At 30.7% G+C, this 72,089-nt stretch overlaps 1 protein-coding gene across 1 annotated transcript; it reads left to right on the top strand.

Moving 5' to 3' along the window:
• Positions 1–13,090: 13,090 nt before the first annotated feature.
• On the top strand, positions 13,091–16,349 carry LOC113873082 (BTB/POZ domain and ankyrin repeat-containing protein NOOT2-like). The gene is made up of 2 exons (XM_027511057.1): positions 13,091–13,558; positions 15,351–16,349. Exons 1-2 carry the CDS (start codon positions 13,091–13,093, stop codon positions 16,347–16,349), a joined length of 1,467 nt encoding a protein of 488 aa, XP_027366858.1.
• The last annotated feature ends 55,740 nt before the right edge of the window (positions 16,350–72,089 follow it).

Genomic DNA, 72,089 nt, shown 5'->3' with positions numbered 1-72,089 from the left:
TTCAATAAGTCAAAACTGCCCAACCTCTAATCGAAGGAAAATCCAAAAAAGAAAAAAAGAAAACTTTCCTCCTCAAATACAAAATCTGGTTGCTTTTGTGAAAGAGATTGAAGTAAAAGAGATGCTATTGAGAGAGGGAGAGAAGGTTTTGTGGTGGAATGAGATATTAATGAGAGAATTTGCTAATGGATCAATAAAAAGCTTTGAGCTGACTCCAATAATATTCCACCACTACATAGCACATAACTTTCTTTGTGGAATTTTTGACTTTGCGTCTCCACCAAACATAAAATCTGAACTTGAACCACTTCCCATTTGTGGAATTCCCATCGTTTCCCAATAACATAGTACCTACTCACCATCTTACTAAATATTATACATGAAAATTATATTATAGAGAACATGTTAAATAAATAAAAATTATATTTTTATGCAAAAAATCAAAAGTAAAATTTATCTTTTGAATTTTATTATAAAGGACCATAACTAAACATAAAAGTTGTATACTATTTTAAAAAACTTACGTAAATTTTTAAATTGATAACATAATTTTTAACAAAATAATAATTTTAATTAATATTTAATTCTAATAATTTATATAATTATATGATTTAAATTTATTATTTTTAGATACTAACCTTAGTTTAATTTTTTTTAACTAGTGCCTTAACATTCTATTATATTTGTTAATTTCTTAAGAAAAAAAACTTAGACATCTTTATCATCAAATTTTTCGTTCAAATAATGATACATGGATTTTTTTCAAATAATAAATAACTTTCATTAAATACGTGTTGTATAATTTTAAATAAAAAATTTAATTGGATAATTTTCACCAAAAATATATATAAAAAAATAATATAACTTTTTCTCCTTTGAAGCCGTTAGATACTAGTATTTAATCATATATATCCTACATACTTGAGATCTTAATATAAAAAAAAATATTTTATTTATGCAAATAAAATTCGTCCCTAAATATTAAACACTAATTGTTAAGAATATTAGTACCTGGTTGAAAATAAATGATAATGAGAAAATGTCTTAATTTTTCAAAAGAAATTTATACAAAATTAAACAGACCAATATAATTAATTATTGTACACGCGCCTAATTCTAAAAATTAGTCAACTGACATTACTTTTACATAAAAAGATACATGGAATAGTAAGAGAAAATGTAATGAATGGCACCCTATAAATCAAAGTCAGGGTCAAAGGTCAACTAAATGCTGTGATTGTTAACCATCCAAATGCATGTAGAGTCAGACAATCTATCTGTATTACCAATTTCGTTTGTCCATTAACTTAGAGGAGAATGTACTAGAAGAAAGATTTCAATCAATTGTTTTGCGATATGACTTAGCTCAATTGCATGGGTTGGTACTCAATGATCTTGAATTTCAGTCTACTAGATTAGACAGTGGCCAGCTTGGAAAAGATGGGGAATTTGACAGGAACAAGAAGACAAGTGCCTCAAGCTCAAATAAGGAAAATCTAGTCCCATTTATTCAACAGACAATGATAGCTAACTGTATCAATGTTGCCTTGACTTCAACAGTGATCCACAGTTCAAGTGTTAGCTAAAGATTAGTTACTTTCCTATGTATGCTATGTTATGCACTCTCTTAGGTTTGTATCATATCGTAACTTTGAAAATCTAAAGTTGCTTGTTAAAGTTTGTATTCAAATTGAATTAACCCATCACATGAATTTTAAAGAATGTTCACTGTGTGTAACATTTCTAACATACATGCACTTGCAACTTGCCATCTGCATGTGAGATTGTCGTGCTTTATTATGATATCAAACGTGCTTCTTTAATTATTTACTCCTGTAATTTCTTTCAATAATAAATGATGTGTTACATCATTTCTGAGGGAGTAGTTAATTCGTTTGACACAAGTAGTGTTTCAGGTAAAGAAATTTGTTAAAGGATTTTGAAAGGACTACTCAGTAGACAAAAAGGTTCAAGGGCCATCTCCTTTATAGGATGCCTGCGATTATTATTCCCAACTTATCATAAAACCCCCTATCTTGCTAATGCTTTGAAAGTCATAGATAGAGATATTTTCTATATTGTTAATGAGAGGTTATGTAACACCACGGAGATACATCCAAGAAGTTATTATGAGGAAGAAAAAACTGCTAAAGTGCCAATGCTATATGACAAAGCCAGTTCATTGTTCATATATAAAAGCTCAATTTAAGTAAGTAATGTTGTGTCATGAGCACTATTTTTTTAAGTCTTACATTAAAAACCTTTTTAAAAAATGCTAAAAAAAACTCTTGTAAATGTAAAAATTTATTATAAGTTTAGGATTTGTAATTATAAGAAAGAGTTTGTAATTTTCTCCATCCAAAAATCGTAAAAGATAGCTTGTCATTTTACACATACAAATATTGTAAAAGTTTAATTTTATATAAAAAATTACAAGTAATAAAATTAACTATTATGAGTAGGTAGATGTAAGAAAAAGCATTAAATTATGTTAAATTCGTTAGCTTCCCTTTTTTATGTTGTGCTTTCAAACAGAATGTAAATATTTTTTTCTTCTCAACAACCAAGAGAAGCAAGATTTTTTGTATAAAACTAATTTAGTAGCTCATTGTTAGAGTTGTTTGATAAAATTAGTTAAACATATTAAATGAGTAAAAATGACGAGAAATATTATATTAATATAATATTATAATTTACTAAAGAGAGAATGATTTAAACTTATAATCATGTTAATTTATTTTACAAGGTAGAGATTAAATTATCGATAATTATAAATTAAATACTATTTAAATAAAAATTTCAAAAAATAATTTGTAAACATATTTTTTGTATTTTTATTTATTAAATTTTTTTTCTAATTTGTTAATAAAAAATATAAAACTTTAAATAACTTATAAACTATCGTTACACTGGTAATGCCAAAATTAACTTGTCTTAGGTGTAAGGCAGGGAAGATGCGTCCCATGTGGAACCCTCAAAATCATAATTTAAAGGGGTGTGAATCATTTCATTGGCCACAATTAAGAGCAAGGAAAGAAACTGTGTACTCCTATGCTTTTTTTTATCTATCTATCTCACACAAATACCTATTTATTCACTTCTAATAAATAACTCTAATATACCCCTCTAGTCCTCCCTAACAACTCTTTTGCCTCTATGCTCCGAATCTATCGTTACATTAAGAGAAGAATTAATAATAACACAAATACGTCACTATTATATATATATATTGCACAAATACGTGAATATATACAATTATGGCTCAGCTACTCACTGGCTCCTTTTTTTTTTAATCTTCTTCATTTTGCCTGTAATTTTCTAGGAAAAATTACTACTTCTCAACTCAAACAATTTATTAATAGTATTCTCTTTAGAAATTTCAGTTAAAATGATTTTAATCAGTCAAGTTCTTTTATTTTTTTAATTCTAAATGGAATTTTTAAAAGCAATAAATTAAACCATTTTGCATATTTTTTTTTCTAGTCTCTTTAATTAAAATAATTTATTACCAAAACCATACGTGAGTAGTACATGTTTGAACAATTAAAATTTAACACGTGTGATATATATAGATCTCAAAATTGTTAAAGAAACATTTCTATTCGTGGACCATCAATTGTGGTCAAGTGCAAGACGAAGTAGTATGAACTAGCGGGGTAGTGTAGGGGGAAAATCCAAATTATGTAGCACAGCACAACAGAAGCGTGGATAATATACTTGACCAAAATTATTGGTACGTATATCAAAGCAAAAGCTGCTAAAATTGAAAGGTATATAAGTGTGCAACCGTGTATTCAGTGTGTGCAGACAGAGAGAGACAGGAACATAGAACAAGAGAGAGAGAGAGAGAGAGAGAGAGAGAGAAGTGTGTGTGTGTGAGTGAAAAGACAAGTCAAATGTCAAATCCTCAGTCTTTGAAATCATAAGACAGTCAGTGGGATGTGCGGTCAATCCATCAGATTTTTTCTCTTTCTTTTCATTCATTCATTTTCTTCGTTTTCTTCTCTTTTCAATTTATATCGCAAACATGCATATCAAACACCCACAATCCAAATCCATAGCCTCATCGGGGGCAAAATACCACCTTTCCCAGCTTCAACATCACTATTATATTCTTTTAGCAAAATATAAATAAGTATTTAAAGTTTTGAAAGAAACACATGTAAAATTAATCAATTTAAATTAATATGTAAAAAGTAATATATTTTTAATTATCAAACTATGAATTATAGTAAAATTTGCCTTTAGTTAATATTTTATTCATATTTAATCTTTATAAATTATATAAACAACGATTTTCATCCTTAATAAGGGAAAACAGTTCATATAAAAAAGACAAAAATATAAAGTAATTAAAGTTGAGATGTGACATAGAAATTCCTAACATAAAAAAATTAAAAGTTTCATAATTTAAAATTTTAAAAATATTAAATAATTGCAAAATCACTTCATATATTAAAAATAAAATAATTTTTTTACATTTAAAATAAAATAAATGTGTAATATAGAAATTAATTTATGTGTATTAAAACTAATTTGTTGTATTTTAAAAACAATTTATAATTAAAAAATTTATTTTAAAAATTAAAAAGTTAATGTTCTCAACAAAACATGAATTTATTAATATAATGTTAAGCAGAGATAAATTTTTTAAAACTTGACTAACCATTAATATTTTTCTCTTTTTCTTTCCTCAACAACATTAAATCCCATATTAATTGATTAATTTTTAAAACTTGACTAATCATTAATACACTTGTGGTGATCTTCTTAAAAAATGAGTTGAGGTTCCATGAGGAAAATATATTATTGTTGCACTGCCAAGAAAGGTATTGTGGATCCATCAAGAGCAGGTTTTGCATTCATTCATCAATAAAGCTAAACTTATTTTTCTATGAAGAGCTTTTTCATTGCACAAATTGGATTAATGAATATTAGATAGATAAATGGATTAGATTAATCATCCATGATCACTAGAGGCATTAAGAAACAAGATTGCAGAATAATTTGACAAGTATTAAGAGAAAAACTCAATATACGTGAGTTCATAGTTAAAAAGAAAGGATCAAAGAGAACAAAAAATTATTCTTCTGATACCATATCAAAGAAAACATGGAGAAAATAATGTTATTGGTTTATTAGAAAAGATACAGCTGGAACTATATATAGTTGTATAAGCAATAAAACTAACTGGTTTATAGGAAACAATGGTAAGTAACTGTGTTATTATTCTCAATACACACCAAAAGATGAGTGTGGAGATGGGAGTGGCACGAGTCCCGAAGAGGGTGAGGATCTTTGAAGAAATTCTATGAGACCCGGCCGACACGGTTCCCCATAATAAACTACCAGTGCTCTCCATTCCATCGTATCAATTCCCTCATTTTCTGCTATTTTTTCTTTTATCTGTCACTTTCATCTTATGTTTGGTTTTCATATTCTCATTCCACATTCTCTCTTTCAATTCTTCCTCTTTCTCTTTTTCATTCAACCATCATTCTTTTATAATATAAAGAGATTTTTTTCTACCATAGTTTTTATTTCCTAAGAAAAATTAAATTGAAATTAAAAGGTTCTTGTTAAATAATCTTTAAACATCTTCATTCTTTTTCTTTTATATCAGCATGCTGTTCATGTATATATAAATATTTTTTAAATTTAAATTTAAAAAGACACTATGAAATTTTTAAAAATTACAAAAAAAGTATAATATTCTCTTCTTAAATTTTTAAAAAAAATTATATTCATTAATCCTTTAACTAATTGATGTATTTAGCAATAATGATATTTTATATGAGAATAAAAATAATAAATTGTTAGTTAAATTTAGATCGTATAATTTTATATAATTTTATCTCAAATCTGAATATTTAAACCAATGTGTCCATTGTGTGAAAGTATTTTTAAACCATACAATCAAATGGCTAATTCAATTGGAGCATCAAGTGTAAAAGAAAAATTATGCAATCATCAAGAACCATATGAATTAGAATTGAGAAAATCAAATTACATGAGTTAAAATCCTACCTACATCCTAACCTAATAAATTCTGCAACACATATCTAAAAAAATTGAAATACACACAAGAAAGGGATAAAAATTCTCCATAGAATTTGCATTGTCACAACCAAGTCTTCTAAAGATCTAGAATTAGAACAAAATATAAGAGAAAACTAAGAAAAAAACTCCAAATTAGAATGTAGAAATTTTAAAAAAATAAAAGAGACATCTAAAAATGAATTTCATGACATCTATTTATAGTTTTCGGGGTCATCTTAGTAATTGAAACACTAAAATGAGCATTGAAACATGAAATAAAAAAACGGCATTTAGAAATTTTTGTAGTTGAAGTCATTGCTGAAATGCTAAAAACTAGCATTGGAACACATACCAGATTTCACTTTCTTGAGCACTAGGCATTGGAACGTCAATAATCATGTTTCATTTTGGTTATTCTCTATTGATTGAGCACTGAAACGACGCTGCTATTTATTCAATGAGTGTTAGAACGCGTAATTCAGCATTAAAACACCGACTTCAAAATTCTGTATTTTTGTGCTTTAGGAGACTAATTCAGTTTTTCTTACATTCCAAGTTATTTTCAATCATCACTTGGAGATTTGAGGGTGTTTTTGTCTAAGAAACAAAAAAACTAGACATTTGAGTGACAAAATAACTTTTTAGCACTATTTCAAAAGTATAGAGGGTTTTGTTGCACACTTTCAAAAAATCAATTGTACATGACCAAATATAAAGAGATAGAATATACTTTTCCCTAATAATGAGAGGGTAATTGAGTTTTTTTTTTTCATTTTTATTTTGAAGTTCAACATTAACATTTTAGATGGTTTTGATACGATAGTTTAATGTAGATAATACAAATAAAGTTAGCTTCGCTAAATTCTATAATATTATTATTGGTGAGGAGATATTTGAAAAAAATATAAAAATACATTTGACTAAACTAAACTTAAAAATCTAAAGAATTAAAATACTAATCTTATGAATTTAGTCTATAATAAAAATGAATATTTATTATTGATATTAAATACATCTATTATTATTTTTTATTCTTTTTCAAGATACATTATATCATTATTTTTTAATAGTAATATTACTTTTTTATGTTTAATTAAGTTCTTGCTCTTAAAAAATTGTAATTTTTTTATTTGAGATCTTTTACCTCATGATTTTCTTGTAATTTTTTTTCATTTAGTCCCTCTAAATATATATTATGAAAATTTTCTTTCACTCCCTTTAAATATTATAAGTCTTTAACTTGATCTTTGAGAAAATCCAACAGAAAAGGTTTCATAACTAAAGAGCAATTATTTTGATTAAAACTCATTTTGATTGGCTATATTTATACTTATATAAAATTTTTAAATTATAAAAAAGTACAATTATATTTTATTTAAAATAACTTCTCAATTAAAGTTATATAGAAAAAGGGCTTATGACAATGATATCTTAGAAAAAAATGTCTAATTTTCATGCATGTAACATAGTTTCACAACAACAATGTTAAGAAATATGCTTCAAAACACACATTAAGTTATGGTTCAACAAAATAATGAGATTGTCATGAAAAGAAAAACAAAGATTGACCAATTGGAGTGTTTCATTGCTTAAAGTTAATGCAACAACACATAATTGAATTGTTCATAGTCAATGTCAAGAATATAGCCATGATAAATTACCAAAGAACAATAAAGATAATGAAAATAAAATAGAAAAAAAGCACATGAAAAACACTTATTACATAAAAAGTATTAATCATGTACTTGTTACAACTTACATTTCGTCAAGCTCTATCAAGACCCTAAAGTATAAAATTAAAAAAAGATAAAGACTAATCTTTATGAAAAAAAAAATAGTTTTTGTGATATCACTCATATTTTTAGGATGTGTAACTTGATTGATAACAATAAGCAAGGACGGCTAAAAAATTTTTAGGACCTAAAGCAAATTAAAAATGAGACTTTTTTTATTAATAAAATATTTTTTTAAATTATTATAATTTTATTTAAAATTTATTTTTTAAACTTTTTGTGATGCAAAATCATTTATAAAATTGTCGTAATTAATTTTATTTAATATATTTTTTCAATAGATACTAAAGCTAATCTGTTTAATCTTTATTGAGACATTACTAATCTTAAGTAAGTTTTTATTAATTTTAATTTTAAAAAACTTCTTTTAGCTGAAGCAACTGATATCAGAATTGTTAACATTATTCTGTAAGTTATATATGTATTTGAAAAAGAATCTATTCTTTTTATATAATTGAGAATGTCAATTGATTTATCAATTTTCAATTTTATAATTTCTTTTAAGATATTTAATTATGAAAATAAATATAATCCATCAATATCCAAGAAATTATCATGTTTCAAAGATTTCTCTAATCTCTACTACCTTCGTTAGCTAGTTTACTTGTACAAGAAACAAAATTAAATAATTTGCAACAAAAACAAAATACTCTATCTAAATCTATGGAATAAATTAACCATCTTCTTTCATGTTTCTCTCCATTAGGTAATTTTTGAATGTAATTTAATGAAGAAAATATCTGGAATATTTATCCTTTGGAAAATCTATACCAATAACTTTAATAGGGTCTTTTTCTATTAATAAGTCTCTCAAATTTGTACTAATATTCGTCCATTAACTTGGATCATATATATTTTTAGAAGTAAAATAATCTAATCTTTCAATTTCTTCCTCGTTATCATGAGTTTGAGAATTAAAATTATCCTTTTCACTAACTAATTTTCTATTTTCACCTATATCTTTATTGTTATCTTGTTCATTCAAAGAGCATCTGCATGTGTTTTATAATGCGTTTTTCTTGTCTGCTTTTATAAATTTATCCATAGCTCTTTTTTGTGATTCAATTAAAGCCTCGACTCTTCTCTTTTTCTAAAGTTTTGAATGGCCTGATTCATATTTTCTAGTTGACTTATATAAAAAAAAGTATGAAATATAAATATATAAAATAAGACCAAATTAAAACAATAAAACCTGATTGTCAAGAAAATAAACTTGACTCTTGCAATCTCTACGCTTCTAAAAGTGACAGCTTTGCAAAGAAACTGCGAAATATTGTTTGGTAAGTGTGGGTAATGGAGGCTGAGTAGTGAAGGAAAGACTTTTGTACTAGTGCCTCTACGTTGAAAAAATAGAAGACTTTGTACCAATGCTTTTGAGTTAGAAAAATAGAAGACTTTACTTCCTCTTCCACTTCTATCCCAAGGTTGTTGTTAGTAAAAAAATACAAATTGAAGTAAAATTGAACAAGAAGAGAAGAAGAAGAATATAGTAGTTAGAGAAAGAAATAAAAAAAAAAGTAGCAATTAAATAAAAAGTTAAAAAACTGTTCAGTTTTTTTCTTTTCTATTCAATTATTTAAAAAGAATAAATTAAAAACTGTTTATTATCTATTGGTTAAGAGTTACGGCTCATTAAATATTATTTATAATATCAATAAAAAGTTAATAATTACTTAAAATACTTAAATTAAAAGCTATTTTTAAATTTAATTTTTTTAAAAGTATATTAAAAAAAAAATTTGGAGGACTAAAGCCCTTGCCTTACTTGCTTGAGCTTTAGGCCGCCCCTAACAATAAGTGTTCAAAAATAAGTTCATTGGTTTTTTTTCTAGACTTTTTTTTGCACATTATTTCTTTTATCGAATGTTTTAGGATTACGTTAATTATTTTGGACTTGTCATTATATTTTTAAGATGTATTTTTACCAATATTTTCTATCATTTTTTTTCTTTCTTTTAAGCAAAATAAATGTTCCTTAATTAAGATATTCATTTAGATGATGCAAATATTTTATAATTTTAATTGTTATATTAATAAGATAATCATGTGTCCTTGTTATCATATTGCAATCCTACTTTTGTAAGATTACTTGATTAATTAATTTAATTTTGAGCATATTTTTACTATCATCCAATCAAGAAAGTACATCTTAACGGTATGAATGAGTTTATTTTTCTGACTTTAGCAATTATTGTGTATTTGTTTATACACAAAATAGACTTGCATAATCATTTATTAAATATTTAAAAGTAATTGAATGGTCATTGCCTAAAAAGTCAAAATTTTGATTTCTACTTGTAGACATAATATTATATGTCTCAACATTAATTCATGTTAACCAACAAGTTATCATCAACACTTTTTCATACAGTTAATTAGTTTACAATTATTAACTTAATATGTTTCAAATGAAAAAAAAAAAGTATTTAGATGTGTAGATATATGTTAGGTGAAATAGTTTGAAGACAGAGTGAAATTTATTTTTGTAGAATTTTAATAAAATTTAATTCTATGAAGCACAAGGTTAATAAAGTAAAAAAAAAAAAAGATATACATAGAGATTTTAATAAATTAATTTTTTAACATTAAAAAATAATAAATAGTTAAAAAATGAAAATTAATTAGAATAAACTACCATTGTGTCATTTTTATCCTTAAACAATATAAGATGAACTAGAAGTTCCAAAATTATTTTAAACCAAATAAAACATATAAATGATATAATAATAAAAATTTGATATATTAATAATTTATTTATTATTAATAATATATACTTTAAATAATTGAAAAATAAAAAATGTCATTTCCCCCCAAAAGTGCTTCGAAAAAATGCCTTAGTATAATGAAAAAAAAGCCAAGTCAATTAAAATTTTCTGGTAGATACTTTTGGCTCTAGTTTATTTATTTAAAAAAGAACAAATTAGTTGTTGCATAAAATTGGAGTTATCCAAGGTCACTTGATAAACTTATTATCCAATTAAAAATATTAAATATTACAGTCACTTTTCAATTATAATAATCGGTTTTTGGACAGATATAATATTCAGCTCAGAGCCTCAAACAGGAAAATAAAAATGTATTTTAATCTATACAGGAATTCAAAGGCACATTTGCGGTAATCTCAGTTAGTTTTTACCAAATACCTTGTCCATCGCCAAATGCTAGCAAGAACACAACCTTGTATTTAACAGCAACACATTTTTCTTAAAATTTAAAGCCAAAATCAAGTAATTATTCAAATGCAGATTGGTATCATTTGCAGTGTGGCTCTTTTTTTTTTCTTTTTTTTTCGTCTTTTTTCGGAAGGTGGGTTTTTTTTCCTTCTTTTTTGAGTTTTTTCATCCAATAGGTAAAAAGAAAAAAAGATTCTGTTTACAATTATGAAAAAAAGGCAATTATGTTTTATAGGATAAAGTTCTCCGATTCATATCTAAAGAAAGAAAAACTGAAGAAAGCAAAATGCTTTTGTTGACTTAAAGTAGTTGTAGAAATTATACGAAATATATAGTTATAAACCCATATTTTTGAAACAATAAAATAATTTACTCTTGTAATTTGGTTGACTAAAAATGTGTAGAACAAAATTTCAATTAGAAAAACCAAGGTACCAATTTTTTTTTTTATATGGTTTTCAATATAATTATGGTTACTTTTTTTTAAAACATAAGCCTTCAGCCACGTTATAATATGTTATAAATCAAATCAAATGGACATTGGTTTATAATCAATCACAAAAAGCTGCGATCGATATCATGTTTTCATTTGTTTGCATCAAATATGTTAGTGAATCCTGTGATAATCTTTGAACTATAAAGGTAGTTTAAAGATACATGATTATGGTAAGGATTATAGTATTAGTCTCTCATACTATTTTCAAAACAAGGGGAAAGTGGTAAAAAATTACAGTGGAATTGATGATTTTGGTCAAGGTACTTTATGAATGGCAATGCACTTAGTTCTCGGACGAAGTTCACTGATTGGAAATGTGGAATAATTATATAAAGTTGTGATAAACATAATACTCATTTTGTGTGAGATCATCCACCTTCAATATTTCCTGCTTAAAATTACAGATACCTTTCGTTGAGCCAAAAAGAAAAAAAATAATCATTGTTTTGATAGCTAATTAATCTTTTGACTGTAACAATTGTGCCTCAAAATTTTAGACAAAACTTGTCTTGCTGTTGAAATTAAACATTCATAAACAAAAATTCTTATAAAAAAATATATTTATTATACTAAAGTGTATAATGAAAATTTATTTTTAATATAATTTTTTAATTATTATTAGTTGCATATCTTGGACCTTCAAACTTGAGGTTAATATTTTTTTTTATATTTTCCTGTAAGCATATTTATACACAAAAAAAAAAGGAAAAAACATTCTTATGTTATTTGATAAAAATATTTTTTTTCTTTGACGTAACTGTAACATATTCATTAATAATATAAGAATTTAATTTTTGGTAAAAAGTTTAAATGCCTACTTTTCCTAACTCCTATCCTTTTGAATCCTTTGCTACCACTGCATGCTGCTTATCTACTAAGTATATTGCATTCCATCTACACGTATAATGTACATGCACACAATTAGCTATAGACGCATAAAAAAAAATAAAATACATACATTACATTTTTAGTGTTGTTTTTAAATTAAAACTAAAGTATATATATTAACTTTTATCATACATATATATGGAGTGGAACTATTTTAATTAGAGAATTAAAAAATATATATGTATGAAATCACACTTAAATTTGAATATAAAAAATGAGAAACAGAGAAAATTAATGAATTTCATAAGTTATTTTTAAAAATCCCAGCCGCCCATAATAGCCACCCAAATTGCTCACACACACAAACACACACACTCTCTCTCTAAAAAGAGGGAATATCTATGAATACACAAAAAAACACCCTTCCCAATTGGCATCCCCACACACAGCCACTCTCCACCCAGAGAATCCCATAAAAACAAGAACAAGAACAGTGGCATCATCAACCACAACAAAAACAACACCAACATCAAACAAATGAACCCAACCTCTTCCCTCTTCCCATCACCACTATTTCATCTCAATCACTCCTTCCCCCAATCCCTCTCTCTTTCTCTCTCTCTTGAAGAGTTATTATCATAGACACCCATAGACAGGGACCAACCCTAAACTGTTGAGAGAGTACTCACTCACTCACTCAGCACGCACGCTTGAGTCAGTGAGATAACAGTATTTGCAATAGCAACAGCAACAGCATCACCATGTCCCTCGAAGACTCTCTAAGATCTCTCTCCCTCGACTACCTCAACCTTCTCATCAACGGCCAACAAGCCTTCAGCGACGTCACTTTCCAAGTCGAGGGTCGTTTGGTTCACGCGCACCGCTGCATCTTGGCCGCGCGTAGCCTCTTCTTCAGGAAATTCTTCTGCGGACCCGACCCCACGGCCGGACTCGACCCCGCCGGAGCATCCCGCGTCAACTCCGGTGCGGCGGCCAGGCCTCCCGGCGTCATCCCTGTGAACTCGGTGGGCTACGAGGTTTTCTTGCTTTTGCTGCAGTTTCTGTACAGTGGACAAGTCTCCATCGTGCCTCAGAAGCACGAGGCTAGGCCCAATTGCGGCGAGCGAGGGTGCTGGCACACGCATTGCACCTCCGCCGTTGATCTCGCCCTCGACACTCTCGCTGCCGCTAGATACTTCGGCGTCGAACAGCTTGCATTGCTCACTCAGGTTAATTTCTTAATTCTACCCCATTAGACCGTAGAAACTTTTCATAGAAAGAAAATAAATTTCAGTGTCATAAAATTAAATTCGGCCAATTTTTTATTTTATAAATTCAAAAGCCTTAAGATGAAATTTGATTTTTTTTTAAAATATATGTATTGCTTAATTAAACCAATCATTTGTGTGTGTTAAGCGGTTAATTTGTTTGTGTCTTGGGAATTCGGACAATTACTGGGAACGTGTCTGGTCTTTGGAAAGTGGGACTGGGAAGGGGTATTTTCAGCTTTATTTTATTCAGATTGATTAATTTTCTTTCTGCTCTTCCGTTTTGGTAATTCTTTAATATTATGTGATGCATGATTGATGGAGTGAGGGAGATTTTTCGGGGGTACCAATTTGTGTTTTTTATCAATCGCATCATCATGATTCATTAGGAGAGGTTGCAGGTTTTATGATCCCATGGCACCTCTCTGGAATATGAAATTCCTTCTTAACAAACCATCCATCTTGACTTTTGGCTCCAATATTTCAAAGATAAACAAACAGACCCAATGTATTTCTTTTACTCAAAGCTTGTGCTGCTTCTTCCAAGTTTACACTATCTTTCAGTCTCGGTTGGGTTTGAGGTTATTAACGGAAAAATTGAAGCAAAATGTCTCTTGATTTCATGTGGTATATTTTAGAGACATTAAGTTTCTCGATCTGGTGTTCCTCTACCCAGTTTGAAGCATACCAAATATTTTCTAAATTAAGATGATAAATCAACATCCAATCTTGTCTTCCGCGCAACAAACACATGAAATCTTTCCCGAACAATTACTTTCCCCATTTGGGTTGGGATTCGAAAAGAGAACAAACTAAACAATAGGAAAGAGTCTGCGGCTCCGACGTTATTTTGGCAAACATTCACCGGATTTTCTTTTCTTCCTTTTTTCTTTTTCCAATCAATTCTCATACTTGCCATAGTTGGAGTGTGTCATGAAAAATTTTCCAACGTCGTAAGAGCAAATTCACTTACCTTACTATTTTCTTCTCTTACTTTACTCCATGAGATTATAACCAGCTTAAATCCCTTTAATCATGACTTTACAAAACATTCTTGATCCTTACTTTGCATAACATTATTAACTTGTTTTATTATTTTTTTAATACATTTTTCTTACCAATAAGGACTAAAATAGGTGTATAATATTTTACTAAGTTTCTACTAAAGTAAGAATTTTGTAAAATGAGATGAGTTAAAAAATAAATTATGATTATGATTTAATTGTATTCTTTGACACTTGTATTTTTAGGGTGTTTTTGAGCATTAAATTTTCTAAAATAAAAAGAGGAAGGACAATTTTTTTTGTTTTTAATAAATATTCTCAAATTCTATATTTTTAAATAAATAAAATAAAATGATTGATTAATATAAATTTAATATTTTAATTATTGATTTCTTTTTATATTTATCATATATTTGTTTTAATTTAAAAATAAAATATTTACTTTTTCTTTCTTTTCCTTAATTTAAAATATAATTTCCAAATATGTCTTTAATCTTTCAGTTTGTAGAAGTCTTTTACCATTGAAACAGTTAAAGTGAACTATGATTTATAAATTTTAAAACCGAACTGACAATTTGGTAAGTTTACAACCTAGTGAAAAAAATAATAAATGACTGATATTTTTGTTATCAGTTTACTTTTACTTTTTTATAAAATTACATAAAAGAATAATTGTTTGATCAAAATAAGCTTACAGACTTTGGTGTTTGATCCTGGCTCTTACTCCTTGTTTTGCTGTTTCTTGACAGAAACAACTAGCAAGCATGGTAGAGAAGGCCTCAATAGACGATGTGATGAAAGTTCTGATAGCATCAAGAAAGCAAGAAATGCACCAACTGTGGAATACATGCTCCCATCTTGTGGCAAAGTCAGGTCTCCCACCAGAGGTTCTCGCCAAACACCTTCCCATAGACGTAGTCGCAAAAATTGAAGAACTACGTCTCAAATCCTCCCTCGCACGCCGTTCCCTCATGCCCCTTCATCCACACCACCAACATCACGACCTCGTACCCGACCTCGAAGACCACAAAATCCGCCGCATGCGTCGCGCCCTCGACTCCTCGGACGTAGAACTCGTCAAACTCATGGTCATGGGCGAAGGCCTCAACCTCGACGAAGCACTCGCTTTGCACTACGCCGTAGAAAATTGCAGCCGCGAAGTTGTGAAAGCGCTTCTCGAATTAGGCGCCGCAGATGTCAACTTCCCCGCCGGCCCTGCCGGAAAAACGCCGCTCCATGTTGCCGCCGAGATGGTCTCGCCGGAGATGGTGGCGGTGCTGTTGGACCACCACGCCGACCCGAACGTCCGAACCGTCGAAGGTGTCACCCCTTTGGACACCCTCCGAACCCTAACCTCGGATTTCCTCTTCAAAGGCGCTGTCCCCGGTTTAACCCACATTGAACCCAACAAGTTAAGGTTGTGTTTGGAGCTCGTGCAATCCGCGGCTCTTGTTTTGTCGCGCGAAGAAGGAAACAATGCTAGTAACAATAACAATAACAACAACCCTGCTTCCTCAACGGTTATTTACCCGCCATTGAGTGAAGACCATAGCAGCAGTAGCAGCGGGAATAACAACATTGCGAACCTGAATTTGGATTCTAGGTTGGTGTATCTCAACCTTGGTGCCACGCCTCAATTGGGTGATGATGATAACAGCCACAATAGCCAGAGGGAAGCAATGAGCCGTCATGGTTCGCAAGGTGGTGGATGTGACCCAACAATGTATCATCACTCTCATGACTTCTAGTTCTAAATTACTACCTATTATTATTATAAATATATTTGAGCAAGAGTAGTTATCTAGCTCGAAATTTCTACTTAAATTGGTAATATAATTGAAGTTACTTTGAGTTGGTATGATGATTCAAAGCGGTAAAAAGAGATAAAGACAAGAGGCTGGAGAAGGACATGTGGACACTGTTGGATGGATGGATGGAACATAATTTTTTTTTTCTTTTTTCTTTGTTTATTTTTGTCAGTTGAAATAGTTATAGTGTTCACTAAGTCATCTCATTACACTGTTCTCCTGGTTTTATTCTGTTTTTGGCTCTCTGGTCTATGTTGGGTTTATTTGTGCTTTTTTGTAGGCTTTTTGAAATGGTCACCATTTGAAGTGCGGTTTCATAGGAGATGAGGATAAGCGACAAGGAGAATCTAATCCGTGTAATTTTTAATTTTAATTTTTTGCTGTGAAACGAAAGGTTGCATGGAGGAGACGCAGGTCAATCTTTTCAAACCCACTTCACCTGTCAACTCCTTGTTTTTATATACACTGATGCCTAGCTAATATCACGGCCCAATTTTGTGTGAAGTGTGATCCTATATTTTGGCTTTTGTGATTTCAATTCTTGTCCCACATCACCCCACTTTCTCCTAACCCAAATTATTTACTTCTAGCCTGTTCTATTTTCTGCTGGGGCATGTCGAGGGGTTTCTTAATTATTGGGATTTTCTTTTGATTTATTTTTGAGATTAAGCTTGTTTGGATGTGGTGGGTTAACTTCATATATATATATATATATATATATATATATATTCTACTTTAAAGAGATGATTTTGGCTGTCCCCACTCCCTTCTATTCTCTTCACACTTTTTATAATTTCTTTCTTTCTTTCTTTTAACGATATGTAGGGTGTTGAATTAAGAGTTCATTGGCTACTAATTAGTTGTGGGATTTATTGTTTTCTTTAATAAAAAGAAGTGTTTGTGGAGAAGTTGATTGGTTGTCTTGCATGAATGCAACAATGAATGTGACCACACATGTCTAATTAAAATATTGGCACTATCTCCTTCCATGCAATCCTCTTTTTGTCCCCTTACCTTTATAGGGCTCTTCTGCAATATAAATAAATAAATAAATAATATTTTACAGCTAAAAAAAGTCTATTATATTAGTAATGCTTTATCTCATTATTCGTGCTTTTTCCTCTAAATTCATGATCGGATGTGGATCGGCAGGGAAGATTCTTGAGTTTACTGTATAATTTCTTGCATGTACATGGATAGGGTATGTAAATATGCCAGGTATTAACTGCATGTTCTTCTGCAAGAAGCATTTCCCAATCCAAATTGTCTAATTTTTGAAAACTTTTGTACCAGATGCATATCTAAAATTATATACAACTATTTTTCACATAGCCATATGTATTGTAGTCTTATTTTTCTTTTGTAACGAAGTTGCTTGTTTTAGTTTAATATATCCGTACCTTGTAGTCTTGTACTTTCATTGGACCATCTATGAAACGCAAATGAAATACTTTTCATGTGTGTACTTGATGCCATTATAAATCATAAATATGCAACTGTCCACGAATTCTTTTTATCGGAAAATACTTGAACCATCTCTTTATTATTGATCCAATAGAAATTTATGTTTGCAGCTCTTCCTGTCGATAATTGCTTTACCAAATTAGATTGGTATTCGGTAAGATGTGTGAAACATAACTAGTCTCAGTTATATAAATAGTGTAAATAATATCTTAATCTCGCATTTATCAGTGTATTTATTTTCACCACTTTATAATGCAGTGGCATTTTTCCATGTAATAACTCGAGTTTCATTTCGCCATCAAATGCTTAGTGTTCTGCATTACATAATAAACAACAATCTTCAATGTTTATACACAGTTGTTTAAGTGTCGCTGAAAAGTAGAACCTTCGTATTTCTTAGGGTTTATTCGTGATTTTTCTCTCTTGGAAACAAATATTATTTAGGATTCCATGCCTTGAGTGTTAGGGGTGAATACCATGCTTTAAAATTGCAACTCATTTCGAGTTGGGAGAGAAACAGTATAATTTTATTTCTCCAGGGTTTTACCGGCAGAGATTCAAGACCCTAAAGTACATGATTTTGACTTAGAAAAGGGCCAAGGGATCACTGGCATTAGTAATTAATATATAAGAAATCGGGGAAGCGAACACTCATTAGTACATTTGGCGTACCCGATTTATATCATGATTCACCTGCTTGTTGCTCGAATTTAAATGCCACTATAAAAAAAATAGAATTAACTCCTCATCTCCTTTGTTTTAATTTGCAGTTGGATTTGGAGTATTAATCATTTAGTTGGCGAGGATAACACAATATTAATATAAGAATTAACCTAAAATCTTTAAAAGTGAAAAAAAAAAACCTACTACAATTGCTTAAAGATAATAAAAAATTAATACCATGTAAAAATTATTTATAACTTTAAATCCTAAACTTTAACCACACTACAGTCTTTTGATACACTTATATTCTCCAAAGGATATATTTGAATATCTCAGTACTTTAAAAAAATATATAAGAAAAAAGTCAAATATAAGTATTTTTAACTCCTGAAGTCAATGTACAGTTTTGATTTTTTACACCTTACAAACATAAGTAATGTGAAACTTATTTCATGATATTCTATTTTAACTATAAGAAACTTCTAAATGGCAGAAAGGGATTTTGTGCCGCTCCTCCAAGGGACTAAACTCAAGTATAAATATCTTACGTATATTGAAGTCTTTTTAGAAGTATATGTAAGGTAATTATTTATAATTCATGTTAGACCAATAACTTGTCACTAACACTGTCCTACAATTGGTTTATGATTACTAACCCAATATGTTTCAAATTAAAATAAGAAATTAGACATGTTTGGTGAAATAGTTTGAAAATAGAAGAAGGGAGAGTGAAATTTGTTTTTATTAAAATTTAATTCTATGAAGTGCAGTGTTAGTATATATTTATACTTTGTTCACTTCCAAATTTAAGGATTATATTCCTTTATTGACATTGTGCTAAGAATTTCACTATTAATAGATGTTATAATAAATATATCACATCTCAAATTCTTATAATAGCTCCTCCAATTCTAAGTATTATTTTTAAATAATGCCTCTGAAAACAAAAACAAATTACACTTAAAATATTTCCTACACTACCTCTCCAAGTTAAAAACAATACTTTCTTACAGAGAAAAATTTACACAAAAAGAATAAGAGTATGTGAAAGAATGATTTGATAGTATTTTCAAAGCAGTTCTTCGGAACTTCCTTTCTTTTAACATGAAAGTGTTTTTAATTATAGTTTCTAAAAATTGTTTACATCAAACATCTCACTTGTTTATTATACGCACAAAATTACTTTTGTGAAAGCATTTTTTATTTTATTTTTAACTCTCTTTTCTTTTTGGTGCAATATACAAAAAGTTCCTATTGCATTTTTAACTTTCTTCTTGATGTTTGTTTCAACTTTGCTTGGTCAACTTTTTAGTGTACTCTCATTTAAATGTTTTTCTTGTTTATACAACAATTCATAAGTCAATAGCCTATTATATATGTTAATAATATAATATTTTGCCTTTTTTTACATTTTAATAAACGTGTTGCCTTTTGATAGCTAACATTCCTGTCATCTAGCATATGATACTGAAACATTCAACCAGACTAATCAAATACTTTAAATAATTTATTTAAGATAAGAGTATTTTTCATCTATCAAAATTTATACTATTTTATCTTTTTAAGAACTTGCTTCAACATTTGGTATGAAACTTCGTCCAATATAAAATATCTTGAATTATCAATAAATTTTTTTATTTATAACTTAATTTGTTGATTATCATGTTAATAGATTAGACTTTTTAACATTAGGAAATTATAATAAGTAGGTGGAAAAGAAAGTTAATTATAATAAAATATAGTTGCTTCACTTTTATTCTCAAACAAAATAAGATGAACTAAAAATTTAAAAATTAATTTATTTATAAAGTTTGACAAATAGTATTTTTGTAGTTATTAGTAAAAATATTAAAATATTTTTCAAACCAAATAAAATATATAAATGGTATAATAATATAAATATATATTAATAATTTATTTATGAATAATATATACTTTAAATAATTTAAAAATTAAAAAAATTCTTTTTTCTCCAAAAATTATTAAAAAAATGCCTTATTATAATAATAAAAAATGTCAAGTTAATTAAAAAAATGCCTTAATTGTTCCATAAAATCGGAGTCAACCCAAGATCACTTCGTAAACTATTATTATCCAATTAAAAAAAAATTAAATTTTACATTCACTTTTCAATTATAATAATCGGTTATTGAACAAATATGATATTCACCTTAAAGCCTATTCCTTATATACGATGCTTTTAAAAAATTTGTACAAATTATTTTTAATTTTGTAGTTGCCAGTACATTATAATAGCTTTGACTTTCTCTTGGGAAACACCTGTCCAATCTAACAAGTTTAAATGATTTTTTATTTGTTATATAAGATTTTAAAATATAGTTTTATAGGTAAAATTTGTATGAGTACCTATATGAAATTTTATTTTCGATTTCATCTCTATCATTGTAATGATATTTTCATAATAATGTCAAATGATATTTTTTGATTATCTTCATATGAATGTTTTAAATTTTACAAAGAAGCTTTATATTCTGTTTTATATATTTTTAATTCATATGATGCCAAATTTTATTAAACAAGTTAATACTTTTTTTGCTTTAAATCTGTATAAAAATCATCTTGAAAAGATTTTGTATCTTGATTAGCATTATATCTAATATTTTTATATCATATATTATTAATTGTTTGTTCCATCATATTTTTAGAATATTTCTCATCCTTTTCTATATCACCTTTATCTTAATATTATTTTTTTTAAGATAGTTAATTTATAGTTGTAGAAATAATAATAATAATAATAATAATAATAATAATAATAATAATAATAATTTAAAAAGTAATTCTAATTTTTTTAAAAATATACTGATGATATACAAGATAAAAGTTTTTAACTTCAATCACAGCTCAGGAGACATGATCAAAATTTAAATATATTAGGACAAGAATGATAAGAGATGAAACACAATTATGATGAGATATGATGGAGCACCTAAATAATAATACATAGATTAATTAATACAAATTAAAACATAAATTGAAAACATGTTTCCCAATATATTACCCTTTACACGATAGTTATAGTAACGGTAAAGTATTGGAAGTATACTATTCATTACCCTTTATATTAGTAAATTTCCTCTTACATTCAATTTTGTATAATACTTTTGGATTTTTACCATCGATAAATTTTAGCATACTTCGATCTTAGTTCTTACCTAGCGTTTATTTCTTTAGCAGATACATGTCTTTCAAACGTCAATATAAAATTAAAACAATGTAGCATCATTAATTAATAAAACACGTTAACTTCAATTTATAGGACTGAGTTTAAATATCTATTAATCATAATAATTTATTAAAATTAAAAATTTATATCTTTAATATAATAAATACGTCAATTTTTAAATAAAAATATATTTTGATTGGTTAGTTTTTTATTTAATTTTAGCCTCATATATATATATATATATATTTGCAAACCAAAAATGCCTGCAAATTACTATAGCAATTATTATACAAGAAAATTGTATATGTTATAAAAATATTATCTATTACAACACTTTTTTAGACAAAAACGTTATGATAATGTGTTTATTTACAACAATTAATCAAATAAACATTGTAATAGACTGAATATATTATAGCACTTTTTTAATAGAAGCACAGTAATAACTTATTACTTGAGATAGTGACATCACAAACTAAAAACACAAATATATCTAATAATAATTAAATTTGTTTTTATCAAAGTTCATACTCTATGAAATAAGTACTTTTATAATTACAAAGCCTTAACAACGTAACTAGAGTTTGAAAATACCATTTTATAATAATAATTTTATATGGATGAGACTTTGTAAATTGTAATTGCCTAAAACGTACAAACTTGATATTAAAAATTAAGATATTTATATGAATTTTTCAAAAGTTTATCACAACTTAAAGTCAAACCCAACAAAAGTAGTAATATAAACAAAAGTGAAAGAGAAAATGAGAGAAAGAAAAATAAAAACAAGTGTCTTATATTTTTTATGTGCGATCTTCTTTTCCTTTAATCTTATACACAGTTACAAATAAAATAAAATGGAAGTTTGTAAAAGAGTTAGAGCTTGAATAAAATGAGAATTTGTTCACTCAGTTGAAACATTCTAATATACTTTACACTTATTTTAAAATGTTTAAAACTATTAAACACTATAAATATTATTATTTATTACAATACAGAAACACTTTAATACGTTATATCATAGTATTTTATAACATTTAGTTATACAAACACTTAAACATTACTGCTATTAAATCTTTTTTTGACATAGTAAAATTACACTAAAATACATATTATTATAAAAAATATTATGACCTCACAACCTAAAAGATTTTAGCTACCAAATTACTGTTTGAAATTAGAAGTTACTAACTATATTACTCAATTAGTTTTTTTAATATTTGGTTTAATAAACTTTTTCCATCATTCATCCTAAATTTTGATAGTCTTTTGTCCTCTATCTATATATATCAAAGAATATTTTGGGGAGGGGACTTTAAATCAACGTAGTTCCACCCCAGCCCACTCTTATCTTTTGTCCTTCTCTACGACCCCTTGAATGCCTACTAAGATGGAGTGCGATGAGATTCTAGAGGAGGTTGAAGTAGGCATTTAAAAGGTTGTCTATTAATGAGGGGCCGTGGATGAATGAGCACGCAGTGCATATTACAAAGAAATGCTAATAATTCAACACACTTTTAAGCATTGATTAAATTTATTAAAGTTTATATAGATTCTTTTATAAATTAATACTTTTATTTTTATATTTTTTAATAAATTTTCATTAATAATTAAAAATTATATTAAAGAATATATTATAAGCATTTCTTTTCTTATTTAACTACAGTAAGAGGGGATGGAGCTCAAAAGGTAGGCTTGGGAGCAGAGAAAATTAAGAAGAAAAAGAAAGGACTTGGATGGAAGGAAGAAGATAAAGGCGTAAAAAAGGTCAATAGGAGCATGATGCATGTCGAATGACTAGATATGCGCGGCAAAATATAGTAACTTAATTAGATCACTGCTAATTAATACAACATTTAACTAAAATTAGTTAATAATTTAACCCAGATTTTTTCTTTAATAGAACAGGGACCTTTCCGAATATTTTTTTTTCTGGGGCTAAAATCAAATTTTAATATATTTATAAAAAGTAGATATATATATATATAAACTGAATTTTAGTATTTTTAAAATTAATCGTCTTGTAAATAAAATTTTAAATAAACCAATCCTTGTTCAATTTGGATCAGTTAATTTGATTTTGTAATTTCTTAAAAACAAAAATCAAGGGACAATTTCACTGCATTGCTTATGTAAGATTTTAGTACATCAAATTTACTCTATTCATTAATTTAAAATACACTAAATCTTATAATAGGTCTTGATTTGTGTATAAATAATGTTCTTAATTAGAATTAGGATGTTAAAGAATTGTTTAAGGTTATTATATTCAAGTCATTAAGTTGAAAAGCTCTCGTCTCCAGTATCCAACTATATAAATATTGAAACACGTATAGTCATATTCGTAAATATTTCCTTATTCAAATTTAATTCTTATTATGTACATGTGTATAATAAAATAGAAAAATATATATAAAAAAAGAATTACAGTTCGGTTTTAGTTTGATTTAGTTTTCACTGTAAGATTTAAAAATTGAGGCTAATTAAATTAAGTTAAGTGATTTTTGTAGTTTTCGATTTAATCGATTATAAATATTTTAATTCAATTCTGCAGTTGAACTTGATTTATGAATAACCCTATTCTCTTCGTGGGGGATTTCATAAGACACGATAATTCAATGAAGTCATGATTCTTTCTGACGACTTATCACATACGTATAATTGTATGTTACTGAAAGGTAAAGATATGATAAATGACGTATTATATCTTTACTAGTGGACGTTTGTTGCATTCCCATTATTACGATGCTTGCTAGGTTTTTCTTTGCATAATTTTACTATGTTTTTAGTATGAGTATCCTAATGTCCTTAGAGTTGTAATAAAGATGTTCTACGTCTTGTCTTTTTCAGTAAAAGAAATTTGAACTTGATTTATTAAAATGATTTAATATAACTAATTTTTCATTTGTGGTTTCCATGTATAGATAGCTAGCTAGAGATAATACAGAAGCAGACATGGCGCTGAATGACCTAATTATGTATCCTCTGATAGATAGGCATTTTCCATATCTTTGGTTTGGTATTTACACCTTGTCCTTGGCTGGTCACCCAAAGTAGTAACACAAGTTGAAAGCATATAATCAAAATATCTTCTTATATCCTACTTTTTTACGCTTCTCTTCTTTTCTTCTCACCAAAGCAAAAGATGTGGTTTTCCCACTGCCACACCTATTCTCTTTCAATTATTCTCCGCAGAAAATGGTTTGCAATTTGAATAGGGTATGATCGATCAATGCTGATGTGTAAGTGCTCCTATGCCTTGGTGCATAATTAGTGTTGGTAAACTATATTACCATGCTATTGCTAGCTATAGACTTGTCCAAAAGTGGTGTCCACAGCTCTTTTCCTTTTCCTTCACCAAAATTCCCCGGATATATACTACTCAGTGGGTTTCTCGACCGTATACTATTAAAGAAATAGTGGTGCATTCGTAAATCAAAGATGTGTTTGTTGTAAAAATCACATATTCTTGATCAAATTGTTGTGAATATATCATTCAACGCACGCAAATAAGTATTTACCCTTTATTTCAAGAGAAAACAAGGACAACATAACATTTTTTTCTTGTATGTTGCGTACGAAAAACAAAGAAGCAAACGATTGATCACTCAAAAAAAAAGAAGAAGTCATTTCTCCTCTTCGAGAGAAAACTTAAATTTTAAGAGATTTATAAATTGTCATCTTTAAGTTTAAAATTTTAAAAACTAAAATTTTTACTTTTGTAATTTTAGTTTTAATCTTTTGTGATTTTTTATTTTAATTTTTTATATAAAATTTTAACTCTAAATTACTAAATAATTATTTGAGCCTATTTGATGATAAAGTTGGTTGACCGGTGGCAGTAACCTGTTGGAAGTGATGGTGATTATAGAGGTGTTTGCATTATTGGAACTAATAGAGGTTAGGCTTACGATGACTGTAGTATACATGGTAGTGGTGATTATAGTTAATTGTCAATATGAATACAATATTGATGGTACATCATCGTCAAAGGTGATATAAATATAATGATAACGATTTTAAATATAATGATAATATAAATAAGGATTTTATTGATTTCAGCTCTTAAAGTTAAGAATAAACAGCTAATAATAATAAAATTTTATTAAAAAAAGAAGTATTTATTATATTTTTATAATTTTAATACAATAATTATATATATTTTTTATAAAAATTTTCTATTTATAAATGCTTAAACCCTGCTCTAAGAATTAGGATTAACAAAATTTTAATAATAATAATACTTACGTATGATGACAATAATATTAGTGTTAAGTAAAAACAAAAATAGCAGTTATAATTAAAATTATATGTGATGATAATGTAGTTATGGTAGTTGCATGTTTCAAGGGAGATGGGAGGAAATAAATGAGTTTATTGTATAATTAAAAATTAAAAATTTAAATATAATTTTTAAAATAAGTTAATCAATCCAGTTTTATTTTTTATAAGCATTTTATTTTAGATTTTTTATTTAAAAATTAAAAGCTTGCAGTTCTTAGATGGGCCCTAAAATATTGTTTCACTTTTAAAATGATTTAACTCATTTATTTAACTATCATACAGCGACGTGGAATTTTCTTGACTTTTATAGTTTTATTAAAGATAATAAAGTATATGATATTACTTATTCATTCTCGTTCTTCTCACTTCACTATTTAACTAAATAGGTAGGAATAAAACTTAATTAACTTTTTTGGCTTTAATTTCTTTTCTTTTAATCTCAATTTAAAGAATCTAAAACACATTAATTTCTTTCCAATTTTTATTTTGTGATGATCAACATAGTTTTAGGCTTAATTAAATATTTTACCAGTCATGTAAGCAAAATATACTAAGACATCAATCCAATTTAGATATTATTAAGAGAATCAAATATGTCTTCTAAATATAAAGTGTCATTAAGTAGATTACATAAAGATTTGAGCTATCAAATTAAAATTTTAATGCTTTAAATTGCTAGCACTTTAGTACTTTAAAGACTTTATCAATAAATTAGCATTTAAAAATATTTAAGAAGGACTAAAGTAGTAAATAAAATATACCAATTAAAAATAAAAAAATTAAAAGACTAATATAGTAATAGTTTAGATATTTTCAAGACTTACTCCTTAACATATATTTTTAGCTGATCATATTGAAATTACTTTGGAATATTAACATAAGAATAGGACAACCTGAAATGTACTGTCGGTTTTCTTTGGCTCTAGAATTCAAAGGAATGCATGGAAATCATAACATATTTTTATAATAGCATAAACTAATATAACTTGAGCTCGGTTTTTCTCACAGGAAACTACTTTGAATTTAAATTTTATTTCCATTTTTTTTATGTTTATAGGTTTAATGACAGATTTTCTCCAAACATAACATTCCTTCTTAGAGAATAAATTAGAATACTAATAAATTTCGTAAAATAATAACTTTTTGTTGATTTAAACTTTAATCTCATTATATATACTCGATGAAAATGAAAGAAAAAAAGAGATAAAAATATTTTTCTACAAGACGAGGCCTCTAATTATTCTAACTTTGATTGAAAAACAAGAGTCATATAGTACTTATGCAATTTATCCTTTTAATCGGCTTCTCCGTATTGAAGTAAATCTTAATTGAAATATTATTTTCAAAAGTCTTGAATAAATAAAATTTGCAAGATGATTTGTGAGTTGAAATTAGTCAATATATTCTTTGATAGTTGTTATTTTGGGTATTGAAATGATGTAATTATCTTTTGAAACATGTGTTACTTTCATGTGTCTCATTGAAAATATGGAGAAAATAAGCTGAATTGAAAAAACGATTTATGAAGTGGAACTCAAAATGAAAATGAAAGAAAAGGGGGAGGACCAAGACAGCACTTGGGCAGTTCAGCTTCAAACACAATAATCGAAGTTGGCTTTTGGCATTTGTCTCGACTCTGCAACTGAACTGCAAGAAAGCATTCAATATGTGGGTGTCTGTAATAGTTTTATATATATTTCAAGCTTGCACAGTAAATAGCACAGGAAAAGCATGTGACCCTATGTTCACCACACTTTCTCTATTTTCTATTTTATTAATTATCTCTTCAATACAACGCTATTTTTATTTCCATATTTTAAATTAAAATCTTCGTTTTAAGTGTTTTCAAATTTTGTTTGAAAGTTTAATTTTGAAAAAAATGAAACTTTATTTTATCATAATTTTTGTTCGAGAAATTTTAAACAAGAGGAAAAACATTTATAAATTTTTTAAAATTCTCTTAAATTTGTATTTTAAAGTTTTTTAATTTAATTTTTTTATTAGTCTTCCTTTCTCCTTCTTTCTTCTCTTTTTTCTCACTATTCAAACTCCTTTATTCTTTCTTCTTCTAAACTTATAAACCAAATTTAAAATTTATCTTATATTGGTTATTCAAAAACTTAATAATCATATTAAGTTTTTAGGTTTTATTTAGAAGTTTAAAGAGAAAGAAAAATTAATAATTTAAAGCATAAGAGAAGAGCGAGAAGGAATAATAGTTAATAAAAAAATTTAAATTAGAAAAACTTAAAAATATAAAATTAAAAAACGAATTTAAAAATCTTATAAAATCTTCTCTTTTTTAAAAACTTCAAAAAGAGTTATTATCAAATAAAATTTTATTTTTCTGTCTCTTTCCACCCAATATGCAGCTCCAAAACAAAGTGTTATATATTTATCTAAATTTAAAAATATAAAAAAAATTTAATGACATTTTAAATCTTTTAGAAGCCATTTGGATGAGAGGTGAAATAGAGAGAAAAAAAATAGGAGGATGAAAAACAATTGAATAGGAAATTTTTAATGTATAAATAAGTTTAAATAAAAAAAAAATGATAAAAAGTTATTTCTCTTGTTTGGATCAGTAAAAAAAGTGTGAAAAAATAATTGAATTATAATAAAAAATATTTTTAAAAATTAAAAATAATTTAATTTTTTAATACAATATTTTTAGTAAAAATATTTTTTACAATTTTCTACATTGTTTTAATATTTTTTAAAATAAAAAAAATAAACCACATGTAGGGATCCTTCTTCTTCGTTACTGTTAGAAGAATCTTTTTTGCGGTGAGACCCAAAAATTCCTTCCCTTTCCATGTATCCTCCAAACTGGAGATTTTTATCATATTTCTTATTTTTCTTTTCCTACCTTTATTTTTATTTCATAAAAAACAAACCATAAGAGCCAATTTAATGATAAAATAAATTTAAAAAGATTAATTTTTAACTAATTAATACGAATTTAAATTAGGTGACCAAATTTTAAAAGTATTAACATATTTTTATAAATAACTTGGGAATGTTTCTCTCATTTTCTCAAACATACATACATGACCAATACTTTATTGAAGTAAAACCAATCTGCATCGATTTATGATTCTATTTCCCCCTATCTTCCAACTTTGGATCTGTTGTTTAATCTCTTTTGTATGAAGCTTTGATCCAATAATTTCAATGACAATTCACTGCAATCATCTCTTTCAGTCAGTTAAGCGCACGCGTGGCTGGGATGAGAGACCCAGACAAAGAGACACACGCATCTGCCATTATTATACCACTGAATAGGAAAAGTCAGACATTGGCTAATAGTAAGCACCGTCTCATGAATCCAAATTCTCTCTCTCTTTTTTTTTTAATATTTATAAAATTTCTTTATTACTACCTCTGCATAGCCAAACCCAAAGTGAAGCAAACGAAAAGACAAGGCAAAGGTACCATAATATTGTGATTTCTTAATTCCTCCAACAGGGGAAGGAACCTAAGGTATTAAATGATGTGTTGGATGAAGGTTATGCATGCATGCACATTGTTTTTAGGATTTTGCTTTACAAAAATGACAAGTTGTACTATACTTGAATATTTTAGAGGGTAGATGAGTGAGTGAGTGATGTAGCAAGGAAGTCCAGATAAGTTGGGGTGATGATTGTGGAGACAACACTTTATGGATATAGCAATTGCAATTAGTCGGAGAGTTTGGGAAAAGAGTGGAGCATATGAATAGCAGTTTGATGATGGTATTGATCTGTGTGGGGGCAAAGGAGGGCCATCTATGTCTCTATGATTGTACTGCTTTGTCTAACCACATTCAAAAGCCTATGCTATGGATATTCATCCTCTGAGCTAAGCTAAGCTAAGCTGCTTATCTACCCAAAACTTCCCTCATCAAAAAGTATGAACTGCTTTCATGCCCCTTGTAAATTAGTGGCAGACAACATATTAGATAATCATAAATTAACCTTTTTTTTTAATTTTCCACTTTTATGGTTATAAATTTTTCTAATTTATTAAATGAAAAATAATATAAAATTTTTCCTTATTGTATGTTTTAAGAACAGATTAAAAATTGTCAATAATTAAAACTGTGTTAATTATTGTGTGCTTTAAAAATGATTTTACAACTGTCACAATAAAAATATTCATATTTTTTAAAACACATGTTTTAAGAATATTTTTTAATTGCTTACAAGAAACGCGCTATCTAAATTACAAAAATGTTGCAGGAAATATCCTTAGAGTAGTTAACTTACCATGTTGGTATGTTATTAAAGTTTGAAAAGATAAAATTATAATAGTTAAATTTCGATGAACTTCTAGACTCAATTGTAGTAATTAACTTGCCTTGTATGAATTTGAACCTTATTATATTCCTTTGTTTTTAAATTTTTCATTTCATAAAATAAATATTAAATAAAAAAATTTATATATTTATTATCCTAAGAATATAAAATATATCAAATAATTTTTCTATTTAATAATCACAATTTTTTACAAGAATAAAAGATAAGAGAATTTTGAATTATTCTTGTAAATTTTATTGAAAGCATGACAATATAGTTTTCTTTTTATAATTCTGAGTTCTGGCGCATCATAATAAATCTTTTTATAAAATATTATTTTATTTATTTATTTTTAATCATTATTTTTAAAATATTGCTTAACAAAATTTATAATAAAATAAAATGTATTTAATTCAAAATAATTTTATATTAATAGACAGTAAAAATAATAGTTTATTAAATAATATAAATACTTTTTAATCTTTAAAATATTAACAAAATTATAATTAATAATTTAAATAAAATATATAATATTTCTCAAATTTAAAAATATAATAAAAACATTTATTTTCAAGTGACAAACCAAGCTTATATGCTGAACAAAATACAAATTGCGCACCTTAAAGCGACAGTGAGAATATATTCAAAAGTACCCACTCACGTGAGTTCACTTGAAATATAGAATTCCCGTTTCCACTTGTTCTGTTCGAACAGGTAGAAAAGCTAAATTGACTTATATATATTTTTTGACCTCGAGGTTGTTCACGTACACTGTAGAGTGGTACCTAACCTACAAATTACCATGTTCAGTAAATTATTATATCACTCCCGTTTTTAACTTTATTTTTTAATTATTTATTAATTAAAATTAGGGTATATTTTAATAATATGAAATATTATCAATATAAATGCTTCACTAAAGTAAATTTTTGGTTCTGATTAATAAAAAATATTTAATTTTTATTTTTTAATTTCATCCTTGATTTAATAAAAATTTAATTTTAATATCTGAGTTGGTAAATAATTTATCACACCTCACTAACTTAATAAAGGTTTTTACACAGTTGTTAAATGCGTACTTAACTTGTTATATATCAATTGGATAAATATGAAAGGTTAGAAAATGGACATCAATGAAGATTTAAGATAAATAAAAATAAATTCACAACTTTAAAGTTAAAAAGAAAAGTGAATTTGAATATAATTTTAATAATTACTTTTTTAAGAGTCACATGAGCAAGGAATGAAATGTTTTATTTTAATATCTTTCTTCATATTTAATATTACATAATTTGCAGAAAAAATAATTTATCAATTTTGATTAGTAAATATTCTACCATATAATATAGAATCCTTATATATTTAGTCGTCAACTCAAGAGATAATTTAGTGGTTTGAACATTTTGAATTCTTAATTTTCTCATGATGAATAATGATATAAGAGTGATATTTGCACCTTCTCATAAATTTTACATAAGATTGACATTTTTTAAGAATTTCTACAAAAAAAATTGTAAAATCTTTGCAAAAATAGTAGATTTGTATAAGGTGAGATTGACTTTGCCTTGCATAGTTTATCAAAGATTTTTTTCTTTGTCATCCTTTCCTTTCACGTCATTTTTTTATGTTTTCTTTGTTGGAATAGAATCCTTTTATGTTTATTCTTATGTATTTTTTTCACCTTTTGTCTCAAGTTCATATATATATATATATATATATATATATATATATATATTTTGTTTCCTCTATTCTTTTTTCTTCTTATGATTCAACTGCTTTTAACTTCTAATAACGATAATATTACATTGTTCCTTCGAATTTATTAATGTATTTCTAGCAAAGTTTCCTACAAGTTTCACAACAAAATGTTTAGATAGGCGTCCAATTTATTTATTTATTAAATTTTTAATTGAAGCTTTAGAGTTTTTAAAATTTGTTGGTTTGGTTTGTATAAATTGTGCTAGGACAAATTCTAAATTAAGAAAGTTACCTTGTTGATTTGATTATGAAAATTGAGAAAGCTTACACTTTGTAAAATTTTGTTGGTTGTAATTTTTGACCACTTATTGATAGGCGATTGTCGAATTCCTGTCAAAATAATAAGTTTTTTTTAAAAATTTTGTAGTATAAAGTCAAATCTAAGTCGATTTATGAAGATACATTCTGAGTCAAATTTAATTTTAGGTTTTGTTTTAAAAAAATGCAAATAAGGTTTTTGGGGTTTAAAAATTACAATTAATCAAATTAAATTACGAATAGAATTAAAGTGAATAAAAATTGAATTAAGAAATATCAATCCACAGAATATCAATTACGTGTAATTTTGACTATCACAGTATCTAAAGATTTAAATCTACATTTGAACAATCATCCAATTTAGTTATTAATTTAATCGAATAACCTAATTGAATACAGTTACGAATTAAATCAAATAATTATTTAATCTAATTCGCATTAATTATCAAATTAGAGCATCAATTGAGTCCTAATTTAAAATCTAATAATAAAAAAGTCAATCATGATCGGAATAAACAATTTTGAGATTAGAGAAAAAAAGAGAACAAACTCGAAGCAATTAGCGTAGAACTCAAGTCAGAATTACAGTGTTTGGATTTCACAGATTGAACGAGAGGTTTAGCCTTCCATTGAAACGCTTTACTCACACAAGAATGAGAAAAGAACGAGAGAGTTCGAGAGAAAGTAAACAAAGATTCTTATTTTGGCCAAGTTTCAAAAGTTCAATGTGTCTAATCACTTCTCCTAATTCAAAACCTTATTAGTCTATTTATAAATTTTGATTAGTGTAAATTAAGTGGCCAAAATGTGGGCCTCAATAATATCTAAAAGCCCAAATACAATTATTAAATAACAAGAGTCCAAATGCAATCCCGCAATAATATTCAGTAAATCTGCCTCAACTTCAAAAAATCATAAAAAATTAAAAAAAAACTGCAAATCCAGCGATCCATATATGTATTTTGAAGCCCTAGATGTTTAGAATCCAATGCAACTAGAATCAGTCAAAAATGATATCTATAGAAAAAGTTATGGCCAAAAGAGTAGTCAGATGTCAGAATAACTGAAAATACAAAATTAAAGCTTTATTTGTAATAAGCCCAATTTATTCAAATAAGTAGAAAAATGGTAAAAACTATAAAAATAAAGCATATGAAAAGTGTTTATTAATCAAAATAAAATATTAAATGTAAACATAAAATATGTTACATCAAATTCTCCAGCACTTAAGATTTTGTCCTTCGGGGCAAATTACAAAATCAAACTATAGGGGACCTAAAATAAAATAGGTTATGTACAAAGCGCATCAAGTTCAAATATCATGGCTAGAATGGAAATCAATCCTCACACTTCAAATTGACAAATAAGCTTATCAAATCAAGTGAATGAACCATAAGAGATAGAATCCTCACACGATATACTCTCAATCACTTAAGTGTATAAGGTAAAGTGTGTCACTCAAAATGCACAACATGAAACATGATCATCCATAAGCTTGCCCATTGCCTACTTCTCCACTAGAATCCACACATACACACAAAAATCAAGAGAACTTTTCTAGGTTATAAAGAGGCATAGTAAAGGTGAAAAAATTACAACGGTAATCAAGCTAAAATCAAAGAGGATATAAGAATAATGAGGAATGAATCCAAAGAAAGTAAGCATGAAAGTAAATTCCCTAAACAAAGATAATGTAATACAATCCAAAAATAATCCTCTTTTACTTTTGCTAGCCATCCAATGCTTATTTTCATTTTTATTGCTTACTTTTTCTTTTTCTTTTTCTTTATTTCTCCTTCTTTTTTTTTTTTTTTTGAGTAGCTGTTTTTCTTTTCTCTTGTATTTTGTAAATTAATCTCCCCTACACTTATTTCTATGACCATTCCCAAAACAATTCTAAAGTTCTTGTATCCCCTAAGGTTAGGTCATTTTATTGTTTTACACCTTTGGCTTGAAATGAGCTAAGATCACAAGAAATAGGACAATTAGGCTCAAGGGGGCTTAAACAATGGAAGTAATTCAAGGTTGACTTTTTGGTTAGTAGTTTACAAGAAAGAAATGATGCCTCTATCATGTTAATGCAAGCATATGGAAATATAGTCTCAAAAAGGCTCAAGGCAAGTTCTAGTGTCATACAACCATGAGTGCAATCACACAAAGAAGGAAAGTAAAATGACATGATATTGTCATCTATATGGCTCAAAATCTCACAAGGTATGTATTCTATCACAAATAATCAAACACACAAGATATCAAAGTCCACCTATCAAACTGAAGAATGATTCAATCAATCGATCAAAGTCATGAAATAGTCACTTAATTAGACTAAGTACACACCAAAAACATAGTACTCCCCCACTTGAAATTAACATTGTCTTCAATGGAAAATACAATAAGCATAAGGACAATTCAATAAATGAGAGAGTGATAAGAAAACTCTCTATAAATCAAGGTAGATGGCCAATTCAAAAGTGACCACCTCTTATTCATGTTCCTTCAAGCCCTCATAAAATACCTTGAGTCGATGCCCATTAACTTTGAAGCTTCTTTGTGATCCTATATCTTGAAGTTGAAGAAACACCATAAGGAAAAACGTTAATAACAAAAAAGGGACCATCCCATCTAGATCTCAATTTACTGAGCATCAACTTAAGTCTAGAATTATATAAAAGGACTTTGTCACTAATGTGGAACTCTTTACGCCCTATTAGTTTATCATGAAAAGCCTTGGTGTGCTCTTTGTAGATGTTGGTGTTCTCATATGCTTCTCTATATCTAGGTTACATTGCTTGATCGCCCATAATGCCTTAAGCTCCACTTCTACTAGTAGATGACATGTCTTGTCAAAAACAACCCGATAAGGAGACATTTCTATGGGTGTTTTATAGGCGGTTCTGTAAGCCCACAAAGCTTCCTCCAAGCGTAGACTCCAATTCTTTCTGTTGGATTGGACAGTCTTATTTAGGATTTGCTTTATTTCCTGATTAGAGATCTCCACTTGTCCGTTAGTTTGAGGGTGGTATGGTGTAAAAACTTTATGCATAACCCCAAACTTCCGAAGTAAGGCAGCCATTGTGCGATTGTGAAAGTGTGATCCCTGGTCACTTATTAATGCTTTGGGAAATCCAAATCTACAGAAAATATATAACTTCACAAAATCTACAACAACACGAGCATCATCAGTACGAGTGACTTTTGCCTCTACCCACTTGGAGACATAGTCTACTGCTAACAAAATATAGGTATAGCCAAATGAAACAGGAAAGGAACCCATAAAATCTATGCCCCATACATCAAACACCTCACAGAAAAAAATAGGTAGTTGGGGCATCTCATTCCGATGCGAGATGTTTCCAGTCCTTTGGCATTGCTCGCATGTCTTACAAAAGTTGTATGCATCCCGGAACATTGTAGGTCAATATAGTCTAGAATCTAAAATCTTCCAGGCTGTACGTTGAGGTTCAAAGTGTCCACCACAAGCCAAGGAATGACAAAATCTAAGCACAGACTGGAACTCAGATTCAGGCACACATCGTCTAATAATCTTGTCACTGCACATCTTTCATAAGTATGGATCATCCCAAACGTGAGAATGGATTTCGCTCAAGCAAGAGTCTACTCACTCAAGCGAGAAGTCACAAGCTAAAAAGAGTATTTAAGGAAATTAAGTGTTCTAAACTTGCATTACAAGCCAAGAGAACTTCTCTCATTTTTCTCTCTGTCCTCTCACTTCCTTTTCTTAGAGAAAACTCATATGAACCTCAAATCCTTTCTGAGTCTGAACTTGAACTTTTGTTCCATTCAACCTTAAGTAAGTTTCACAGAGCTTAGTCTTCCAATCTCCTTCCTATTCTCCATTTTCTCTTTTCTCAAAAGTGCTTTATTTTTTTAATATATAGAAAAAGCTTAATCTTTTTGACAATATCTTCCATAAATCTTCTAGCAAATCTTATCATCGAGGAGGGCTTAGAACATGGTATACATTTTGTGATCATGAAAGTATGATGGTGTATTTCTTTGTCTTATGAATATATGTTTAAATGAGATTTTGGTTGTTTGTATAAGATTAACGAAAAGTGTTTGATTGTTCTTGAATGATAAAATGTATTTTTATGTATATGTGACTTGGACTAAGTCTAGATGTGTGTGATCTTAAGCACGATTCATTTAATTGAATGATATGAAAGAGATGGAAGAATGTATATTACTAGTAAATATGATGGAAGAGATTAGTGTGAATAGTTGCTAGAGATACTTTGGGGTATATGAGATGAGGCTGATTTTGGAAGTCTAGAAGAAATGTAGGGTGGTTAATGACATGTGTGTGCGTATGCAATCTATTGAGAGTGAATGTGTCACATGGTCTCATACTCATTTCTTGACTAACGCTCTTGACTATACTTTGCTAAGGGGCCTATTACTATGCACGTTGTGTAACACCTTAAATTTAATTTCAAATAGATAACAATTTCGCAAAATTCGAATAATAAATTTTCATAAAATATTTCAAAAAAAACGAGAAAGGATTACAAGTTCATATCAAATAACTATCACAGGGCTAGTTCAAATATAAAAAATTTCAAAATATTATCCTAAGCCCTATAGCAGTTCATTCGTCTCTTAACTGTGCTCAGTGCTGATCGTCTTGACTACCTGAAAAATGAATGTAAGGATGAGTACTTTACGTTACCAAATACAATCAAACATAGAGTCTCACCTTCAAACCATTTAAATATATTCAGCAAGTAGATAGTACATTCACAAGCAGCATTTCAATACAATTCGTTTCAATTAAAATACTGATGCACTTACTGCACCTACAACAGTTCATACTCATGATTCACAACATATTCCACCGGCGTTCATAGCACATTACACTGGCGATTACTCGCCCCTCTTCACAGTATTTATACCAGCGACATGGTTAATTTCATGAGAACCCCCGTAATCACCCCAAAACAGAGAAAGGGGAGGAAAAATGAAACCTTAACCATTAAAACTCACCTCCAAGCGTTCCCCACATGAACCCGAGCTCCAATCTTACTCACGAACGGCTTTGGAGGCAATCAATCGGTGGGAAAGGGGTTTGAGGTCAAGAGATTCGAAGGGATTAGGGAGAGGATTTGAGAAATAACCTTCAAATCCCTAAGCCTTCTTTTAAAACCCCTCAGATCGCGACACTTTCACTACAACAGCGAGGCATCTCTCACTACAGCGACGCCCTCTGTCGCCACAGCGAAAATCTCAGACAAAACTGCACCCTGATTTTTGCATAATCTCACTACAGTGAGACCTTTTTGCTACAATGAGTCTACACCCAGAAATGCAGTCCCCACTGTCGCTCTCTCGCAACAACGAGAAGGCGACAGTTTAGCCCTCTTTTTCTCAGGGCACTCTCACTACAGCGAGGATCTTCTCGCTGCAGCGAGAATACTCTACACCAGCTACTTAGCCTATTCTTTCCAGCTCAGTCCAGTCATACCCGTATAACATTCTCGTATTCATTCACATACATGTACATATATACTCATACATTACTACCACACATTAAAATGCCATTCGCATTCCATCATTTCGTACTCGAGTGCATATTCCAACATTCATTTTCATATAAATACTCACATATCTATCTACATCAACAATAATGATTAATATTATCAAAATTTGGGGCGTTACAACTCTCTTCACCTTTAAGGAATTTTGTCCCTGAAATTCAACTAAACATACTTAGTTACAAAAACAACCCGGGATACAATTCCTTCATTCTACTCTCAATTTCCCATGTGGCATCGCCTTTATCACTTGAGCTCCATATTACCTTCACCAACAAGATCTCTTTACTCCTCAGCTGTTTAATGTGGTGATCACCAATTCTCACTGAGTACACATCATAAGATAAGTTTTCTCTCATTTGAACCGGGTCGAGATCAATCACATGGGAAGGATCTGACATATATTGCCTAAGCTGCAACACATGGAACACTGGATGTAAATTTGAGAGGTTCGGAGGCAACGCAATCCGATAAGCAACAGGACCAATTCTACTTAGCACTTCGAATGACCCAATGAACTTAGGGGATAGCTTTTAGGATTTCAAAGCTCTCCCAACTCCGGTATAGGTGAGACCTTCACAAACACATGGTCTCCCACCTGAAACTCCAACGACTTTCACCTCCTATCATGATAACTCTTTTGTCAATCTTAGACAACCTTCATTTTCTCTTTGACCATTTTGATTTGCTCATTCTGCCTTTGGACCATATCTGGCGCACACAGGGACGCCTCTCCAGTCTCAGACCAACATAACGGGGGGGGGGGGAGGGTTCTGCACTTTCACCCATGTAAGGCCTCAAACGATGCCATTCCAATGCTGGCGTGGTAATTGTTGTTATATGTGAATTCCACCAGCAGTAGACACTCTTCCCAAGTTCCCTGCTGCTCAAGTACACAGGCCCTCAGCAAATCCTCCAGAGATTGGATGGTCCGTTCAGTCTGACTGTCAGTCTGTGGGTGATAAGCTGAGCTCAGTCTCAACTTAGTCCCCAACGCCCTTTGCAGACTCTCCCAAAACCTCGAGGTAAACCTTGAATCTTTATCTGACACCACACTAATCGGCACTCCATGCAGCCTGACTATCTCCCGCACATACAACTCCGCTAGTCTCTCTAATTTATACTTCACGTTGATCGGGAGAAAGTGTGCAGCCTTGGTTAACTGATCTATTATCACCCAGATGACATCATGGGTTTTCCTAGTCTTGGGCAACCCAGAAACAAAGTCCATTGAGATACTATCCCATTTCCACTCAAGGATCTCCAACTGTTGCAACAACCTAGGCAGACGCTGGTTGTAACGCCCCGATTCTCCTGATTTAGCTAGCGACCCTTGAATCGTACTTACTTGCTTATTCTGGTTCTTTAGTATCAGAATAATTAGATAGAGGTTAAATTATTTTATTTTGATAGAATATTGATTTATTTCTAAGTTCGGCATTTTAGGATAACTGCATGCAATATATGGTTTCAATATCGTCCAAGGATTTCTTTGAGTATGTTCAGCTGTACTGTCCGCAATACCCCTGATAATTTTATCTGGAAAAGTTAAATTTTATCTTATTTAAATTGTCAAATCAAAATTATCTGCCTTGAAAAACGTGAGATTTTGTAATCATTACTAAGATTTTGTAGTCATTCCTTAGCTGTCAAAATTCTGCACGGAATCTCACAAAATCTAGTAATCATTACTGTAAAGATTTCCAAATCTAGTATCGGCCACTAGAATTTCATGCAAAAGATTCTTGCCTCCCGATTTGTAGACATAATTATTCCAGAACTTTCTTGTCTTGGCTTGTAAAAGGCCAGCATCATGATTACTTTAATTAAATGCTTTTCTTGAAATTTGCACCATGTCAAATGTCCCTTCAAAAGTCAATCTCATCACATCAAATTCCTCGTCGGCCAATTGCATTGCATGCATTTGCTGCCTAGAATCTAGCCTTTGGAAATTTGTGCAATTCTTGGAATATTCTACTCCAAAACCGTGTGCATGTAGCCTCCATATTCCTCCATGCATTTTGCTTGCCAAATTGTATTTACTTAACTTGCAAGTTTGCAAAAAGAATTCACTATTCATGCACAAAAACCATGGCACCCTTGTTACTCAAGTTTTTCACCAAATTTCACTTCTAAATTGCTTCAAATCAATTTTGTGCAGTTTTGGCATTTGAATCTTGTCCCACAAGCCCAAACCGTGAGCATAAAGTTACATTTGGCAAAGGAAAATTGAACACTTCATATAAATAGGTCAAGCTACCTTATTTCCTCTCTTTTTTCACTCTAAAAATCGTGAGCCTCCTACTCTTTCTCTCAAAATTCTTTCAAGTTCCTATTCTCTCCATTTTCTTCAAAGAAACCGAGACCCTCTCTCCCTAAATCCCTTCAAAATTTCTCATCTTCTCAACCTCTCAAGACAAGCCAAGGAGCTCCAAGCTTTCACCCTTGCATTCTCTTACTTGATTCTTCAAAACCGTGACCATTCCTTCAAGGAGGTAAGCTTTCTCACCCTTTTTCCTTCTTTGATTTGAAGAACCTTGGAAGCCTAACACCAAAAGCTGCTAAAACTTCCTTTTTTCACTTTGATCTTAACCATTTTGAAGCTTTTCCCCTTTTCTCTTCAAAGAACTGAGGAAGATAACCTAGCCAAGAGGAGAAAGATTGAAGTTTGAAACTCATCCTCTCGGTCCAGCACCTTTCTTTTGAAGAACCAACCAAGATCAACTCCTTTTACCCATAAATTTTTGACACATTCAAGGCAAGGGGGAGTTCTCACCATTGATGTGTTTGCATGTCCATTTCTTGGCTCTTTTTGCTCATTTTCCCTTTGAAAAATAGTGTATATTGGACTGCATGTTTGAAGAACTTCAAATCTGAACTTGCATGTTAAATTTTATCCGAAAAGTGTGTGAATTTCCTTGTTTGCATGCCTCGGTTACATCCTAAAGAGTTTGATTCCACTTTTAATCAACTTTGTTCCTTAAAAGCTTGAAACTTTGATGTGTGGATGTGGATTTTCCCTTGTGCATGTTCGATTTTTATGTCTCCTTGGAGAAATCTTTGAATTAATGATATTTCTTCCTTGAAACCATGAACTGTGAACTTGATTAACATATCCTTTCACTTGCATGTTGAATTCTAACCATGAAATGCTTTGGATCCCTTTGTGCATGCCTCAGTTTCACTTTTGTTTGGCTGGGTTCTTTGTTTAAAATGTCGATCTACTCTTGTAATCAATAAGCCTTGGATTGCATGTGAAATGGAAGCCATTGCATGTTGATTTCAGCCCCTAAGTGTTTCAGTTTTCGCTTGGAAGTTTGAATGTCACTTGGAAATGTTGCCCCTGCACTTGGACGATGAAACTATGTCATTGCATGTTAGTTTCCTTTGTGTTACCTATTTTTAACTTGACAGAAATCTAGTGGAAAGGCTGGACAGATTTGACCTTTCATGAAAAAGACTAGCATATTGAACTACACTTTAGAATTTGAAAACCGTGCTAGACTTTGTCTGATTTGCATGAAAATGGTTGCTTGCTAGTTTGGATGATGGATGATTGAATTGATTGTGATGTATGTTTCCACTTGGTTTAAAAGTTTCATGCATGTGGTGCTTTGGGAATTTGTGGTGGACAAGAAAGTGAAAACTATTCACTCTCGGTTTTGATGATAAGGAATCCTAAAAGTTGTACTTGAAATTGTGTTAATTTTGATGAAATATGAGTGATAAGGATTGTATAATGATAGGGTGTGTTTGCTGTTTGCACCTGGATTCGTGAGTATTAAGATAAATCATGCATCATGTTCATCGCATTATATAAGGAGTAAAATGGGAAAAAATCAAGTGCAGCCCTTTTTGATGGAAAGTTTACCCAAACTAAAAAGATAGTAATTAAAGGCATGGAGATGGTAATTAAGGGTCTGGACATAGTAGTTAATTGATAAAAGTCATTCTTGGAAAGATCTCACTATTAGCTACTTAATAAAACCCATCGCGCGAGGACTTAATATTAATAAACCTAAAGAGAGCTAAAACTAAACTAAGTAACCTTGAATTAAATAGGTAATCGGGAATCAATACAAGTAATTAGAAAATAACTAAATGGAAAAAACCAGAGGGAAAGAGGAAAATGGAAACACGTTATATCTAATTAGGAAGTAATATAGTTAATAGCGAGGGAAATGATAAAATGGGCAATGGTGATATAGTAAATTATTATAATGGAATCGGATGAGGAAAATCTGAATGGGTTATGTCAAAATTACTGAAATTTATGTGTTGAGAAATGGTGGATGTGTATTTATGGGATTAGAAGCTTGTATGTAATTCCTAAACCTTGTTGTTTAACAAATTTATGTTGGATGAGAAAGTGAATAATGATTGAGCAGGCCTTGTGAGGGCTTTGATTCTGTGCTTTGAATTCCATGTGATCCAAGATTGAGAAAACATTGGAGAAGGAAAAGAAAATCATGCTCCATGCATCATAACATTTCTTTGGAATGACTTGATGGCATAACAGAGGCACAACTGTAGGTATCGGAGGTTCGGTCCCGAGTAGACCAATGGGGGTGGCGAAAGGGGGAATAGTCGACCTAGATGGCGCAATAGAGCTCTCTGTGGCCGGGTCGTGACCCTACTTGCAAGCCTTAGCCAAGCCCGACAAGAACTCCACATCCTAGGGTCGTTGAGGTCCATTCCCGAAGAGACCCAGTTTGGGGCCAGCACCAGTTTGGGTGTTTTTGAATAATGATACAAATTCTTTTCTGTGCAATTGTGATGCAGGGAATGGAGTCCTCCGATCGCCACACGACTTGGATATGAAATTGTTAACTCTACACTAAATGCTGGGCAAGTCGCTGGCAGTAGAGTAAGGGATCCCCATGCATACCATATGCATTAAAACGAAAATTTGAGGGATGGATAGCGAGGAAAGAAACTTGCATTCATGCATCATGTGCATTATTAGTTTGATGAACCTAGGAATTTTCTATAAGAAGTATGAACCGACTTATATTGGATCGATGTTTGTTTTGAGATTGGATAATGATGTGGTTTGGGTGATGGTGTGAAAAGCCACCTTCCTTGGGGTACGGCTATTGGATGTTTGTTTGTGTTTGGAGAACTCACCCCTGTTTGTGTGTGTTGTTGTACTTTTGTATATGCCTTATACAGATGACCAGCTTCCGAGTGAAGGTATGGATCCTGCCATCTGAGGAGGACGTTTGGGTGTTTGACGCGGCAGCACAGCAAAGCATCTTCCATGGAATGGCACGAGTGATTCATGGACAGGATGTCGGACACTCATGGACCACCCACTTTATGGTTGACACCCCCATCGAGCTTGTTTTCTCCACCCCACCTGGAGATTCTCACCTACCTTATCCTGCACTTGCAGCTACTCCTTCTCCCATGTCTATTGATCCCCGTACTCCCAGTTCTAGACTAGTACCTGCACCTGTACCATTCCCTACTGAGGATCCTACTCCACCCCTGTGGCCACTAAGAGAGATGTCCATATGGCAAAACCCTCAGTGAGGAATGATGATGTACTGCCCCATATGGTCCCTACTTACCCAAACACCTATTCGCCCTTCACTATAGTCCATTCGCCACCTCACACTGCTGGATGGATTGAGGAGGACACTGAGGACGCTGCTTCTTCTAGCTCTGCTTCCCCGACATCTTCTGAGGAGTCTAATCCCATTGAGGATTATTCACCTTATGAGTGATGTTTGTTGTTTGTTTCTGTCCTAGTGGGACTGCTCGTAGGGCGTTTGGTTTACTTATCTTGTGATTCTGTTTAATGGATTAGGTTAATGTTTGTTGCTCTCGATGCTATCTGAATATTTTACTATTTCTGTCAAACTGATGTTTAAATACCTTGAGGTACCTTTATGTCATGAGTTATGTTATCCCACTGTGTGGTTGAAATTGGGAAGTGAAATGATGATTGTCTATGGAATACATAATATTAATTGTGTGATTAAAACTCTCTATGAAGAGAGAGCTTATGTTCGTACAAAAAAAAAAATCCTGCTATTTTTAGGCATCACACTGGTGTTCAACCTTCGCCTTTTGACAAATCAGGCATCTAGCCACATATTTAGCTATGTCCTTCTTTATACCATTCCACCAAAAACTTTTTCAGAGATTATGATACATTTTAGTCGCACTGGGATGAAAACTCATCCTGCTCTTATGCGCTTCTTCAAGCACCATCTGTCTCAGCCCATCCACTTGAGGAATACACACACGGTTTCAGAACTTAACCACCCCGTTTTCATCACAATGGAACTCTGATTCCTTTCCCTCGGCCTTCTGCGTCATCATGTCTTGCAGGAAGACATCTCCCTATTGGGCATCTCAGACATACACCAGGAAGTCATTATGGATCGTTGTTGCCCCGAGATATAAACTTCTCAGCCTCACTTCTATGGCCAAATTCATGTCCAGAAATTCCTCAATTAACTCCATTTCTTTCACCATCATTGATGTGCAATGACTTCCGGCTTAACGCATCGGCCACCACATTTGCCTTGTCAGGGTGGTAAGACAATGTGAAGTCGTAGTCCTTAAGAAATTCCATCCATATTATCTGCCGCATATTTAGCTCCCTCTGATCAAACATATATTTCAACCTCTTATGATCGCTGAACACTTCACATCTCGCTCCATACAGATAATGCCTCTATACCTTAAGAGCAAAAACCACCATAGCTAACTTTAGATCATGAGTCAGATAGTTAACTTCATGCGGGCACAATTGTCTTGAGACATAGGCAACCACTCGCCCGTCTTGCATCAAAACACAACTGAGTCCTTGTCCGGATGCATCACAATACACATCAAATTTCTGCTCCAGGTTGGGCAGCGCTGACACCGTCTTGGAAAACCTTAAATTTAATTTAATTTTGCAAAATTTAATTTCAAATAGATAACAATTTTGCAAAATTCGAATAATAAATTTTCATAAAATATTACAAAAAAATGAGAAAGGATTACAAGTTCATATCAAACAATTGCCACAGTGCTGATCGTCTTGACTACCTGAAAAATAAATGTAAGGGTGAGTACTCTACACTACTAAATACAATCAAACATAGAGTCTCACCTTCAAACCATTTAAATATATTCAGCAAGTAGATAGTACATTCACAAGCAACATTTCAGTATAATTTGTTTCAATTAAAATACCGATGCACTTACTGCACCTACAACAGTTCATACTCATCATTCACAACATATTCCACCGGCATTAGCATGCCCTCCTCACAGCACATTACGTCGGCGATTACTCACCCCTCTTCACAGTATTTATACCGGCGACAACTCGCCCCATTCTCAGCGTTTATACCGGCGGTTACCCGCCCCATTCACTTTATTTCATAATACACGACTCTAGGCTCACATTCACTTTATAAAACACGGCACATAGCCTACTATTATCCATAATACACAACAATTTATCTACAGTCATGTCATACCATACGGCACCTAGCCTATGTTCAGTCACAATTCACGGCACGTAGCCCTCATTCGGTTCTATTATACGGCACTTGACCCACACTTGTTCACACATCATCAAGCACAACAAATTTCAGCAAATACTCATATTCTCACCCACACACATAATATTCATAAGCCCCGACACATGGCCCTCATCACCTTTTACAACCATTTCCCTTCCCTATACATTTTCTACCCTCTAACTCAGCCACATTTTCATATTCAATCAATTTCGCAGTTAATTACACGTAAAAAGAGTAGGGTAGAGTCCCCCTTACCTCGGATTGAAGACCCACACTTGGATTTAATCTTGGAAACGTTCTCCCTACAAATTTTGACCTACACACACGGTTAATTTCATAAGAACCCCCGAAATCACCCCAAAACAGAGAAAGGGGAGGAAAAATGAAACCTTAACCATTAAAACTCACCTCCAAGCGTTCTCCACACGAACCCGAGCTCCAATCTTGCTCACAAACGGCTTTAGAGGCAATCAATCCATGGGAAAGGGTTTGGGGTCGAGAGAATCGAAGGGATAAGGGAAAGGATTTGAGAAATAACCTTCAAATCCCTAAGCCTTCTTTTAAAACCCCTCAGATTGCGACACTCTCGCTACATAAGCGAGGCATCTCTCGCTGCAGCGACGCCCTCTGTTGCCACAGCGAAAATCTCGTACGAAACTGCACCCTGGTTTTTGCAGAATCTCGCTATAGCAAGTCTACATCCAAAAATGCAGTCCCCACTGTCGCTCTCTCGCAACAGCGAGACACTCTCGCTACAGCAAGAAGACGACAATTTAGCCTTCTTCTTCCCAAGGCACTCTCGCTGCAGTGAGAACACTCTGCACCAGCTACTTAGCCTATTCTTTCCAGCTTAGTCTAGTCATACCCGCATAATATTCTCGTATTCATTCACATACACGTACATATATACTCATACATTACTACCACACATTAAAATGTCATTCGCATTCCATCATTTCGCACTCGAGTGCACATTCCAACATTCATTTTCATATAAATACTCACATATCTATCTACATCAACAATAATGATTAATATTATCAAAATTTGGGACGTTACACGTTGTATCTTTGTGCTTGAGCTAACCAATGATTATTCACCTACATATATGTGTAAGACCTCATAAAATGCGGGAGATATCGATTAATTGTGATCATAGTGCACAAGAAAGTGAGTATTCGAGAAAGAGAAATTTTTTCATTACGTGACTGAATATGCATATGTTTATAATAATTTCTAACATACTTTTTTATTGTGTTCGATGTTTTGGTATTTTAATTGATTATGTTTTAGTAGTGAGGAGAGAACTCATCCTTACTAATGTTTTTAGGAAACAAGAATGACCAATCCTCGGAGACCTATTAGATTATCTGAGTGACTTGTAAATAGTAGATTGAACTATGTATTTAGAGAATAGAAGCGAATCTGCCACTATAAATTTCTAAGAGATAGTGAGGATGAGTCTAAAATCATTTTTACCTTAGCGATGACAATGAAGTATAATGTTCCTTTTGATTACCTCGTTAATAATAGGATTCATCATACTCTCAACTTGTATATATACAGAGGGATAGTTCAGACATTTGATGCTATGACCTATTTGTATGTAACACCCTAATTTTTTAGTTGCATTTTCTTATTTTCAAAATGGAAGAGTTTTCTTAAAAGGATAAAAATAGAGAGAATATTCCTTTTAGCGTAAAAGAATATTCTTTTTAGCTCAAGTAAAAATTTTTCGCTCAATTGAGAATGAATCAAATTTTTTCATCTGTATTCTCGCTCGAGTGAAAAATCACGACATAAATGGGTAGCCCTTTGCCGTGTTTTAGCTCAAGTGAAGATACTCTCGTTTGAGGAAAAATATAAAAAAAAAAGTAGAAATTTTTATCTAATTATCTCGCATAAGCAATAATATCCTCATCAAGTGAGGATCCTCGAGAAAAATGGGTATTTAAGTGATTTTGGCTTTCTAAAAACACATATCTCAAATCAAGAAACCATTATGATCTCTTTCTCTATTCTTTATTCTCCCGTCTTTCCTTTTCAGAGAAAACTTCCTTAAACCTCGAATCTGTCTTAGATTTGAACTCGAATGTCTATTCCACTCAAAGTCAACTAAGTTCTCCAGTTTAACTCTTCCATTTCACTCCTATTTCTCTATTCTTTCTTTTTATAATATGTACTCTACTCTACTCTACTCTACTCTGTGATATTAGAAAAAACTCTGGTCTTTGGATAGTGTCTTTGGTCAAAACGTAGAATTTTTCTCTAGATCTTACGAAGAACTTAATCTTAGAAACTCATTTTCAGGTAAAGGAAGTTGATCCCAAACCCTTCATATTTACATGCTTTTTGCTTAGAAATTTAAATTCTCTTGCTTAGGATGGTAGATCTATAATGTTTTCTTAAAGTTTAAACTGCAAAAATAGATTTATGGACACGTAAAACTTATATGTATTTTATTACAACTTGAGTAAAGTTCCATAGTAAGAATTTTGAAGAAAACCAATTTTTGAAAAGCTTTACAACTTTATTAATGATTATTATGGATGAACAATTTTTGGGTGTGAATTATTATTGAGAATAATAAGTGTGCTAGGAAAAAGATTAAACCTCAGGATAGATGATTTTTATTAAGATAGAGAGTGTGTTCTCTGAAAAATTATTTATGAAATGCGTGACTGGTCTAAGTCCGAAGATGTCTGCTCTTCAGCACATTGTATTAAGTTTGTGTTGATATGTTTCCTATTTTATAATTGTATGCTGGATTGAGAAGTTTGATTGTTGGGTGCGACTGATATATATCGTTTGACTGTCTTGAATAATAAAAGATATTATATTACATATATGCAAATTGGTTTAAGTCTAAATGCATGTTCTTTTTAGACATGCTTCATTTAATTGTATAATGGTGCATGATTTATTGATCTGACATGAATGAAAAAAGTTGTTTGGCTGTTTGAATGATGAAACGTGTTTTGTCATGAATATGTGAACTAGACTAAGTATAGGTGTATTGATAAATGCTTTCTATACTTGATCCTACATTGTAATTCATGCATGATAATTGAGAGTTTTAAACTATTCATTGATAAAATTTACTATTATTAATTTCATTTTATTTATATTTCAGGAAAAAAGATCAAGAAGTGAAAGCTTTAAAAGATATTGAGACTTGAAACACATAATGAAGCCAGAGATATACACGAGCAAGTACATGCCCGTGTATATGAGCGTGTATCTCACTGGTCGCGTCAATTGAAGTGTATCATCAAAACCAGAGATGTACACGGCCAGATACATGGCCGTGTACATGAGTGTGTAATTTTATGGAAAGCTTTGAAGGGCGTATATCAAAACCAGAGATGTACACGGCCAGATACATTGTATTAAGTTTGTGTTGATATGTTTCCTATTTTATAATTGTATGCTGGATTGAGAAGTTTGATTGTCGGGTGCGACTGATATATATCGTTTGACTGTCTTGAATAATAAAAGATATTATATTACATATATGCAAATTGGTTTAAGTCTGAATGCATGTTCTTTTTAGACATGCTTCATTTAATTGTATAATGATGCATGATTTATTGATCTGACATGATTGAAAAAAGTTGTTTGGCTGTTTGAATGATGAAACGTGTTTTGTCATGAATATGTGAACTAGACTAAGTCTAGGTGTATGAGATATTAGGCATGTTTTATTTAATAGAATGATGAGAAAGATTAAGAAAAATATGTTATAAGTGAAAAGTAAAAGAAAATGAAGGAAATTATGTCACTAGTAGGCATTGATAAATGAAGGAATGCTGATAAAAGATGTGACATGTGAAAAATGCTGAGAAAGTGTAGGAAAAGGAAAAAGGGAGTAACTAATATATGTGTAAAAAAAAACACTGATTGGTGCAATTATGATATGTGTGTTGTAATACATCAACAGGTGAGATTATAACACATTTGTTTTAGTAAATTGATTAGTGTGATTGTAACACATGTATTAGAACAATATTGTACGATGTAAGTAGTATGATTTTGGTGTGCCACTGTTGAGTTCTGTATGGATAGTTCAGAGATACACTGAGGGTATAGAGTACATAGGTGATTTGAGAAATCTAGAGGAAATGAAGGTGATGAATACTAATAGCTTATGTGACACAATTGGTAGCAAAAGCATTCATAAGTCTCACACTCATTTTAACTGTTTTAATTAAATAAAAGTTAGTAGGGCAGGGGATACTCACTCTTACTAATATTTTTCAGATAATGAAAATGAAGAGATAAAAAAGATTGATATGTTCTACGATTATACTCGCGAAGGATTGTGGAAAAAAACTACTCTGATAGGATTAGTTTATTTTGTGAAATGTACTAGTATTAATTGAATTTCTATTTAGAACTTATATTTATCGATAAACCCTATTGTAAGTATTGGTTAAAGTGTATGTAGAATACTTAGTAATTAATCAATTTAAATTTAAATTTATATTTAGTCTTAGCTAGAACTTTAATTTGTATAAAATTATTTGTTTAGATTGTAAATTTGAATTATACATAAAATCTTAGTCGTCATTCTAATTATAAATTTAAAGTTATGAAAATGATTCTTTACTTCACAATGAATAAGACTTTTACACAAGCAAAGTTTTAAAACTTGTTGATCTTTATCAAATATATTCATATATTTGTACAATTTTCTAAGCTATTCAAACCCTTTTCTAATTTTATTAAATTTATTTTCAAAATATTATATATTATTAAAGGGAATTATTTGAATTATAGTAAGGATGTTACAAGGTACACCTTCCACAATCACGATCAAATGAAAAGACTAGTTACATTCATCATAGAGCAAGTAACCAACAACGAGGTCTCACTTATGCTAGAGATTATTACGGTGAGGACCTAACATAGGTTCAGCTTTTCATTATATATATATATATATATATATATATATATACTATTTTATTATTGAAATGAAAAGAGTACCATGTGATCAAATAGCAAACTAGCATAGCATAAGAGCATTTTTGGAGCACACAATCAATCGTTACAACTTATCACTTCTTTTTAATTATTATATATTTATTATTTTTATTTTCTTTTTTTAAAACCTTTCGGCTTAGGTATCCCATTTGCAAACAAAAAATAATAATTTTGGGTTTGAAAAAGTTTCTTTTTTTTTTCAAAGCAGTTAAACTTCTTTTTTATTTTTATTTTTTCCTTATTTTTATCTATTTATTTATTTATCAAACTTTAACCTATATAGCAAAAATATCTCGTTAATATTTATTTTTATTATATTTGACTTCTATTTTCATTTATAAAATTTATCTTTTTTTTCACTATAAACAATAGAAGATAAGTAGAATAATACAAATATAATATAAAAAAAATTTCATGATAATTTTTGAATTTTTGCTTGTATCTATTTTATTTATTTATTTTTAGCTTGTTTATTCTTTAGCATTATTTTCTTTTACTATTTTGTATAAATTTAGCATTATTCTCATTCAAGGAATATGCATAAAGAAGGTGAGAGGTTGCAGCTTAAGTGGAACCTCCTTTATCTGAAAAGGAAATAGTAGCGGTGTTTATCGATACTCTTCAATCACTTTTCTATGATAGGATGATTGAAAATATTTCATCAAACTCCTCTGATATTGTGATTATCAAGAAGAGAGTGGAAAAGGAAATGAGGAGTAATAAGATATTTCACAATTTTGGTGGACCCTCTAATATGAAGAAATTCACAAGTGGTCCAGGAAGGAAAAAGGAAGGGGATGCTAATGCTGTAACTTTTCACCCCAAGAGAAATCTATTTCATAAGACCTAACCATGCACCTTCTTAATTCTAACTTCTATTCCCTACCTCTCAAATATCTTATCTATATGTCAATGCTGTTTTACAGAATCCAAGTCCCCAATCTTATCATCCATAAGCTTACCAATGCATTCCACCTACTTTTCTCATAGCATCGCCCATGAAATCACCCCAACAATGGAAGCAAAATCCAAATGCCAACCAACTAAGACCCCAAAACAATCAAGAAAGGAAACAGGTTTAGTTTGACCTCATTTCTATATCTTACATAGAGTTACTACCTCACCTATTCCGAAGTTCACTAGTTGTACCATACCCAATGAAGCCCATAGAATTGCCCTATCCAAGAGGATATAATCCAAATACTAAATGCGAATATCATGCTGGTGCCATTGGCCAATTGACTGAGAATTGTAGGGCACTAAAGTTTAAAGTGCAAGACTTAATCAATGTTAAATGGTTGAATTTCAAGGAGGATAATTATAACATTAGGAATATTTCTCTACTCGAGCATGGAAGACCATTAATGAATGCAATCAAAGAAGAGTTTGCCCACATTTTAAAGTAGAAAGTTTAAGAGGTTACAACTTCTTTGAAAGTTAATTTTGCTAAATTATGCAAGGCTGACCTGATCAAGAGTTTTGTTCATTATGAAAGTATATGTGATTTGCACCTTGATGCAAACCACTCCATTGAGGATTGTCATGAGTTCAAGCATGTTCTGCAAATCATGATGGACAAACATTTGGTCTAAATTTGGGCGTTTGAAAGAGAAAAATAAAATTTTGACTATCGATAGGCAACCTCCAGCCTTCCCAAAACCCTTGGTCATTCATTATACTAGAGGTATGAATACTCTAACTCCTAATGGATCGCTCTATTTCCTTAGAAGGACAACAAAGCAGTACCCTGGAAATATGATGCAACAATTTATGTTGGCAATATGAAGGAAGACCAAATACAAGGTGCTAGCTTTAATAACCTTGCCATCTCAAATATTATCGGCATCGGTGGAATGATATAGTTGTATTTATACACATGAGGAGCTGAGAAAAGAGCAAACAAAAGATATGGAGAGATTTTCAAAAGGGAAAGCTAAATTAGGTGAGTTTGAAGATGCATATAAAGACTTAAACTAAAGAAGGCAACATCTAATGAAAAAGCTTTTGAGTTCTTGAAGTTTATTCATCAAAGTGAATATTATGTTGTGGAACAATTAAACCAGACTCCGGCAAGGATATCCTTTTTATTCTTGCTACTAAACTCTGAGTCACATAGGAAAACTCTTATGAAGGTGTTAAATGAGGCACATGTCAACCATGATATCATTATCGACATGTTTGGAGGCATCGTTGGTAATATTGTTGCAAGCAATTATCTTACATCACTGATGATGAGGTACCTGCTGAAGGAATGATGCATAATAAAGCACTGTATATTTTTGTGAAGTGTCGAGATCATATTATTGTTGGAGTACTGATAATGGATCTTCTCTGAATGTGATGCTAAAAATGACATTGTCAAAATTACCCTGCGATTGGTCATATATGAAACCCAATACCATGATAATGAGGGTCTTCGATAGAATATGTAGGGAGGTCATTGGAGAAATTAAAATTCCAATTCAAATTGATCCTTGCACCTGTCAAATTTTATTTCAAATAATGGATATTGCACGAACTGACAATTGCCTTTTGGAGAGGCCTTAGATTCATTATGCTAGGGTTGTACCATCCACATTGTATAAAAAATTAAAGTTTAATATTGATAATAAGTTGGTGATAATCTTAGGTGAAGAGGACTTGTTAGTAAGTAAGCCTTCGTTTACTCCTTACATTAAAGTTGCAGAGAAGCTCTAAAGACCTCTTTTCAGGCTTTAGAGATTTCCAACACCACTTATGTTGGGGAAGAAGTTCTAATTATGAAACCTAAATCGTCTAATACATCCATAATGAGTGCTAAATTCATGTTTGATGTAGTTGTCAGTATGGATATAGGTTAAGATGAACCATGATGAAAACAAGAAAATGGCTACAGCTCCATGAGAATAAGGATAGGTTTGGGTTGGGGTACATACCCACCAATGATGATAAGAAAAGAGGTATGAAGGAGAATAAAGAAAGATGATTAGCCAAGTTGAAAGGTAAAGAACCTAAAACTAAAGGAGTCCTTATTTGTGACATCCTAAAAAACTTCTACAATACTGGATTTGAATTTCAAGACTCAGTGGCTACTACTGACGAAGTTGTACTTGCAAAAGAGGTTGTCAACCTAGTTCGCATTTGTTTGCTTAACACACAAGTTGGTAATTGGGAGATCATCAAGTTTCTTATGGTTTTTAACACTTATTCCAAGTAGTCATGTGAAGTTAATCCTGTTGTTTGTCCCAAAGCTTTAGATTACTCTTACATTTTGAAAAGACTGATATATGGTTCCTTTTTTGTTATTTAAAATATCAGTTTATTTTGTTAGTCAAGACACATTTCTTTTTAAGTATATTTTTAAATGAAATGCAAGTTGAAATCTCAGTAACCTTTTAAGTCTTCTTTTTTTGTTGTTTAAATCTTGTCGCTTATTTTCTTTCTTCTTTTTTGTCTCAATTTTCACACAATGCAAATTCGAAAGTGACATGCTTGAAAGTAATGGTGCTAGTATTTTATCCAGTAATTTTGATTGTCCCATTAATCAAGCTACCAAAGATGATGATAACGATTGTGATTTATCCCAAGAATTTTTAAGATTAGCTAAATAAGAAGCAAAAGAGATCTAACCCCATGAAGAACCCACTGAGACAATTAATTTGGGGACTAATGATGTTAAAAAAGAAGTCAAAATAGGCACCTTCATGAAATAACAAGAGTGCAACAAGTTAATTTAGCTTTTGCATGATTATAATGATGTCTCTACGTGGTCATATCAAGATATGCCAAGTTTGGACATTAACATAGTTGAGCATAGGTTGTCGTTGAAGATAAAATGTTTCAGAGTTAAGAAAAAATTAAGAAGAATGAAACATGAGATGTTACTGAAAATTAAGGAATAGGCTAAGAAGCAATTTGATGCATGTTTCTTTGTTGTTGCAAATACCCATAATAGGTTGCCAACATTGTGCCAAAGATGTGTGTTGACTATCAAGATCTAAATAAAGCCAATCCCAAAGATGATTTTTCATCAGCTCACATTGTTGTGCTAATAGATAATACAATCCAACATTAATTCTTCTCTTTCATGGATAATTACTTTGATTACAATCAAATCAAAATGGCCAAAGAGGACATGGACAAGACCATGTTCATTACACCTTGGGGTACTTTTTGCTACAAGGTCATGCCATTTGGTTTAAAAAATGTTGGGGTCACATATCAAGGGCAATGGTAACTTTATTTCATGATATGATGCACAAGGAAATTGAAGTATAGTGGATCATATGATTGCCAAATTAAGGACTGAAGAAGACCATGTTGTAAACTTACACAAGTTGTTTAAGCGGTAGAGAAAATTTAAATTGCAGTTGAACCTAGTTAAATGTACCTTTGATGTGAAATCGGACAAGTTGTTAGAGTTTATAGTTAGTAAAAAAGGCATAGAGGTTGACCTGGATAAGGCAAAAGCAATCTTTGAAATGCCACCTTCTTGCAATGAAAAAGAGATTCGTGGATATTTAGGGAGATTGAATTATATTGCTAAATTCAAACGCCAATTAACAGCCACTTGTGAGCCAATTTTAAGCAATATTTACAGAATCCTTCAATACTAGTGCCATCAATACTAGAGAGGTTGCTCAGTAATGTATTTTCCAGTTTTGGAAAGATCTATGTGATGTGTTTTAGGTCAGCATGATGAAATATGTCGAAAAGAGAACGCCATTTATTACTTGAGCAAGAAATTCACTAATTATAAAGCTAGATATTATTTCTTGGAGCGAACCTATTGTGCCTTGGCTTGGGCAGTTCGTAGGTTAAGGCAATATATGTTGAGTCACATGACTTGGTTAGCATAAAAAATGGACCCAATCAAATACATTTTTTGAGAAACCAGCCCTTATTGGAAGGATTGCTTGATGACAAATTCTCCTATCAAAATATGATATAGTGTATGTTACCTAAAAAGCAATCAAGGGCAACACTTTCATAGATTTCCTAGCTCATCAGTCGGTAAATGATTATTAGTCAATAAAGTATAAATTTCTTGATGAAAATATAGTAGTGTTGTTTAATGAGAAAGAATCTTTAGCAAAAGACGAATAGGTCATGATGTTTGATGGTGCTTCTAATGTGCTTGGACATAGGATTGATGTTATATTGATTTCTCCAAAGAAGTAATAAATCTCGATCATAACTAGATTATTGTTTGATTGTACGAATAATGTAGCTAAATATGAAGCATGTGCTATGGGAATTCAAGCAGCTATAGAATCAAAGATCAAAATTCTTGAGGTGTATGGTGACTTGGCTTTGGTCATCCACCAGTTGAAAGGTGAATGGGGGACTTGAGATGCAAAGTTGATCTCTTATGAAGCCTATATCATAGAATTGGTGAAGTACTTTGATGAAATTACTTTCCAGCATATTCCTCATGAGGAGAAGCAATTGGTTGATGCTTTAACCACTCTATCATCAATGTTCGTAGTGAATCAGAAAGAGGATATGCTACTCATAAAGATGTAACAACTTGATCATTCCGCCTATTGTCAAATGATTGAAGAGGAATTTGATGGTAAACCCTGGTACCATGACATTAAGAGTTACCTAAAGAACCAAGAATACTCATTAAATGCTACTAATAATGACACAAGAACACTGGGGATGTGTTCGAAATGAAGATGTGTTCTATAAGAAGAATCATGATATGGTGCTTTTCAGATGTGTGGATGTTTCAAAAGCACAAATGATCATGGAAGAGATTCACGAAGGTTCATTTAGGACTCATGCCAATAGACATTTGATGACAAGGAAAATTCTAAGGGCTGGATATTACTAGACAATGGAGATCGATTGCTTTCAATATGTGAAGATATGTCATAAATGCCAAACATATGCTGACAATATTAATATCCCTGTAACAACTTTGAACATCTTGTCATCACCTTGGCCTTTCTTAGTATAGGGAATGAATGTTATTGGACCCATTGAACCTAAAGCTTCTAATGGTCACCACTTCATTCTTGTTGCCATTAACTATTTCACAAAATGGGTCAAGGTTGCCTCATGTGCTAGTGTGACTTGAAATGTGGTAGTGAGGTTCATTAAAAGAGACTTGATTTGTCGGTATGACCTTCCAAGAAAGTTGATAACAGATAATGACACTAGTCTAAATAATAAAATGATGAAAGAATTATGTGACAACTTTAAAATTCATCATAAATTCTCCCCCTATCGCCCAAAGATGAATGGAGCGGTTGAAGCAGCAAAAAAAAAAATTATCAAGAAGATCATTCAAAAGATAGTTGTAACATATAGGGATTGGCATGAAATGTTTCCATTTACCTTACATGGATATCGAACTTCAGTTTGTACCTCAACTGAGGAAACTCCGTACTCTTTGGTATATGAAACGGAAGCAGAACTTCCTATTGAGGTTAAAATTTCCTCTTTAAGTGTATTAATGGAGACAAAATGGAAGGAATCAAAATGTGTTCAATCTCGTTTCGATAAATTGAATCTTATTAAAGGAAAATGGTTGAACGTGTTATGTCATGATCAGCTATACCAAAGAAAGATAAAGAATACTTTCGATAAAAAAGTTCATCCACGAGAATTTGATGAGAGAGCCACAGTGCTCCAAATTATAAAGGACCCTACATGGTGGAGAAACTTTCTCAGGAGGATCTTTGATACTTACAAACATGGATGGAGTAGAACTTTTGAACCCCATCAATTCTAATGTTGTCAAAAAAGTATTATGCTTAGAGAAAAAGAAGAAAAAAAGGAAATAACTCGCTAAGTTTAAAACCTTAAAAGGTGACCGAAGCAAAAGTTAAAGTGACATGATGAGTTGAAAACTTGAAAGAACAGCTCAATAAAAAATTAGGGTCAAATAAATTATATATTGAACTGAAAACCTGAATAGATAGTTCAAAAGAAATGTGGATAAGACTTTAGTTGCAAGAAAGTGCTTCAAACTGGGGCAATGTAACAAAATGAAGCACTAAATTGAGACAATTTTGAGAGGTTGAAGTTGAATCAGGCAGGAGATGAGTCCAAAACATCATATTGGGAGAAATTTATTTGGAAGTTTTGTTAATGGGTGATCAATTTATGTGAGAGACTACCATTGTTCATCTAGAAGGCATCACTTAAGCGATATGATTCTTCACTATTTTGTAGTCATTCTAATTATTTGTTTGATGCATTTTTTTTTCATTACTCATGTCATAAGTCTTTTTTGCAAATTTACCTTGTTTTCTGTATTTTAGTGAGCCCATTTTTTTTTCAAATATCCGTCCCCAGGCTTTTGTCACCTTCATTTAGTATGTTCATCACTTTACTAATTTGCTTTCAAAAGCGTTAACCAATAATAAGTGTTAAAATCCATAGTAAGTTAGACGAGTTTCTTGATAAGTTTCGCGTGATATAACAAGTTGACTCCTCATGACAACTAAAAAAAAAGCAATAATTCAATTTGATTGATGTCTCACCCAGCTCATATTTAATGAAAGAATTGATCAGGATCAAAATCTTACTCATTCATTAACCTTGAGGACTTTTTATTGATAAGGATGAAAATCTAAATCCTAAAAAAAAAGAGTTTGTTTTGATCTAGTAAGTCTCATACATCTTTTGATGTCACTATTCAAGAACTTCATGATCACATCATTACATTAGCATGCATTTATATTTACCTACATTTTAAACCCAATATCTACCTTACAACATTTATGTTCACTCCAAGCCCAAGATCTGATTGGGTATTTAACCTTTCATCAAAATTTAGAAACTGGTTGATCTCTTTACATTTATGCCTTGCTTTTTTGTCAAAGTTCAGAACTTGATAGACACATTTCATCTTTCACTTTTCTGTTAAAGTCAAAAACCTAACTTACAGTTTTTACCTTTTGCCAAAGTCTAGAATCTAACTGGCACCCTTAACTTTTCTGCTAAAATTTAGAACTTGATAACTCTTTTACATTTCTGTCAAAGTCAAAAATTGAACTAATCCATTTACATTTCTGTCACACTCCTGAACCTGAATGACCCTTCTATTTTTCTGTCAATGTTCATAACTTGATTGAACCCATTTACTCTTCTTATCAAAAAGCTGAGAATCTGACTAATATTTTTACACTTTTGACAAAGTCCATTACTTTGGTTGTAACTTTTATTTCTAGCCTAAGCCCAATATCTGTTAGACAACCTTTATTTTTAATCCAATGTTGACTCACAATCTTTGTTTAACACAAGCCGCCTGTGAATACCAATTTTTGCCTCCCAGGGATTGTCTCGAATTTTTTTAAAAAAATATAAAAATAAAATATAATTATTTTACAGAAAAACTGAAAATTTTGAAAAAAAAGAGATATAGTTCCCGAAAATAGAAGCTTGCACTATACAGGCTATACCCAAACATCAAAAATCAACTTTAAGCATTAAAAAGGAAAAACTCTAGATTTTTTAGCTTTTTGCAAAAACCCTAAATGACCCATATAAATACACAAGTAAGGGATATGGGAAAAAGGGCTTTTAGAGGGGGAGAGAAATTTAAGGGCGGCAAAAATTTTAAATTTTTTTTTAATGATCTGGAAGAAGGGAGAGCAGATAAAAATGGGTACTCAAAAGAAAACATAAAAGGATGAAAGGAAAAAAGAGAGAAAAGGGAAGATAGCAGAAAAAGATTGCAAATCAGAGATAATAATAAGAAGAACACATCGTAAGTCACCATTTTAATCGTAGTTGTTTGGATCCACCTTTGTAAAGCTAAAATTAAAGGTATTCTTTTTACTCAGTGCTTATGTTTGTGCTTATGTTTCATGCTACCGAGTTTCAAATGTTAGAGTGAGTGAGAAGTTAAAAATAGTTAGAGTGTTGGGCACGACGAACTAGTTTGCTTTCATTAATTTGTCAAGCTTTTTTTTATTTTTTTTTATTTTCATGATGTGAGAACTTGAGCAAACCTGTGCAACAACTAGTAAATAAAAACACACTACCTCTAACCCCTAATCTAATCACTTTCATATCTCGTATTAAATGTTATTACTTTACTTGGACTTATTTAAATTTGCTAAGAAGAACTATGGATGTCCAGTGGCAAGTATGCTAATGTATTGATATTGATTTGACTTCAAGATATATTACACTTCTAATTACTAACTTACGAATCAATCAACTAATTTCAATCGAAATTGTCTTATTAACGAAACAATTTATAATGCTAATATGTAGTAACTCTTGTAACACCTAGAATTTTGTAATATTGATTATTATATATATATATATATGTATATATATATATATTTATATATATATGCATATGAATGTTGGAATGTGCACTTGAGTACATGATGAGTTTGATGTAATAATGATGAGAATATACGTGTAAATATGTGTATGTTTGTATAATATGATGTGGATGCTGTTTGTGCATCGAGATTAATTTTCTGAACTGTTTGAAATAGGCTAAGTGTATGGTGCAGAGTGTTCTCACTGTAGTGAAAAGGCCCTGGGCGCAAGGTATGAAACTGTGCTTTTCTCACTGTAGCAAGAATACCCTCGTTGCAGTGAGAGCGCAACAATGGAGGGTGCATTTCTGGGTGCAGCCTCGCTGTAGCGAGATTATGTAGAAACCAGAGTGTATGGTGCAGAGTGTTCTCGCTGTAGCGAGAAGGCCCTGGGCGAAAGGCATGAAACTGTACTTTTCTCATTGTAGCGAGAATACCCTCATTGCAATGAGAGGGCAACAGTGGAGGGTGCATTTCTGGGTGCAGTCTTGCTGTAGCGAGATTTTGGAGAAACCAGAGTGCAGTTTCCTCTGAGATTTTTGCTATAGCGAGAGAAGGTGTCGCTGCAACGAGGTCTCGCTGTAGCGAGAATATTTCGTTATAGCGAGAGTGTCACAGCCAGAAGGGTATTTGAGGGGTTTAGAGTTTTGAAAAATCATTTTTCTAGTTCTCCCTTCAAGTCCTCCGTCATTTCTCTCGATTCCAAAGCCATTTTTACCAATTAAACTACCTCCAAAGCCGTTTGTGAGTAAGATTGAAGGTTAAAAATGAGTTTGAGGTGTTTAGAGGTAAGTTTGTGAGTTAGGTTTATTGGGTTTCATCCTTTTTTCTTTGATTTCTTAGTTTCTCATGGGATATTTCCTATATTTAGGATGAAATCCGTTCAGGGAGCATGTTTACTGTTGATTTACGTTGTAGGTTTTAATTTTGAGGTAAGGGAGAATCTACCCTATCTCTCGTGTCTTTAAATCCGTTGTTTGACTATGTATTGTAATGTGGATGGTTTTGAATGTGAATGTTTAATGGAATTGATTGATTGTAGTGAGATTCTGGTGGAAATATTGAATAGAGTATAATGTAATGAATGTTGAATAGTGTGTATAATGGAATAAATTGATGAATGTGGATTGTGTTGAAAATATTATGTGTATGAAATTGCTATGCGTTAAATGTAACATGAATAAATATGAGCATCTGTACTGTGTAATGTGAATGAATGTGGGCATGTGTGCCGTGTATGAATATGAATGTTGTATGTGATTGAAAATGTGTGTAGAAGGGCATGTTAAATGCAGTTGTAAATCTGCTATGAACGGTTTCGCGATACACTGGAGGTGTGGAAGATGGGGACGATAGAAATACCTTGAGAAAGAGAGAGTGGTGGTGACACCAACAGTGAGCGTGGGTGCACCACAAGTCACACGCTCTCCTCCTGACTAGACCTCTGACTAACACCTTTGCCGACTAATTCGGTACCGCACACATGGTATCCGTGAGGCGGGGGTAACCGGCAACCATCCACGGTGTAAAATTGTAATCACAATGTCACAGTGAGTATGACTACGTGTAGTGAGCGCACATATGTGTAACATGTAGTGGGTGCAGTGAGTGCATCGATTGTGAATTGAAATGGAATGTATGAAAAGTGTTGTTTGTGATTGATTGTATTTGTGTAGGATGTGTTAGAAATTATTTGAAGTATGTGAGGTGAGTCTCCATGCTCGCGTGTGTTGGATAGTATAGAGTACTCACCCTTACATTTGTTTTTCAAGTAATCAAGACGATCAGTACTGGACTCACTCAGTGAAGAAATGAATGATATTGCTATAGAGCTTAGATTTTATTTTGAAAATATGATGTATTTAGATTAGTCTTGTAGCAGTTACCCACTCAAAATTTGTAAACCCTTTAAAATACTTTGTCAAAACTATGTATTGGAAAAGTATTTAAATGAAAATTTTATTATTCCCATTTTGTGAAATTTATCATTTTAAAATTAAATTTAATGTATTACAACTCTACCTTTGTGTGTTACAAATTGTCAAAATCTATGTATACCAACGTTACCTTATGTTTTATATAATAGAAATTTATCAAATGAAGTTTTTCAATTTTATTAAGTAAATATTTTCTTTAATCAATTCAAAGATTTTTTTTATTATTATTAAAATAAAATTAATTTCATACTTTAAAATTTCTTAAGTCATATATCTAATTTTGATAAATTAAATAACTATACATTTCGTTACTTATTTATACAAATTTCTATAATATCAATGTATAATTTACATTCCCTTCGATTATCGATGTATAAAGAGATTTATGTATAACTTACGCTATCTTAAATTTTCTTTCAACATTAATCATAGTCAAAATTCAAATACTTCATTTACGAATAAGATACTTTTAACGATTTGCAATATATTTGTGTGATATTCCTTCATATTTTGTATTGTTTATCTTAGGATATATGTATAACTGCATTATCTTGTATCCTAAATATTATAATTTTATGAAAATAATTTTAATCTTAAAAAAAATTATTTACTAAACTTAATTTTAATTAACTAAATTCATAATTTTTAAGATAGAACTACATGGCTGTGAGTTCTAAATTGCACCTGGAGATACATAGGAACGGGAATCACACTCGTCAAGTTAAAATAATTTTTAAAATAATTTTAAGATATCCATTAACATTTTAATAAATAATTTGTCTTCTTTTAAATAAAAAATAATAATAATTGTTGTTTAGGGGTTAAATAAATATTTTTTAAATTAAAATAAATTTGCAAAATTAATTTAAGATAAATGACTCCCAGACGTTTTAGAGTGCTAATACCTTCTCTACACGTAAATGACTCCCAGAAATGACTCCTCTGATTTTTTAGAAAACGTTTTTATTCCCAAAAAATATTTTTTTCTTAAAACGTTTTTGTCGTACCGTTGCAACCACCTGGTTGCAACATCACCTTAAATTAGGGCTCCTTTAACAGCCTCTCGTGTTATCTCACTTACAGTTAAGCGTTCACTATATGTGTCTTTTCATTCCTGATGCACCTTGTTAGTTTTAGACAAAAATTGATTTTCTTTTTTATTCAGTTCTCATCAACTCTAACTTCAAAATATCCCTAAGTAATATGAACTGAGTAAACAAGAACAACTGTGAATATCAATTTTTTTGTTGCTCTCAAGTATTTTTTAAAAAAAGAATATAATAAAAAAGATAAATAATAGAGTTGTTTTAATAGAAAAATAAAAAAAACTTAAAAATTTAATTTGGCTCTGGAAAGGGAAATCTTGTATTATGCAGGCTTATACCCAGCACCCAGAATAAGATTTAAACATGAGAAAGAGAAAAACTCAGGAATTTGGTGTTTTGTAAAAACCTTAAAAGCAGAGAATAAAGACCATATAAATATATAAGTGAGAAATCTAGGAAAGGGGATGAAGTTTTCAGAAAGAAGAAAAAAGATTTTCAAAGGAGTCAACTAGTTTTCGAGGAGAAAGTAAAAGATTTTTAGGGGATAAAAGCATTTTTTCAAAGGAGATATGAGAAAAGAAGGAGGGAATAGAGCAAACCTTTTATTGGGAGAGAAAAATAAAAATGAAGAACTATAACTTTAGAGAAAGAAAAAAAATACCAAGAAGAAGAAAATAGTAAAGAAAGAAATTGGCCAAGAAGAGAAGAAAAAAACTGCACTGTTCTAGCCACCTATCATTGTCTATTATTGCTCAGATCTAAAACATACCTTAACCTTTTAAGGTATGGTCATTGCTCATAACTCATGTTCTAGACCATGTTTTGAGTTTTGCAAAATAAATAATGTAGAGTGAAGGATGAATGATAAAAAAGGGAGGGTTACGGACTATTTGGCTAAAAAAATTTTTTTAAGTTTTTTTTATTATTAAAATAAAAGAAAGAAAAAGTTATCAATGTTCAACTTTTCATTTCAAATGTTAATACTATTTTATTATTGAAATGAAAAGAGTAGGATGCGATTAGATAGCATTCTTGAAACATGCAATCAATCCTTACATCTTATCACTTCTTCTTTTTAATTATTTCGATTTTATTTTTTTTCAACCTTTGAGCTTAAGTAGCCCATTTGCAAACAAAAAATAGTTTTGGGTCTGAAAAAGTTTCTTTTTTTTTTAAAAGAAGTTGAACTTCCTTTTTATTTTTATTTTTACTTTTTCCTAGTTTTCTCTATTTATTTATATATCTAACTTTAATTTATTTTAGCAAAAATATCTCATTAATATTTACTTTTATTATATTTGACTTCTATTTTCATTTATAAAATTTATCCTTCTTTCACTAAAAGCAAAGGAAGATAAGTAGAATATTATAAATATAATATTAAAAAAATTCTACAATAATTCTTAAATTTTTACTTGTATCTATTTTATTTATTTATTTTTAGCTTTTTTTTAGCATTATTCTCTTTTACTATTTTGCATAAATTTAGAATGTAATTTGATTTTATATACATATTTTTGTTTCTATTGTTTTATGGATATAAATACATTTTTAATTTATTTTATGATAAATAAATAAATAATACATGTTTGCATTGATTTATAATATTAACGTGCAACTTTTTTACCATCATGTGTTATAAATTGATGAAGTTTACATGTATAGATGTTACCTAGGCTTTATGTAATATTTTATCATATGTTGTATTTAATTAATTAGATAATTATCTTAATAATCAATTAAGATGTTTTGCCCTTTTAATTATTAATCTGTTAATTGATCAATTTAATTTGAAATTATTTTATTAATGTAACGATTTATACTACTAATATGTAGCGATCATACCTTTATGCGTTATAAATTGGTAAAACTTATGTGTATTAACATTATCTTAAGTTTTATATACTATTAATATATTAAAAAAAATTGATTTGTCACTCAATCTGTATAGTATACACAATTACACATAAAATATCCTAATTGTACACACTACTGCCAATCTTAATGATAATAAATATTTGTTGAGATGGTTCCATGTTGCCTATTACCTCATAATATAAGGTATTTGTACTTAGTCTTTAACAAAACTTTATACTTAACCATTTTTTAAGATCATTCTTTAATCGACTCTATCTTATCTTGTGCTTGTAAGCTTAATTTTTTCGTTTGTTTATTTCTCAATGTAGATATATTCATGATTAAATAAATAATCCAACAACAATTAGAAGTCATTCTTATTTTTCAACAAAATAAGTTTGATTTTCTAAAATATATTTTTACATTTATTCAAGCATAACTTTGTGCATTGAAGAGAGAACTTGAACTTCAACACAAGGTTGAGAAAGAGTTTGATACACACCTTGAACTTCTTGGGCTGAATAAAGAGAATATAATCATTCTTTTTGTTAGTATTGTTAGATACTTCATCAGAAGAGTCTTGAATTGCAAAGACTGTGTTCTGATATGCTTCTTCTTGTTTTGAGTATTCTAATTCAGTATCACCTTCAATTGAATCTAGAGAATTGATCAGATTCTAAGCTTTGGTGTTTTTGTTTAGACATTTCTTTACAAAATGGTCTTTTTTCCCACAAATAAAACATCTGTTACTTTATTCTTTCCCTTCTTCTGCTTTTTCTTAAAGAACTTCAACTTCTTCTTTTTCTTCTTGGAGAATCTCTTTATTTTTCCCTTTTTCTTAGATGAACAGGCACATTTTTTTTGTCTTTGCATCCGATCTTCAAGTAGGCTTTCTTGCAAGCTTTAGAAAACTTAGATCTTTGATTCATCACATCAGTGAAGAATAAATATTGTCTGCAAAGTTTATCTAGAGCTTCAAGAGTTATTTTATGAATATGTCCTAAACACATGTCAGTTATGTCTCTTCCTTAAGCAGTTATCATCTTATGAATTTCTAGCTGTAGTTCTTAAGGAAGTGAGGCAACATAGGTATTCTTGAGACTGGTGTCATTGTAACCATTAAGGAGATAAAAACATTCTACCATCCTTTTATGACATTTGTTGAAATGACTTTTCTTTAACGAGTAACATCTCATCTCAAAGTAGTTCTTGCAATAAAGATCCATATCTCCAACAAATTCTTTATGCATTGCTCCATTGACAAAGCGAGTATTAGATAATTGATGAAATTGATCTTGTTTTACTTCTCCAAGATTGTGATACCATTCTTTAAGAGTTTTTTTCATTTGATAGCAAAAATCTTTGACAACTTTATATAGATCTGCATCTGCTTTCATGAATTTTGTATCTAGCCATGCGCCAAAATCAAGTAATCTTTTTCTCCAGTGTTGAGGAGATACATCATCAAGGGTAAAGTAAGGACCTCTATTTAATTTGGTTCTTTTCTTTCGCTTCTTTTCTTCTTTATCATCTTCTTCTAAAGAATCATAAAATGAGTCTAAAAAATTACTTGATTCAGTAGTATTAACCATAATCATTCTAGTAATTTTGGCAAAGTTCTGCTCTGATGTTTCTGTTGAGATTGTCTCTAAAGAATTGTCAGAAAAGTTTGATTCACTGAGAGTATCATAAGAGACAAGGTTGGCTAGATTTGGAGAATTATCTTTGTCAGATGATTCAACTTGTTGTTCATTTGAAGAGTACTCATCTTAGAAGTCTGAAGAGTATTCATATTCACTTAATACTTCACTTTTCTTGGTGATAATACTTTGAAAAGGTATTTTTTTTGGAGTTGTTTTTGAAGACTTTTTTGGAGGTGGAGAGTGATATGAGGATGAACTCAAAGGTTTGGTTTCAAGGGCAGTATCAAAAGAAGAAATGCTTATCTTTCCTTTTCTTTTTGAATCTTTTGGTTTGGCCTATGATTTAGGTTTATATGCGAAAGGAAGGGAATAAGAATGAGTTGTATAGATTTCCCTTGAATATAAAGGAGATGGCTTAAAAAGAGAATAGTAACTAGAAGGCATTGTGTAACACCCTTATTTTTATATATAACTTATAATTGCATGATTATGTTAAATTTACATATAATTGTATATTGAAAGAGATTAGAAAGAGTTTTGAAGTGTTAGAATTGTAAGACTCTCGCTGTAGTGAGAATAAGACGGTAATAATGGAACATTCTGGAGCATTCTGGTTGTAGCGAGATTGTCTCGTTGTAGCGAGAATGGTTTCGTTGTAGCAAAAAATAGAGTACAATTTTGTTTGATATTTTCGCTGTCGCGAGAAAATCGATGCCTTGCTATAGCGAGAGTATTGTGACTCTGGGCGTATTTAAGGATGTTCATGCATGAAAACTTCATTTTTTCACTTTCTCTCACGTTCAGACTTCATTTTTTCTGAACACTCTCTATATTTTCTCAGATAAAACCTCTCTAAACATTAATTATTCTCCAAATACGTTCGTTCTAAGTTATCTTAAGTAGGTTTTCTAAGTTTAATCGTGTTTTTATCGTTCGTTTTCTCTAAATCTTGTTCTTAAGGAATAAATTTGTGTTATCTAGGTAGAAGTGCCAGTTTAGGACATTCTTCATCACCAATCTCTGTTTAAATCTTCATTATAAAGTAAAGGGGCTCTATTTTATTAATATGTGTTATAGGTTATATGTTGAGTTTCGAAGAGTATGTTTATACAGTATCTTTGATGATATATGTGTGAGTAAAAAGTAATAATGAAGAAAGATTGCTCGCATAAATATGTTTGATGTTTTGGTTGACTGATTATACTATGTAAATATGAAATATATGATAAGAAAGCATGATATTATGATTAAACAAGTTTTGATGATAGTTGATGAATGTACTAAATGTGATGTGACTTTATTGTTGAGAAATTTTAGAATATAATGAATGGGTAATCGATGATTTATTGAATAATGTGGTTATTGAGATCATGAGTAAGTTATGGGCAATATGGAATTAGTCTGGAAGTGCTATTAAGCACAATTTTATAAATGGATTGGTGTAACTAGTTTCAGAGATACACTAGGGTATAGAGTCCAGAGACGATAAGCAAATCTCGAGAAAATGTAGGGTGGTGAGTGACATTCATGATTGTGCACATATTATTATTGAACATGAATGTGCCACATGGCCTCACGCTCATTTTCTAACTAAACTTCTAACTATGCTTTTGCTAAGGGACTCGTGATTGCATATGTTGTATTTGTATTGCATGAGCTAACCGACAACTATTTATATGATTGAGTGAGACCTCAAGAACTGCTGGAGGCGTCGAATGACTATGATCATAGTGCACTTAAAGTGTAAATTTGGGAATGAAGATGTCAATGAGATTGTGTGAACGTGTGTGATGAATGAGATTTATTATGTGTGGTATAAATTGTTACTTAATTATATAATCATGATATTGTTATGATAACACATTCTGTGCGGATTGATATAATAAATGTTTATGCTAGTAGTAGATTAAATTTTGTATTTAGGGAATATAGACGCGTTATACATTTACATTTTAGAGTATATTCTAGGAACGATAAGGAGTACACATATGAAGTAATCTATAATTATGTAGTTCCTTTTGATTTCCCAACTAGTGGTCAAATTCATTAGTCTCTTAATTTTTATCTATATTAGAGAATAGAAAGGCCTGCTTGGATCATGAATAATGTATTTACTTATCATGATTAGATTTGCTAGGAAGACCTAATAGCTATACATTTTAGAGATTCCCTAGTATAGAAATGGTGGCAGACTCCAGTGACACCTATCTTGGAGAGGATGATGAATTAACCGCTAAGGACTTGACAGACATTTAGGGTTGGCATGATATAGATGAATAGTTTCAGGTCCTTAATATGTGGGAATGAGTATGAATTGTTGTAAATTTTGATATGTTATGGATAATGATATGTAAATATTAATTTGTAATATATATTTCATGCAGTTTATTTTCTTAAATCTGTCTGGTATACAAATTTACTGTTATAAAAGACTTTATCTTTGGAAATTTTGATTAATTGTTATAAGGAAAAGTTGGTTATTTTTTATAAAATTTATAAAATTAATATATTTAAGATGGAGAAATGAGGGTGTTACACATTGGTGATGGATTAAAGAAAAGGTTGATATCAGACTCTCTATTTTGCTATTTTGCAGCAATTATTTCATCCATCTCCTGTATTTGATCTTTCAGCCTTCTGATTTCTTTATCCTTTTGTGGCATTTTCTTGTAAAAACTGCTTTTTCTTCTATCAATTTTGAGATATCAAGTTCAAGCTTTGAAATATGCCATTGAGACTCTTTATAATGCTTTCTTAATTTCTCTGATAAATATTGAAGTCTTTCATCAATTTTGTTGACAGAATCAGCAATTTGATCAATCTTTCCATCAATTGTTTATAGCAGTTTATTCTGGGCTAAAGAGTTCTCAGTTTGCTAGTTAAGAACTTCTTTCGCTTGTGATAGAGATTTCAACTTCCCATAAAGTTGAATTTTTGTGGGAATCACTAGAGGTCTAGTATTGCAACTTTTCTTTCTAGAGAAAGAAAATCTTCATTATACTTAAAGAACATCATGCAAGGAATTGGTTCATGGACAATTGGTTGTGGAGTAAAGAATGAATTACAAAGTTCTTGAGGTGAAGGCCATGTGATTAGATCTCGATTATTTGGAGGTTCTGATAAAAGTCCTTCCTTTCTTAGAATTCTAAGAGCCTTATGATAGATGGGTAGAGGTTCTCTTTTTTCCTTGATCCCTACCCATGGAGTGAATCCATGAGATCCTTCTTGGTTAAGGAGGAGGTTTACAAGGCTTCTTTTTTTTTTTAGGGCTGACCTTATCATCATCATCATCATCATCATCATCATATTCATCTTCTGAAGTATCCCTATTATGCATCTAACAATCACAGTCAAAATCACACGTAGAAGGATCTACATGCCACAGGAAATGGCCATTAAATTTATCTGAATAGATAACTGTGCCATTTGGTTTGAAGATATTGATAGGAATCATATCTTCTCCTTCAATGGGTGAGATCATCATTGACTGAAAACAATTGGTGAATTGGCTGCATTCTACATTAGACCTTCTAAAAATTGATTTGACAACTCTGTCCACTAATCTTCTAAAAGTGACTTCAGAAGATTGGATGGGTTTGTTGTTTAGCCGGATTTTTTCATAATTGGTTGTCCATTCTAGAGGAATCATTTTGATGAATTCTTCTCTAGGAATTTGAATAATTGAAGGGACGTTATCTTCATCCCTATTGGCTATAACAAATATGTTATCATGTGCTGCTCCTTGCATAGGTAGATCATATGCATAGTTTTGTAACCGATAAATCATCTGATGGTAAAGAGTAGTAGACAAAGCATTTTCTTCAATATTGTAGTTGGGAAAAATAGTTAGGACAACACTTCCAGCATGTAGAGTGGTCAAAAGAGTAGCGATCACAACATGTTCATACTGAAGATATGAAGTGTCTAAAAAGGCTATTCTGGCAGTGACAGGGAGGTTTTTTCTACCATGTAGAGATAGAACTAACCTTATTGCTCCAAAATGTAGGATGTATATCTCTCTGATTTCTATGTATTAATAAACATTTTTGGGATTTCAAGATGCTACTCTCAGCCCACAGTGGTCCATCCTTGAAGATTGGACGTACTCTTTAATAGGTGACTGCTTCCTCAGTTTAAGCATATTTACCTTATTGGCAAGTGACTTCTTCCTTCTAAAATCATTTTAAGGGCTCAGCAAGGAAACTATAGATTCAATGACTTTGGCATCTTCTAGAACATAGGTGTATTCAATCAGATTCTCAATCATTTTTGCAGCTATTTTGAAACAGTTTTTTGGTAACGACATGGGTGAGTTTAAAAAAAATAAAAGAAAGTTCAGTAGAAGATTGAGTGGTAGTTTTAGTGATAGTATTCATGGTTTGGTAAGTCTTACTCACTTTATTTATGATGACTATCACACTTATCCCATTTTTCAATAGATCCTTTAGGCTCTAAGTTAAAATAGGATTTTGTGGCTTTGTTATAGACAGGTACGACGGTATGTATAGTCTCTCCGGAATGTGCCTGTCAGCTTTCAAGCCTATAAACCCTGAGGAACTCAAGATTAGATAACTATCAGGCTTTGATACCATATACTGCAGATGGAAAAGTCTTTAAGATTGATCCAATCTCAAAGATGCCCATTGGATCAAATTCTTCCCAAACTGCAAAGTCTAGATGAAAGTTATAAAAAGTTATCTTCCAAATGAAGACATTCTCATAGGAATGGATGCTTACTATATTGCTTAAAAGTTTTAAATTATGACAAAAGGGATCAAATTCAAAAGAGATTTCAAGGCATATACTGATGTTGTAAAACTCCATTCTCTAGACCAATGCTCAGAAGAATACATTGAGATAAAGGAGAAGTTCAAGCAACTGTGTGCTGAAGGGCATGAAAACTTTACTCATCCTAATCCTCTATGGGAAAATCCAAAACTCTTCATCCAACTCCCTTTCAAGCTAAATGAAGATATCAATCCAACTAAAGCCATTCACCCAGGAATTAGTCCAAGTGATCTTCAATTAGCTAGACAAGCATGTGCAGAACTGCTTAATCAAGGATTAATTGAGCCAACCAAGTTTGAATGGGCTTGCCAAGAATTTTATGTGGAAAAAAGATCAGAGAAGTTAAGAGGGAAAAAGAGGTTAGTAATTGACTATAAACCTCTGAATCACTTTTTAAAAGATGATAAATTTTCAATCCCTAAGACTTCTTCTCTTCACACTCTCATTAAAGAAGCTATGATTTTTTTCAAAGTTCGATTCAAAGTCAGGATTTTGGCAACTTAGGATTGACCTTGCAAACAGATACGAAACTACTTTCTGCATTCTTAATGCTCAATACCAATGAAAAGTTCTTCCATTTGGTCTCAAGGTACCACCCTCTTTATTTTAGAAAACAATGACAAGGATCTTTGAACCAATATTAGACAGTATTCTCATCTACATTAATGATATTCTTCTATTTTCAAAAGATAAAAAGTCTCGCAAGATCCTTCTGAATAAATTCGTTGAACTTGGCAACATCCATGGAATCATGTTATCAGAGAAAAAGATTCAGCTGGCCCAAAATCAAATAGAATTTCTAGGTATGCATTTTTCTTAGAGAAATTATCAACCTCAACCTTATATTACAGAAGAATTGCTTAATTTTCCTGGTGAGAATTTTTCTATTAAACAAATTCAACAATTTCATAGAGTTTTAAATTATATTAGGAATTTTGTTCCTAATGTTGCAAGGTATACCAGTCCATTATCCAAGCTTTTAAGGAAAAATCCTCCACCATGGGGTCCATAATAAACTGAAGCAGTTAAACAACTGAAAAAGATACCTGAGAATCCTCCACCACTAAAAATTTCCTGGAGAAAGAAAAAGGATTCTATAAACTGATGTCAATGATCATTACTGGGGAGCTATCTTATTACAAGAATTTAATGAAAAAAAGGCTTATTGTGGACATGCAAGTA

Source organism: Abrus precatorius, unplaced genomic scaffold (assembly GCF_003935025.1).
Source record: "Abrus precatorius isolate BTA unplaced genomic scaffold, Abrus_2018 Scaffold7, whole genome shotgun sequence".
Classification (NCBI taxonomy): domain Eukaryota; kingdom Viridiplantae; phylum Streptophyta; class Magnoliopsida; order Fabales; family Fabaceae; genus Abrus; species Abrus precatorius.
This window is presented reverse-complemented; position numbering and strand designations above follow the sequence as displayed.

Coding starts and splice junctions, on each gene's coding strand:
- LOC113873082 (XM_027511057.1), top strand. CDS start 13,091: ATGTCCCTCGAAGACTCTCTAAGATCTCTCTCCCTCGACTACCTCAAC. Junction 13,559..15,350: donor AGCTTGCATTGCTCACTCAG/GTTAATTTCTTA, acceptor GTTTCTTGACAG/AAACAACTAGCAAGCATGGT.